The sequence below is a fragment of the Giraffa tippelskirchi genome, chromosome 6 (genome assembly GCF_054371585.1).
Source record: "Giraffa tippelskirchi isolate mGirTip1 chromosome 6, T2T-mGirTip1v1.2.pri, whole genome shotgun sequence".
NCBI classification, from domain to species: Eukaryota; Metazoa; Chordata; class Mammalia; order Artiodactyla; family Giraffidae; genus Giraffa; species Giraffa tippelskirchi.
In genome coordinates this window covers 89,754,036-89,805,031 of record NC_137280.1, presented here as the reverse complement: position 1 = coordinate 89,805,031, position 50,996 = coordinate 89,754,036, and the positions used below count along the sequence as shown (strand labels likewise).

General features: G+C 40.8%; 1 long non-coding RNA gene and 1 pseudogene across 2 annotated transcripts in view; one reads left to right on the top strand and one right to left on the bottom strand.

Annotated features, from left to right (window-relative positions):
- LOC145511404 (uncharacterized) overlaps positions 1-16,538 on the bottom strand; it is a 25,018-nt gene extending 8,480 nt beyond the window's left edge. The window contains exons 1-2 of the long non-coding RNA XR_014057833.1: positions 15,865-16,538; positions 6,708-6,778 (exon numbers count right to left, since the gene is read on the bottom strand). This is a non-coding gene — a long non-coding RNA (uncharacterized LOC145511404). The remainder of the gene's footprint in view (positions 1-6,707; positions 6,779-15,864) is intronic.
- Positions 16,539-29,659: 13,121 nt separating this feature from the next.
- Positions 29,660-43,986, top strand: LOC145510840 (uncharacterized; annotated as a pseudogene). Its single transcript, XR_014057280.1, has 8 exons — positions 29,660-29,869; positions 36,050-36,176; positions 36,384-36,444; positions 38,180-38,217; positions 38,381-39,103; positions 39,272-39,355; positions 39,431-39,627; positions 39,790-43,986. The product of XR_014057280.1 is annotated as an uncharacterized LOC145510840 (transcript).
- The last annotated feature ends 7,010 nt before the right edge of the window (positions 43,987-50,996 follow it).

Genomic DNA, 50,996 nt, shown 5'->3' with positions numbered 1-50,996 from the left:
AACTGCATTTAAAGATTACAGCATAATGATGATCTGATATACCTGTACTGTATTGTACAATTGAAATGTCCTAAAAGAGTGGATCTTAAGCATTCTGACCACATACAAAAAAATGATGGCAACTAAGTGACGTATGTATTAAGTAATCTGGAAACTCTTTTTGGTTCCCAAGAGACTTCACTGCAAAACCCTTTTCCATTGTAAAAACACTTCATGCATTGGTTTATTTGAACAGCTTTATTGAGATGTATTACACATATTGTAGAAGGCATCCATTAAGTGTACATTTTATAGATTTCAAATATTTGTAGGTACATGCAATCATCACAATAGTCAACTAAAAAAAAAATTACTTAGGGACTTCCCAGGTGCCTCATGGGTTAAGAATCCACAAGCAGGGGACAAGGATACAATTCCTCATGGGGGAACTAACCCCTCACACCACAACCCGAGAGAAGCCTAAAGGTCACAATGAAAGATCCTGCATGCTGCAAGGAAGTGTGCTGCCACTAAGACCAACCAAATAAAATAAATGAATAAATATTGCAAAAAAGAAGTGTTTAAAAAAGATTTATTTGGCTGAGTCGAGTCTTAGTTGTGGCACAGGGCATTTTTGACCTTTGTTGGGGCATGCTGGATGAAGTTTTAGTTGTTTTAGTTGCCAAATGGGAACATTTAGTTGAGGGATGTGAGATGAAGTTCCCTAAACAGGGATGGAAACCAGTTCCCCTGGATTGAGAATGTGGAGTCTTAGCCACTTGACCACCAGGAAAATCCCACAATGAGATAAGTTGATAGAAAGTAATCCATGCCTCATGTTCCAGAAGATCTTCAACATGAAAAAGTTGTTTTAAAACTTATGTTGTTTATGTTGTATTTACTAAGGATCTTTCCTCAAGTGTATCTTGGAATGGTGAACTTCTACTAATTTTAGAAATAAAAACTACTATAAGTTAATTCTGTAAGGGTGGGGGAACTGAAGCAGGGGTCAGATTCCCCACATTGGGGCAATAATTGTTTGGGACAGAGGGGAAGCATCTGAGGCTGTTTAAGAGTGCAGCTGCTGATCTGTGAGGACTCAATGGAGTGAGAACCACACAGACAATCATGTAATCATTCTTAATGGAATTCATTTTATCACAGTCTTTGACTAGAGGTGTATCTTATGGGTCACTAGTAATATGGCACTGAAAATACCCATGATGAATAACAAATTACTTTTTTTGACAAAAAACTGTGATTGAAAATAAGAAAATGGCCTAAGGATAATGTAGCTGACCTCCTATTTATGGGATAAAATTGATTGATACTGAACAAGGATTAAAGGAAGAAAACTGCAAGGTTTTTCAGGATATTCATAAATAAGATGGGCACTTTAATACATTCTTTGAGGAAATGGAAAACAACACGTGTTAGCTAACAAATGCTTCAAAAACGGTTGGTATGTATTTGAAATGAGTACATAAACAACTGTTTCACAAAAAATCAGTTTTAGACATAGAAAATAAAATATGATAAAAACACATTGAAGAATTATGTTCAGTTACAAGTAATAGGAAGCACCCACACCCTTCCTAACAGAAGGAAGGTGCTTCTTCCCACATGGAAACAGTGGGTCAAGGATGGCATTTCACAATGCCCTAGAGAAACAAAGTGACATAGGAGAGAAACAAAGATATAATCCAGAGAAGGGTGGAATCAGAGAATATTCCCTACCATAAAACACTGAAATACTGTCATAGCAGACATAAGTTGCCTTACAGAAGAAATTCAACCTCTGCTGGATCTTTGATGTGAAAGGTGTGAAGACATCAGGGGAAACCACACTTCTATATAAATGGAAATCAAACATTGCTTGCTGGTGTTGTGGCTATCCTTGACTACAGGGACACAGAATCTGGAAAATAAGCTGCAAGATGGCGTCCTTGAAGCCCTTATGTATCTGTCTCTCTCCCAGTGTGGGAGCTCTAATATCTGAAGAATGTCTTCAATGCATTTGGTTTTAAATCACACACATAAGCTATCAGTGACTGCCGATATGGAACTACAAATGGGATGGGTTCTGGAAAGTTTAGTTCTAATATTACTCACAAGCAAGATATCTTGAACTCTAGATTATTTGTAATGTCACAAGTCCCATAATCTATTCAACAAATAACAGTCAGAAGGAAACACAAAAAGTAGATAGGAAAAATAATAATTTACATAACAGTATACTCTTTGACACCCTAGCCATACATAAAATTTATTCCAAGTGATTAATAGAATGGAAAATGACGAAAGGCTCCTACATGCACCACCACCAAAAGGGATTTTTTTCCCCAATAAGAAGATACAATATATGTATTTATAAATATCCAGGAATTGCCACACAAACTACTAGGAAAATCCCTACAAATACCAAACTGCCATTTCTCAGTGGCCCATTAACAGAGAATTAATAACAATAACTGACATTAATATCTACTTCTGAAATTAGTGAAAATCTACAATTCAAAGATATGGTTGAAGAAAGATCTTTACAATCACAATATATTAATAAAACTTTTTTGTCACTGAGCTGTGTCTTAGTTGTGGTCCTCACAATCTTCACTGTAGCATGCAGGACCTCTTTTTTTTTTTTTTTTTGAGGTTTGGCATGTAGTATCTACTTCCCTGACCAGGGATCAAGCTCAGGCCCTCTGCATTGTGGAGTTTTAACCACTGGACCACCAGGGAAGTTCTTGTAAACCATTATTTTTAAATTTATTTATTTGGCTGTGTTAGGCATTAGTTGCAACATATGGGATCTTCCTAGTGGTACAGGGGGTCTTTCATTACAGTGCATGGGCTTCTCTCTAGTTATGGCCCACTGACTCCAGAGCACACAAGCTCAGCACAGGGGCTTAGTTGCCCCCCGGGTCACGTAGGACCTTAGTTCACCAACCAGAAATCAAACCTGTATCCCTCATATTGGAGGGTAGAGTCTTAACCACTGGTCCACCAGGCAAGTCCTAGTCCCTGTAACCTTTTGAGGCAACTCTTTCGGGACTTTTCTGGCAGATCGGTGTGTTAAGACTCCAAGCTTCCACTGCAGGGTCACAGTGTCAATCCATGATTGGGGAACTAAGATCTCACATGACACATAGCACAGCCAAAATATATTTATAACAACTCTTATATTGAAGGTTTTATGGAACAGTACACACGGATTTCCATCAAGATTTCCATCAAGTTTTTCTTGTTACTTACATTTATACTTCCTTTCCATGGGAGTTTTTACATGTAATGATATCAGCCAATTGAAGTTTTTTTCTTTTTAATTATTTATGTATTTTCACTGGGTCTTTGTTCTTGTGCAAGCTTTTCTCTAGTTGTGGCGAGTGGGGGCTACTCTCTAGTTGTGGTGCGCAAGCTTCTTATTGCAGTTTGTTCTCTTGTTGCAGAGCACTGGCTCTAGAGCACAACAGGCTCAATAGTTGCGGCGCATAGGCTTCGTTCCCCTGTGGCATGTGGGATCTTCCCCGATCAGTGATCAAACCAGTGTCTCCTGAATTGGCAGGCAGATTCTTGACCATTGAGCCACTAGGGAAACCCTAAAAACAAGGTTTTAACTAGTAAATCCTTAATACTTTCATACACAACTAAGATCAGAAAAGCCTTTCCCATTCTTCACATTTTGTATGATTTCTGTCCAGTGTGTAGTCTTAATTTGTCTTTGAATGTTGACAGACAAATGAAGGATTTCCCACATTCCTGTCATTGACAGGGTTTCTGTCCAGTGTGAATTAATTCATGTGCTTGAACATAAGTGGAAGTGAAGCTTTTCACATATGTTTTACATTTGTGGGGTTTTTCTCTACTGTGAGTTCTTTCATGAACTCTGAAAACATTTTGAGTTCTTAAAGTTTTACCATATTGGTGCCATTGATACGATCTCTCTCCAGTATTACTCCTTTCATGCATTTTAAGAGAACTGGGATTAACGAATACTTTCTCACATTCTTTATATTTATAAGGTCCATCTCCAGTATGTGTTACCATGTGTATCCGTAGGGTTATATTCAATGTGAACGCTTTCCCACATTCTTTACACTTATAGGATTTTTCTCCAGTGTAGATTCTTTCATGGTTTTGAAGCGAGCAGGCACTACTCAATACTTTAGAACATGTTTTGCATACATATGGTGTCTCTCCTGTGATTGGAAGGCATTGAAATAATTGAAGATTTTACCACAGGTTACATTCATAGCATTTCTCACCTCTGTGAATTCTTTCATGTATTTGGATAGTTTTAGGACTTTTAAAGGTTTTTCCACACTGTTTACATTGATGGGGTTTCTCTTCATTGTGACTACTTTCATGCATTCTAAGACAACTGGGAGAAATGAATGCTTTCTCACATTTCTGACATTTATAAAAGAAATCTCCAGAGTGCATTACCATGTGTTTTTGAAAAGTTGTTTTACATAGAAAGGCTTTCCCACATTCTTAACATTCATATGATTTCTCCCTTCTGTGAGTTCTTCCGTGTATTTGCAATGATTTTTTTATATGGAAAGGCTTTTCCACATTGTTTACATTCATAGGGTTTCTCTTCACTGTCACTCCTTTCATGTATTTGAAGAAAACTGGGATAAAGGAATGCTTTCTCACATTTCTGACATTTATAAGGTAAACCTCCAGTATAGGTTACCATGTGTTTTTGAAAACTTATTTGCCACATGAAGGCTTTCCCACATTCTTTACATTTGTAAGGTTTCTCCCTTGTGTGAGTTCTTTGATGTAGTTGGAAGGATTTTTGATACTAAAGACTTTTCCACATTGGTAACATTCATAGGGTTTCTCTCCAGTGTGACTCCTTTCATGGGTACTGAGAGCACTGGGAGAAATGAATGCCTTCCCACGTTCTTTACATTTACATACCTTCTCACAGTACTTTAGATGCTCTCTTGGTTTGTCTTCAGTGTGACATTTCTTGTGTCTAGTAAGGGATGAATGATTCATGAAGGTTTTTCCACATGCACTGCATTTCCATGGTTTTAAGCCAGCAGTTTTCTTCTTCAGACTGAGAGTTGGAATAAGGTTGAAGTCTTCTCTGCACAAACTAATATCTTTACTTTCAGAGAGACTCTCAATCATAGGACTTCTATAAATCATGAGAACAACATTAATAATTTCTTTATTAATTATTTTACATTTATTGTATTTATTATGACATTTAGAAATAGTCAGCTTTTCTATCTTGTGAGAATTGTTACAAGTTGAATAAACTGAATGTTTAACAATGGAACTTCAACCTTTCTACTAAAAAGTTATGTGAAATGTAGAGTTTATATATCTAATGAACTACACTGAAAACACTGAATTTATGTCACATTTAAGAAAATATTTTTCATAAATATTTTCAAAGAATAACTAAATTTGCAGACAGGGCTATTTCTTTTGTTTGCATTTTTTAAATTCTCATAATAGACCAGGATTCTTACATGAGATATTTGTATCATGAGTATGGCTCATCTTAATTTCCTCCCCTGGATTTTGCACTGCTTTTGAATGTCATGATGTTCTGAAATGCAGACCCAGAAAAAAGATCCCAAAGTATTAGAAATTATAGAATAATTATTGGATTTTAGGTTCATGATGAACTCTGACACTGACCAGTTTCTTTTTCTTTCTTTTTTTCCCCACCACACTTTGCAGCTTGCAGGACATTAGTTCCCTGACAGGAACTGAACCTAGATCATGGCAGTGAAAGCACTGAGACCTAAGCACTGAACCGCCAGGGAATTCTTTTTGTCCCCAAAATTTCTTTAACAGTGTCTTCCCTTTCCACATTCCACATCTTTGAACAATACAGACAGGTAAGAAACAGATGTTCTCTAGTTGACCAATGGAGGGAACTTCATTATCTACTGAGACCATGTTCCTGAAGTTTTCTCACTTCACATCTCTGTAGAGTTTCCTCTGTGAGGAATCCAGTAAAGCCCACTCCTCCAAGGTGAAGTTCACAGCCACATCCCCAAAGACCAATAAGTCCAAAACACCCAAAATATGTTCACAGTAAGAAGCATGAGACTGACAGAACTAGATACCCAGAATCCATTTATAGTAAGGTTACCTACAATTCCGTTGTTTACAAAGTTATTATTTGATTTGATCATAAGTAAACTTACTTTCCACACTTCCTCAATAATGTAACAGCATCATGAAGAAACAAAAATTATTTATTTACACATCGTATCTGTGGTCATATTATTGCTTATATCACAGTCATGGAACTCTCACAATCATGGAATCATGACAGATTCCAAAGAATGTAGGAAAATGACAGAAATGCTTTATAAATACCAATTTAGGGACATCCATTTCTTGTGAAAAAAAATTCATTCATCTTCTTCCTGATGATCCAAAATTTACAGTACCCCATGATGCTGAAAATCAAGACTGCATGAGGTTTCAATGATTAAAAACACAATGAATGGGCTTTCCTGGTGGCTCAGTGGCAAAAAATCCACCTGCCGATGCAGAGGAAATGGGTTTGATCCCTATTTCGGCAAGATCCCACGTGCTGAGGAGTAACTAAGCCCTTTCATCACAACTACTAAGCCTGTACTCTAGAGCCCAGGATTCACAATTCCTGAGCCCATGTGCCACAACTGCTGAAGCCCCTGTGCCTAAGGCCCATTCTCCACAAGAGAAGCCACTACAATAAGAAGCCCACATACCACAACTAGAGAGTAGTCCTGACTCATCACAACTGGAGAAAAGCCCATGCAGCAAGGAAGATCCAGTTGAGCTAAAAATAAAATAAATAAATAAATTTTAAAAGATTGTTAAAAAAGAAAAAAACACACAATTAAGAACTGGAAGCATTTTTCTAGTCCTATCACCTACCATCAGAGGTCAAGTGACCTGTAGAACTCAAACAATTAGCAAAGCCCAGCTGGCCACACTGTCCCAGTGTCCTCCAGGTCTTTAGAAGAAGTCTTTAATACTTCTTTATAACAGATGAGACTTTGTCTAAAATAACATTAGCAATAATGACAATGATAACCTTGTGGATAAGTGAAATAACTGATACCATGTCAAAAGGGACAGAGGAAGGGAATTGAGAATAGTGTGGTGTGAGGTACCTGTACAACCACTGAAGAGGTATTAAGTTGCAGAAGATGAAGTTTAGTTCTAAAAGTATACTAAAAACTCAAGGGCAACCACTTAAAAACTTCTTTAAGAAGAGAAAGGCTAAGAAGAAAAACGAAGCATTAGGTAAAATGCTCAATTAAATTGGGAGAAGGTAGAAAAAAGGTAAAAAAGTGAAAAAATAAGGGCAACAAATAGAAAACTAAAGAGTGCCACATGCCACAAATAAGAGTTGCCATGACACAACTAAAATTTCCTACCAGTGTGCTGCAACTAAGACCCAGGGCAAACAAAAAAACAAATATTAAAAAAAAAAAAGTGAGCTATCACTACATGCTTATTTAATGACTAAAATGCAAACCACTCAGAACACTAAATAGATGTGAAGATAATCCAGATTCACTGCCAGGGGGAATGGAATCTGGTGCCCCAACAAAGGAAGATAAGAGCTTTCTTTCAAAACAAAATGTACTCTCACGTATTTATATTAAGACCTAGCAATCTCACTCCTTGTTATTTCTCCAAATGAAGTCAACTCTTACATTCACAAAAAAATCTTACACAAGTATCTGTACAGGCTTTATTTGCAACTGGCAATAATTAACAGGTAAGAAAGATATTGGGCTTCCCTGGTAGCTCAGCTGGTAAAGAATCCTCCTGCAATACAGGAGACCCCAGTTGGATTCCTGGGTCAGGAAGATCCCCTGGAGAAGGGATAGGCTACTACCCATTCCAGTATTCTTTTGCGTCCCTGGTGGCTCAGATGGTGAAGAACCCACCTGCAATGTAGGACACCTGGGTTCGATCCCTCAGTTGGGAAGATCCCCAGGAGGAGGACATGGCAACCCACTTCAGTATTCTTGCCTGGAGAAACGCCATGGACAGAGGAGACTGGTGGACTGTAGTCCATGGGTTCGCAAAGAGTCGAACATAACTGAGCCATTAAGCACACATGCAAGCAAGATATCTTGCAAGAGTCAAGTAATCAGTGGTATGGCCAGAAGCTGAAATCTATTCAGTAGTAAAAAAGAAATATCAAGCTATGAAAACACAGGAAGGAAAGGTCAAAAGCGTATGTGTATTGCTGCATGAAAGAAGTCAATCTGACAAAGCTAAACACTGTATGATTCCAAGTACATAGGGCCTTCAAGTCCTTCCTCTCACAGGCTCCAAGGGGGCCTAAGCCTGAAGACACTGACCTCAGGTTCTGCTCCCCATTACAGGTGCTCTTGACCACCATTGACATATTAAATACACAAGCCCTGTTTGACCAACTCAGCAATATCATCCAAACCCAGTGTTTATGTATTAATGAGAGAAAAAAAAATTATAAGCCACTTCTATTAGTACACCCAGAAAGCCTGAAATATCTATTCCTTTTCAGTAAAACATGTCAGTCAATTGTTTCCAAGGCAACTTAATTTACTACATAAATAATCATCCTTGAATACTTCTCCTCTATAAGTTTAAATCTTGGAACTTTATTTGAAAGCCACCAAAAGTAGAGGAGAGGACACAAAAACTTGCCACGCTCAGAGAATGAATTCTAGTGAAAAAATTTTAACATATAGAATGTAATACTGGAATTTTTCCTGAAATTCACCTCTCTTTACTTTTCAGAAATATTCCATAGGTCTTTTAAGCTCTACTGTACACCACTGAAGAAAGAAACTTGCATTAACAGATTAACATCTTTGGAGTTCTTTTATATTTACTTTATCCTCGTGGAAATAACAGGGCTTCCCTGGTGGCTCAGATGGTAAAGAACCTGCCTGCAATGCGGGAGACCCCACTTCGATCCTTGGGTTGAGAAGATTCCCAGGAGAAGGAATTGGCAATGCACTCCAGTGTTCTTGTCTGAAGAATCCCATGGACAGAGGAGCCTGGCAGACTACAGTCCATAGGGTCGCAAAGAGTCAGACACGACTGAATGACTAACACACACACATAACCTAGGGATGGGACAGAAAAGTTTCAAAAGAAAGCTTCCATGAAAAGACTTCCTATAGGATATCTGTTCCCAGTAAAAAAACAAAAAACGGGAATTGAAAGGATTTGATACAACCTGCTTCCAAGTGATTACTGTCAGCTTCCGCTCATATAAAATACCCAGAGATGACCCTCCCACCCCACCACCCAGCTCCCCACTCCGGCTCCCTGAAAAAATACCACGGACAACTCTGAGGAAATAGGATAAACAACTGAAATACCGAGTATTGGTTTGTTTGAAATGTGCCAAAGAGAACAGATCATTTGAACTGGAGAGGCAAAACTGACTTTGGGAAAGAGGGGAGTGATTTAGAACTTTAATAATTTACTGCCAGCCCTACAAAGAACTCCTCTGGGGGGCTAAGGTCTTCAATTTGAGATTCTGCACCCCAAACATTTGGAAAACTCAGAGGAAAACTGAAACTGTGTATCTCGGATTGGGCCTTAAACCCACATGCAGGGACTGGCACCCAACGTAAACCCACATAGGGACTTGAACCCTGCCTAAACCCACACTGGGACTCGAACCTGCATGCTGGGCTCAAACCCAGCCTAAACTCAGATTGTGTAGTGGGAATTCCTAATAATGTACTTTCACAGCCTTGAGAAATTCCATAGAAATAGCACCTGGAAAAACAGCATATATGAGAAACTGTGCTAATGATTATCTTTCATGTTTTCTTTTAAGAATAATCTCCTTGTTACAAACCCCAAGGCCAGACCCAGAAGGCAGTATGACTGGGATCTTGAAAGCATGGACCTTGGAACACCAGGTTGGCGCCAGGAATGAATGCTCCCTAGCACTTGCTCATTGTCCCCGAGACTAGCCCAAAAGGGAACGGCCTGGGGTAAAAACAAGGAGATCTGGACTATGTCAGTGTAGTATCTTGGGAAAGATAAGGTCAAAGAAAGTCTTGTAGTCTGCAATTAGGAATCAAAGTGGACTCGGCTGCAGGTCCCCTGACCCACTGCACCAGATTTCGTGTCCTGTCTTCATTCTTGTCGCTCGCTCCTGGACCATTAAGGCAACAAGATTGAGATGTGAACCCACAGGCTTTTTTTTTTAACAGCTCAGCTTTTTATTGAATGTGTTACTAAAGAGGTTTAGTCAAAAAAAGCCAAAGCCCATGTCATAATCAGACTCTTCAGATTCTTCTTTCTTTGCTTCTACTTTCTTTTAGACTCAATCACCTGGTGTCTGGACTTACTGAGGCTCAGGGGGACCCTGGAGGTCCAGTGGTTAAGAATCCACCTTTGCAATGCATAGGATGCGGGTTCCATCCCTGGTTGATAAACTAAGATCCCATCTGCCACGGAGCAACTAAGCCCAGGAGCTCCAACTACTGAAGCCTGCACAGCACAACTAGAATCCACATGTCACAAAGAAACAACATCCTGCATAAGAAACTACAGTCCTGAGGGCCACAACTAGGATCGGATGCAGTCAAATAAATTGTGTTTTTTTTAAATTTGTTTTTAAATAAAAGGAAAGGAAAGTGAGAGAGAGGGAAAGAATCAGCTTGTTCCTCTCCAAGTAGAGATAAGGCTTACATCATCACTACCTCCCCTTCCTAAAAGGCAAGAGAGTGTCTGACCCCTTATTCAAATCACCAGAAGGATGGTAACAGATGGTAAAATATGTTGAGTCACCTCAGCTTTCCACATAATGAGGGTCTCCAACTTCGAAATGTCTTCTTTCCCTTAGATTCCTGTCCTTGGTCCTAAGGACCATTATCTTACTGAACTGGACCAGCAGAATGCAGACCTCATTTTTTTTTCTTTCACTTCATGACCTGGAGCATATCTCATATTTTTATTTATGGCTTTATAATTCAGCAAGCCTGCTAACCTTTCATGACATTATAGCTTTCTGAGCAATCATTAGCTTCCAGTGGTCCCCCAAATTTCCCTAGGTTTCCCTTCCTATCTATAATCCCCTACAACTACCTGTAAAACTACCCTATCCTATCCCTATCAAACTAGTGTGCCTGGGGCAGAAAGGAAGGGCTGAAAACCATCAGTTCAGTCCAGTCGCTTGGTCCTGTCCAACTCTGCCATCCCATGGACTGCAGCACTCCAGGCTTCCCCGTCCATCACCAATTCCCAAGCTTGCTCATACTCATGTCACTATACTTGAAGGTATACTCAACAGTATATTGCTACCTGAAAGAAGTCAATCTGACAAAGCAATAAACTGTGAGATTCCAAGTATATGAGGACCTTCAAGTATTTCCCCTCACAGGCTCAAAAGGGACCTTAGCCTGAAGACACTGATCTCAGGCTCTGCTCCCCACTACAGGGGCTCTCAACCACTACTGAAAATTGTAAATACACAAATTTTGTTTGACCAACTAGAGAAAATCATTCAAATTCAGTGTTTTTCGTAGAAATGAAAGAGGAAAATTATAAGCCACTTCTCTCATTCAGAAAACCCCATGTATCTATTTCTTTCAGAAAAAATATATTGGACTTCCCTGTGGCACAGCGGATGAGAATCCACCTGCCAATGCAGATGATACCTGTTTAATCCTTGATCTAGGAAATCCCACATGCATGGGAGCAACTAAGCCTCTGTGCCACAATTACTGGAGCCCGTGCTCTAGTGCCCCAGATCTGCAACTACTGAAGCCTGCATGCCCTAGAGCTCATGTTCCACAACAAGAGAAGCCACTGCAACAAGAAGCCTGTGCTACACAGTGACTAGCCCTTGATCTCCACAACTAGAGAAAGCACTCGTGCAGCAATGAAGATCTAGCACAGCCAAAAATAAATATGAATAAACTTTTTTAATGAAAAAATATGTCAATCATTATTTCCAAGGCAAATTTATTTACTACACAATTAATCATATTTGAATGTGACTTCCCTGGTGGCTCAGTAATAAAGAATCCATCTGCCAATGCAGGAGATTCAGGAAACATGGGTTTGATCCCTGGGTAGGGAAGATCCCCTGGAGGAGGAAATGGCAACTCACTTCAGTATTCTTGCCTGGAAAATCCCAAGGACAGAGGAGCCTAGCAGACTACAGTCCATGGGGTCGCAAAGACTCCAACTCAAGAGAGCATGCACCCAAGGTAGTCATACTTGAATATTTTGTCTGCAACTCTAAATCTTAGGATGTCATTTGAAATCAACCAGAAAGAACTAAAGAGTCCAAAAGAACGCACCATAATCACTTAGGGAATGAAAATAAGTGAAACAAAAGTTCCTCACAACTCAAATGTAACACTGGAAACTTTTTTTTCCCCCTGAAATTCACCTCTCTTACCTTTTAGCAACTATTGTATATGCTCTTTCAAGCTCTGTTAATTGAGTACATCTTACACTATTGAGGAAAGATACTTAAATAAGTGAGGAAATCTTGTGAAAGGGACTAACCCAGGGACGGGCAAGATTGACCGTCTGGAAAAGTACCCCCCAACCCCCGCGCGCGCCCCCAAAATAAATACCCTTCACAAAACAATTTCCCACATGACTTCTCTTCCCAGAAAACAAAATCCGGAAGAGAATGGATTTCATACACCCACTTCCAAGTGGTTACTGTCGGCTTTCCAATCAGGTGAAATATCCACAGACCACCCCCGACCCAAGGAAAAATGACATTCACGACTCTGTGCAAACAGAATAAATTATTAATAAAACACTCAGTTTGTTTGAAATGCAGGGCAGAGACGAAGAGTTGATAGATTATTTGAATTGGAGAGGTGAAACTGGGGGGAGCGATCTGGAAATTTAACAATTTATTGCTAGCCCTACAAGGAGCAACAAACGAGGACTAAAGGTCCTCGATTTGAGACGGAGCTTCCCGAACACTTGGAAAACTCAGAGGAAACCGGGTGCCCCTGCGCAGAAAAGAGGGGCTGGGACCTTTCAACCGACAGGTAATCCCACGACCTAAACCTGCAGTCACAAAAACCATGCAAGTGGTCATCGCATAATCTGGGGGAGAAGACGGGCTGCGGAGGCAGAGCCGCGCCGAGAGGCTCCGGGACCGAAGTTCCTGCGCGAAGTGACGGAACAAACAAAAATGCCCGGGGTCCCGGCTGCCGGGACTACCACCCCGCTGTAAGCCAGAGGGGCCTGAGGTACGAGCGGAATCCAGACCCGGCGTATCCATAGATTCCGGAGGTGACTACGCGGTGCCGGGTCAAAAAATGGCGGGTTCGGATCAATCCTTGCCCGGCGTCCCTAGCCCGGGTCAGCACATTCACCATTTCCAGATTTCTTGGGATTATTTGAGTCCCTCCCAAGGACTCCAACGATCAGATCAGATGACAGGATGATTGAAGATGAGTAAGAGTGACTAGGACCGGTGAGGAAGGAACAGGATGCTGGCTACCCGCCGCTGTGCAAGGAAGAAAACAATTCCGTTCCTTGAGAGTGGAAGGGGGGTATTTCCCCGCCCACCGGACGCAGCGGCCTCCTGGTTGTACAGATTCCAATGCCCCGCCTCTCACGCTTGAGGGACAATCTCATGGAGATCAGCTGGGACCAGTCCCTGTTTGGCACTTTTGTTTGGTGAAAGACATGTTTCCTAGCCTGAGTTTACCTCTACGGTGTTCTGCAGCTCTTCCTGCAATGAGATTCCTTTTTCTCAAATTTGATTATTATTTTTTAATTGGAGGATAATTGCTTTACAGAGTTGTCTTGGTTTCTGTCCTGCAACAAAGGAAACATATATTCTCTGTATGGACAGGGAGGCCTGGCATGCTGTGATTCATGGGGTCGCAAAGAGTCGGACAAGACTGAGCGACTGAACTGAACAGAACTGATATATGTATATTATAGTCTGCAGGGAAGCTGGAAACTATGCTTTTGATGCTAAGGTGTCACAACCCTCATTGGCACACACTTTAGGGTCAACATAGTCCATTCAACATAAGTAACCCAAGGCACTGTAAGATTTGTGTATTTGGGCAGGAGATAAGTTCTTGCAGTTCTGGTGCTTGTATTTAGTAGAAAAAGAGAGACGGTTAATAAACGGTAAAGCTTTGATTTATGAAATGCAAATAAGGGCATTGAAGGAAAGTATAAAATGTCATGTGACATAATACAGAGGCTAGGGTGTGTGTATATCTTTTATTTGATAAGTGCCTCAATCAACAAAGATGTCATTATTGATCACTTGTATTTCCACCACATAATACATCTTAAACACTTCTTCAGGATCTGCATTCTTGTGTAAGAAGATGGAAGGCAGCAATATAAAAAGTCCTGCTTTCTTTGATTAACAGTAAAGATTCCCCATAGTGATAAAATATGGATATGTACAGTTCATGTTCAATTTTCTAATTATTAAAAGTTATGCAGGTCAAGCAGCAACAGTTAGAATCGGACATCAAAAACAGACTGGTTCAAAATTGGGAAAGGAGTACAACAGGGCTATATATTGGCCCTCAGCCTTCTTTATGGTCCAACTCTCACAACCATACATGACTACTGGAAAAACCATAGCTGGGTGAAATGCTGCACTGAATGAATCACAAGCTGAAATCAGGGTTGCTGGGAGAAATATCAACAACCTCAGAAATGCAGAATGTACTGGAGATTTTAACCAAAACCATTATACAAGAAAAGACAATAAAATGCTTATAGATTGGTTAGCAAGATGTAAAAAAAATTTTTTTTGTTCTTGTCCATGTCATGGCATTTGGGACCTGGGTTCCCCGACCAGGGATCAAACCGTGTAGTGGTAGCAGAGGATCTTAAACACTAGATGGCCAGGGAAGCCCTGATGTAAAAGTATTTCTACATCCAGGTGCTGCTGCTGCTGCTAAGTCACTTCAGTCCTGTCCGACTTTGTGCAACCCCACAGACGGCAGCCCACCAGGCTCCTCTGTCCCTGGGATTTTCCAGGCAAGAATACTGGAGTGGGTTGCCATTTCCTTCTCCAATGCATGCATGCATGCTAAGTCACTTCAGTCGTGTCCAACTCTGTGCAACCCCATGGACAGCAACCCACCAGGCTCCTCCGTCCATGGGATTTTCTAGGCAAGAATACTGGAGTGGGTTGCCATTTCCTTCTTCAATGAATATTCATATATGAACTTATATATGAATCAGTTATACATAAACTTATATTCACTGTTTTTTAGATTCCTTTTGCATATAGGTCACTACAGAGTATTGAGTAGTGTTCCCTGTTCTATACAGTTCAGTTCAGTTGCTCAGTCATGTCCGACTCTTTGCAACCCCATGGACTGCAGCACACCAGGCCTCCCTGTCCATCACACTCCCAGAGTTTACCCAAACTATGTCCATTGAGTTGGTGATGTCATTCAACCATCTCATCCTCTGTCGACACCTTCTCCTCCTGCCCTCAATCTTTCCCAGCATCAGAGTTTTTTCAAATGAGTCAGCTCTTCGTATCACGTGGCCAAAGTATTGCCATTTCAGCTTCAACATCAGTCCTTCCAATGAATACCCAGGACTGATGTCCTTTAGGATGGACTGGTTGGATCTCCTTGCAGTCCAAGGGACTCTCAAGAGTCTTCTCCAACACCACAGTTTAAAAGCATCAATTCTTCGGCGCTCAGCTTTCTTTATAGTCCAACTCTCACATCCATACATGACTACTGGAAAAACCATAGCCTTGACTAGACAGACCTTTGTTGGCAGAGTAATGTCTCTGCTTTTTAATATGCTATCTAGGTTGGTCATAACTTTCCTTCCAAGTTCTATACAGTAGGAATGTATTATTATACCCGATGAGTTTATATTTAAGGGTCTGCTTTGCTTTTCTTTCTTTCTTACCCTGCTTGGTCTTCATTGCTGCATGCGGGCTTTCTCTAGTCGTGGTGTCTGGGCTCCTCATTGCAATGGCTTCTTTTGTTGCTCAGGGGGCTCAGTAGTTGTGACCCTCCGGCTCAGTGGCCCAGAGGCCTGTGGGATCTTCCCGAGCTAGGAATTGAACTTGTGTTACCTGCATTGGCAGGACGACTCTTAACCACTGGACCACTAAGGACGTTCTCTGCTTTTCTTAAGAAGCACAGTTCCATGAGTTATCACACAGGCTTACATCAAGCCTTGACCCCTGGAGGACATAAGGCTTTCTTGCTCCAGTCGGCTCCGGTGTGGGCCATTGTCTCATCTGTACTTGTTCTACCTTGAAAAAGAATCAAGAAGCCCATTGCAGGAGGAACTCCAGAAGACAGCAGAGGCGATCCCAGGCCAGGAAATGGTTCTGTCGCAAACCAAAAGTGCCAGAAATTTGCAGGTCCCATCCCACCTTCCGTAGCTCATCACTTAGGCGTAAGGCCCGGGGTATTGGGATCTGTCCAACTGGGAGGCCTCTGAGGCAGGTGGGCGGGGCGACGCGTCTCAAGCGCCAAGACTTCCTTTATCCTTATCTGGGTCCCAGGTGGTGTGTTCCCTACCCTTCTGTGTTCACGGTAGCCCTTCTGTGTCCGTTGCACTGACCAGCACTGGTCGTTGGAGACGAAGGAAGGATGCAGAAAGGTCCAGAACACGTCACAATGGTGAGTGAGCTCCCCGGGATTGCGGAGACTCGCCGAAGGCTCTGTTCGGCCCGGATGGGCGGGATCGGCCTCCTTGCGGTCAACTCGGAAGTCTGCGGAGTTGACTCGAATAAGAAAGCCTGGAGGTTCCAGCTTTTTGAGCTGCTGTTTGCTGGGGAGATTTTCCTGTGCCCTGTGTGGTGGTGTTGACCCCGTCAAGCGTCGGTTCTCTGTTCGGAGGACTCCGAGTTGGCTGTTTCTGAGTTGGGAGCAGGAGTAGGAGAAGGGAGCTCTCCTTCCAGTGGTCCTGGGTTGATGTCTGAGCTGGAACCTATCTGTGTTTAGGGTGAAGGTGTGACTGAGGTTGGTTTTACCCAAACATTAGAGCTGAAGGGAGGACCGGGGGCTAGGAGGATGATTGTACCCTGTGAATGAGGTGAGCCCAAAAGGTAGTTATTACCTTGGAGCCCTCAATGGTGGCTCAGGGAGTAAAGAATCTGCCTGCAATGCAGCAGACACAGGAGCAGCGGGTTCAATCTCTGAGTCAGGACGATCCCCTGGAGAAGGGCATGGCAACCCACTCTATTAATCTTGCCTGGAGAATCCCATGGACAGAGGAGCCTGGTGGGCTGCAGTCCTTGAGGTCTCAAAGAGTCAGACATGACTGAAGTGACTGAGCAAGCAAGCACGCACACACCTTGTTTTTGATTAGAGGCTAAGTTGTGCAACCCAATGGACTGTGGCCTGCCAGGCTGCTTTGTCCATGGGATTTCCCAGGTAAGAACACTGCATAAAGAGCAGTTATTTCAGAGAGAAAGGAAAAGAGAAGAGACAGGAAAAGGTAGCCAGTAGGTGGTGAGACTTCAGAAGACTCACCAACAGTTCTAAGTAATTCTGGGGCTGTTGGCCCTGCATCTATTGCAACAAAGATCCTTGCCCTCTGGGTAATGGTGGACCAACAGCCACAGCAGAGACTTTGCCTACAAAACTCCGTATAGTCAAAGCTATGGTTTTTCCAGTAGTTAGGTACAGACGTGAGAGTTGGACCATAAAGAAGGCTGAGTGCCAAAGAAGTGATGCTTTTAAACTGTGGTGCTGTAGAAGACTCTTGAGTCCCTTGGATTGCAAGGAGATCAAACTAGTCAGTCCTAAAGGAAATCAACCCTGAATATTCATTGGAAGGACTGATTCTGAAGCTGCAGCCTCAATACTTTGGCCGGATACGAAGAGCTGACCCACTGGAAAAGACCCTGATGCTTGGAAGGATTGAAGGCTAAAAGAGAAGGGGTGGCAGAGGATGAGTTGGTTGGATGGCATCATCAACTCAATGGATGAGTTTGAGCACTATCTCTGGGAGATAGAGAAGAACAGAGAAGCCTGGCATGCTGCAGTCCGTGGGGCTGCAGAGTTGGACACACTTAGCAATTGAACAACAAAACTGTAATTATCTGTATGTGTTAATGCAACCAAACTTGGGTCCACTTGCCCTGTGGGCAGTAAGCCAGTCTGCTGACACTGTGATGTGGTGAAGGGAAGTGCAGTGTGTATTGCAGGGCACCAAGCCAGGCATCCATGTAGCTAGTGCTTAATGGGCCCAGACACTCTGAAAGGCTCTGAGAAAGGTTTTTAGAGACAGGGTGAGGGAGGGGGTTGTGGGATATGTGATCAGTTCATAGACATTCTTCTGATTGGTTGGTGGTGATGTAATCTTGAACTAACATCATCAAACTTCTTGTTGTGGAGGAGGGGCTCTAGGTCGCAAAGAAGTCAGAAGTTGTAGCACGTGGGCTCAGTAGTTGCAATTCCTGAGCTCTAGACCATAGGCTCAGTAGTTGTGGCCCACGGGCTTAGTTGCTCTAAGGCATGTAGAATATTCCAGGATCAGGGACTGAACCTGAGTCTTCTGCATTGGCAGGCGAATTCTTTACCACTTAGCCACCAGGAAAGCCCCTCGTTAACTTCTTCCATTACTATTTATTATTCCATATTACTTTGTCTTACTTAGCTGTTTTCCTTTCTTTCTGCATTTGCTCACATCTCTGATTAAATTTACTCCAAGTCACAAAAGGACCAGGAGGCTAAAATTTTTCTACAGACAAGAGCAGGTAGAGGTGGGTGTCTGTTCCCAGAAGGCCCAATAGAGTCTTGCTTGGTTACTCATATTCTGGGTTCTCTAAAAAATAGAGGCCTCCCATAAGCACTGATTGTACGGCCCTCCACTGAGGTGCCTATTATAGCCCTGGTCCTGGAAATAGCACCCCAGCAACTCAGCTCCCCTACTCACACTTATTTGTGGTATGATGGACCCAAACCTTGGCCCTCTGGCTTATACCTCCTTCGAAGAGAAGACATTTCTTTCTTGGATCCTTTGAAGAATGCTATGGTGCTAGAGGAGCCACCCTCCTCCAACACCTTGGTTCCCTGGGTAGTTGCTTGGGATGAACTCATTGCACAGCTCAGGGAAGTGCCTAGAATAAGGATGACAGTGAACCCTGGTGCCTGACGGAGCTCAGTGGAAACTTGCTGGCCTTCATTCTTTAATGGGGACAGCCTTCATGGAGACCCAAACTCAAGGGGTCACCACATCTAACTAAGCATCAGGCATCATCAGGATGAGTTGTACAGATCTCTCTTCATCTTCCTTTTTTTTTTTTGCAGCTGCACCACACAGCTTACAGGATCTTAATTCCCTGACCAGGGATTGAACCTGGGGCCATAGAAGTGAAAGCACTGAGTCCTAACCACTGGAATGCAGTTGATTAACTCTCAGTCTCAGTCTCTTATTCCAGTAGCTATCTCTGTCATTGTGATTTTTTTCAGATGTTTCACAAGGATAATCAATCATGTTATACAAACGTTACAGATTTGGCTACAGGATTCATTAAGATGTTCATTCTCAAGAAATGAAAGTTCCCTCTGTTAGTAGTTTGTATTCATAAATGGATGTTGGATTTTATCAAATCTTTTTCATTTTCCCCCCTGTTCCTTTCTGATATTTGTACTTTTTGTCTTCCTTCTTTCCTTAGTTATCTTGACTAGGTCTTTTTTTTTTTTTTTTAATAAATTTATTTATTTTAGTTGGGGGCTAATTACTTTACAATATTGTAATAGTTTTTACCATACATTGACATGAATCAGCCATAGGTTTACATGTGTTCCCCTTCCTGGACCCCCCATCCACCTCCCTCCCCATCCCATCCCTCTGGGTCATCCCATTGCCCCGGCCCTGAGCCCTTGTCTCATGCATCGAACATGGAATGGTGTTCTGTTTCACATATGATAATATACATGTTTCAATGCTATTCTCCCAGAACGTCCCACTACTCTTTATCAATATTATTAATCTTGTCAAAGGGCCCAGGTTAAAATTTTTTTTCTAATTTTTATTCTTTTTTTAGTCTGTTTACTTTGCATTTTATATGCTCTTTTTTTTTTTAATCATTTCTTAAGGTACATGCCTTTATATTATTGTTTATACATCTTGGCGTTTTCACAGTATATTTGTTTCATGGCATAAATTTCCCTCTAGGCACTGCTTTTACTGCATCCCACATTCTTTGAAACATTGTGGTCTCATTTAATTTATTTCAAAATAAATTTAATTTTTCTTGATACTTCTTTGATCTTTTGTATTATTTTAAAGTGTGTTGTTGAATCTCCATGTGTTGAGAGGTTTACCAATTCTCTTGCTGCTTTTGATATCTGTTTCTTTTTTATTGTTTATGTATAGATAAATATCTTTGAGGTCTTAAGAGCAGAGCTTGTATGATTTTTGTTTTTTCAGATTTGTTAAGGTATGTTTTATATCCCAGAATGTATTCTGTTTTGGTGAATGTTCCATGTAAACTTAAAAATGTGTATTCTGCCCTTGCTGCATAAAGCATTCCATAGATTACAATTAAATCAAATTGTTTTATAGTGCTTCTTCAGTTCAGCTCTGCCCTTCCTGATTTTCTGCCTGATGAAATTTACAGCTTTTGATAAAAGAGTGGTAATATATGACTGTAATAATGGATTCATGTATTTCTCCTTGCATTCTTTCAGACTTTGCTTTATTTACTTTGCCCCTTTGTTGTTCTGAGTGTACACATGAAGGATTCATTTGCCTTCTTGGAGATTGGAGCTTATTGTCATTTTGTAAAGCTGCTTTTTATCTCTGAGGTTTCCTTGGTCTGAAATCTGCATTGTCTGAAATTCTTACACTAGTGCCACCTTTCTTTTGATTAGTTTTGGCATGATGCATTTTTCTCTAACCCTTTAGCTTTCATCTACCTGTGAGTTCATATTTAAAAATTTTTTTTATACAACATACAGTTACAATTTTTAACATCTGATATTACTGTGTTTGTCTTCATTTGTTTTGAGACAATTGATGATTGAAGTGCTGATTAATACAGTTGGGTTAGTATCTACCACACCTTCTACTGTTTCTGTTTGTTGCCCTGGCCCTTTCTGTAATTTGCCTCGTGCCCCCCCCACCCCGTTTTTCTACCTTCTCTGGCTTTATTGACCATTTTATCTGCTTCTTCATTTTATCCTCTTTTAGGCTATCGATTACGTATTTTTATTGTTTTAATTACATTTTTTAAAAACTTTTTTAGTGGTTGCCCTTGGGCTTTCCATCTAGAACTAACCCACATCCTCTGTCAAGTAACACTTGACTTCTTCAGTGGTTGTACAGGTACCTCATACCAAGCTATTCTCAACTCCCCCATCATATTTCACATCCACATTGTTTTCATTACCAATGTCATTGTTGCTAATACTATTTTACATATTGTCATCTATTATATATGATAATATAAAAGTTGTCTCTTCCTCTTCTAATCCACTTTCATCATTTGTATTCTTTCTTATGAATTTTGAACATTTCTTACAAAGCAGGTTGACTAATGACAAATACCCTGAATTTTTGTCTCAGAAAGTCTTTACTTCTTTATTTTTTTAAAATAATAGTGCTTGATATAAAATCTTATACAATTTTTTTTAATTTATTTACTTATTTCTGGCTGCCCTGGGTCTTTGTTGCTGCGTGCAGGCTTTTTCTAGTTGAGTCGAGCAGGGACTACTCTCTAGTTGCAGTGCTTAGGCTTCTCATTGAGGTGGCTTCTCTTATTGCAAAGCACAGGCTCTAGGGCACAAGGGCTTAGTTGCCCTGAGGCATGTGGGATCTTCAGGACCAGGGATCAAACAGTGTCCCCTGCATTGGCAGGCAGATTCTTAACCACTGGACCACCAGGGACGTCCCCTCCCCTCTAGATTCTTAAAATATATTCTTTTGCCTTTGCTTTTTCACTAGTTTGTATATGATATACTTTGGTCTCCATTTCGGGTGTTTTCATGTTTAGTGCTCACTGAGCTTCATGGGTCTACCATTGTTGTCTCTGGTTAATTTTAGGAAAATCTCAGTGATTGTTAGTTATACCTCTGTTTCTTTCTTTTGCTTCAGTTACTTTCATTATATGTATTTTAAATCTCGTGTTAAAGAAGGATATGCTAAGGTTTCTGGATATTTTTCTTTTGTTTTTGCATTACACACTGGTGTAACTTTTTTTCCCCCCCAGCACAGGCCTTAACAGAATATCTGTGGCATATTTGAGAACCATCTTTGTTTTCTCGTTCTCAGTTTTGGAGATACTAGTTTATCCTTTGAAGTCACCGGTCTCATGGTTCTAGGAAGACTTTACTTCAAATTTTTTCATTCTCTTCTCAGGAGACTGGGAATCACAGCTTCTAATGTCATAAACTCCAGACTGGAAGTTGGCCAGGCAGCAGCTAGGGTGTCTACTCAGGAAATAGTAGGTCCTGCAATTGCAGAATGGAGACATTATGTTGTTTTGGAGGAATCCACTGATGAAACCATTACATATCTTATAATCATGGACAAATTCACCATCAGTGCATATGGACTTTAGTGAAAGTGCTTGCTATCTGTAGCTCTTATTATCCTGTTCCTCAAGGGAACAGGGTTTGACCAGAAAGAGCTATTCTGTTTATTATCTCAGTATGTGTTCTAGTTCGGCTGGAAGAAGCCCTGAGGCACACAAGTGGAGGGCTTTGTGTTTCAGTTGTTATTCCTTTTTCCTCAGGTCTGAGCTCTAAGTTTAGAATAACTTTCCAGCTGCATAAAATTATAGAGAGGAAAGAGAAGAACACAGTCTGTAGTCTTTATTACACAACTTAAAAGCAGTGCTTCCCGACAAGAAGATTTACATTTAGTCAGGGGCACCTCATTACTTCTGAAGGCCTGAAGGACTTTGCGACTGTGTGGCCAGCTGGACTTTGGTAAAAGTTTGATTTCTACAGGCCTCCTGGATGCCCATGTTTGGTGATAGGAATAGGAAGAAAGCTTCCTGAGTTTTCTTCTGAGGAAACTCATTCATTAAAACCTCATGCAGACTTGACTCCTCTACCTGAGGATGTGCTGCAGATGGTGGAGAATAACATAGAAAGTGAAAGAATTTTTACACCAAAATCAATGTTCTTAAGATGATATTTGTTTCATTCCTACAGCATTTTTATCAGTTCCCAACAATATCTGGGCTCTCCTATTAAGGAGGTGTAGGGAATATGCTATGCACAGGCCTGTACTATAACTAACAGGGCTTCTTTGAAAAATAAGAATGACTTTCTCATCACCTAGGACAAAGGGCTGGGAGCAGTAAAAAGTACGTCATGGGAAAACATCTTGAAAACAAGATGTTGAAGTACTGATGTGACTGATGGAAAACCATTAGTGACTGTTCTCGTAACCTTGAGGGAGTTGCTGAGAAAGGTTGTCACTAGCTGAAGGGCTAAACAGAGTCATGAAAGGCCTGAAGGTTTGACATTGAGGACTATGCATTGTATATATCGTTATCCCATCTGAGATTATAAAAAACAGATATCTCTAGAGCATGTAGAGCAAGTAGATGTTAACAATAAAAAGCATGCAAGGATTAGGATCTGGGCGTTTGCGTTCGAATGGCATCAGCCCTCTGATCCCCACCTTATTTCCAGAGTATTATTTGTCTTTATTCTTCTGCAGCACCACTCCCTCAGGTCGGTTTGTTGTTGGGCTGGTCCTGACAGGAGGTATAAAGTATTATGAGAGGACTTCCCTGGTGGGTCAGGGCTAAGACACCATGTTCCCAATGCAGGGAGCCTGAGTTCAATCCTGGGTCAGGGAACCTGGGCACATATGATATCATTCAACAAACATATTAAGTCCAATCAAGAACTGTCCAAATCCGTGTAGTAGAAGCTAATGCTTGAGGTGTTTTCCAAGAAGGACAACTCTCTGGCAGACATGGTGATTACGTGATTACACAGTGGTGATTAAGCTGATTACCACTTGGCTTTGCACTGTTTCTGAGCCAGGGAATGGGAGTCTGTTCCCTTAGGAGGGCTGCTTGCTGCATGTGGGTAGTCTACACTGGCAAAGTGCCCCCAATAACACAAGAAATGGGACAGCAAATTAAACAATAATGTTACTGAAATAAACAATAATGTTATTTGAACAGAGTTCCACAGCCATGCTGACACACTTTTCTGGATCCCTCCAACACCCGAGGATGACAGGATTCCAATCTTGTTTTGAAGCTTCATTATCTTTAATTATAATATGTTGCTGGTGTCACATGGCTTTTCAATTAATATTCAAATTCATTTCAGTGAGATGGGACATCCTTCAGTCTATAAACCTCAGGAGTGAAGTTTAATAAAGAACTGACCTCAGTTTTTATATTTGACTCTTAAGGCTTTGAGTATCTGCTCACCTGTCTGGCCTAAAATGGATAACTAAGTTAGGAAGGTTGTCACTGCTCCTTTTCTTTTGTGTCAGCAGGTAGGAGGGTCAAAACTTGAAAAACTGCAGCCTCTACTTCTACAGACATTAAAGAGCCAAGCCGAGGCACCTGAACTAGCTTGCCATATTCTTCTTAGAAAGTACCTTTGAGTAATAAACATCTTTCTATTGATGCACTTGACATCAGTGTTGACATCTGATCCCACTGGGTAATGATAAAACAGAAGATAATGATAAAAAGAAGATAATGCACAGATAACGTGACATTATCTTCTGTGACAAACATGTATTCAGGGTAGGATATTTTAGAACATGAGGAAAGACATCCAAGTATGATCAGAGAAGAAAAACTCAGAAACCACCAACATGATCACAAGCAGGGAAATGAATAGTGAAAATGATAAACAATCTTAAAAGGAAAAAAAAAAACAAACACAACTGAGTGGATGGTTTCTGCTCCAATATGTAAAGAGCTCTGAGTGATCATTGTTATCTTCACAACAAGAAAAAAAGTTGAAAAACCTGAAAAGCAAAACCTGTTCTTAGATTCATGAGAGATTTGAGTACATGGCCAACAATGCTCCCCAAATCAGAGACAGACACAGAATTGTCAATTACCTGGAGGTGAACTGCTAATGGTGATTACAGCCATGAAATTAAAAGACGCTTACTCCTTGGAAGGAAGGTTATGGCCAACCCAGATAGCATATTTAAAAGCAGAGACATTACTTTGCCAACAAAAGTCCGTCTAGTCAAGGCTATGGTTTTTCCAGTGGTCATGTATGGATGTGAGAGTTGGACGGTGAAGAAAGCTGAGCGCCGCAGAATTGATGCTTTTGATGCTTTTGAACTGTGGTGTTGGAGAAGACTCTTGAGAGTCCCTTGGACTGCAAGGAGATCCAATCAATCCATCCTAAAGGAGATCAGTCCTGGGTGTTCATTGGAAGGACTGATGTTGAAGCTGAAACTTCAATACTTTGGCCCCCTCATGCGAAGAGTTGACTCATTGGAAAAGACCCTAATGCTGGGAAGGATTGGGGGCAGGAGGAGAAGGGGACAACAGAGGATGAGATGGTTGGATGACATCACTGACTCGATGGACATGGGTTTGGGTAAACTCCAGGAGTTGGTGATGGACAGGGAGGCCTGGCGTGCTGCAATTCATGGGGTCGCAAAGAGTTGGACACGACTGAGTGACTGAACTGAACTGAAACAGGTAGGGCCGGTAAACCTCAGGGAACATTTAAATTGGTAACTTGAATTTGTTGGAGACACAGATTGGACCAGCTTGAGATTTAAAACATTTTGAGAATTCAGTCTCAGGGAACCCCTCAAATTTATGAATTTTTCATACAGGAGCCCAACCAGGGCTGAATGATGGAAAAACATGCCTTTTTCTTCATGCAGGAATCAGTGGAAACCATTTTGATATGCACTCAAAGGATTCTGTTTCCTGGTTTTTGTTTTTTATGTGGACCATTTTTTTAAAGTCTTTATTAAATGTGTTACAATATTGCTTCTGTTATTTTTTTATGTTCTGGTTTTTGGCTGTGAGAGATATGGGATCTTAGTTCCCCAACCTGGAATAGAACTTGCACCCCAGCATTGGAAGTCAAAGTCTTAACCACTGGACCATCAGGTAAGTCCTTTCTGTTCCCTTTAATTCAGGCTCTCTCTTGAAACTAATTTGCCAAAACTTTATCTGAAATAGGACAGAGCAGTCAGACAGCTCGCTGACCCTTCAGGTGTCCTCTGTGACAAACAGGAAGGAATGAATACAAAGAACCTGTTAGGAAGCTCATAGTCCAGGGATTCTGTCCTGCCAAAATATTATAGGTGTAATCATAAAGAGAACATTTTTCTACACCAGTACCATCCTATCGTAATAACAGAGCTCAGTATAAAAAGAGGGGATTAAAACAGAGTTTTAAGACACAGACTACTTAAGATTGAGTTTCTAGGTATACCCAAACACAGCAGGGCAGATATACACAAGGACACTTGTAGACAACATAAGGACTAGTAACAGGGAAACTTATAAACACCTATATTAGGAAAGAGACCAAATTAACAGCCTAAATTTACACCTCAAAGAACTAGAAAAAGAACAAGAAGTATAAAATGAGAGTATCCTTAAAATTACAAAGCATAGAGAAAAGAAATTACGACAAGTGTAAATAAATGGGAAAACATCCCAATTTCATGGTTCAGGGAAGTTAATATAGTTGCACTGGCACTATTCCACAAAAGGATATGAAGAGTCAGTGTAATACCTATCATAATGCTAACATCTTTGTAAGAAATTTGCAAATGGCAAGCTGATTCATAGTTTTATATGAGTGGGGAAATGCCACTGGGGGATTAAAGGCTCAAAGCTAGCAAATGCCAACTATTAATATGGAGCCAGACTATTACGAGTGGTGGAGTCACCTTTAGTGTCTGTGTTTCTAAACAAGGGTCACAATTTGGACTGATCTGACAGATTTACGCTAAGACCCTGACCCCTATAAGGACATCAGTTCAGTTCAGTTCAGTCGCTCAGTCATGTCTGACTCTTTGCAACCCTGTCCATCACCAACTCCCGGAGTTTACCCAAACCCATGTCCATCGAGTCAGTGATGCCATCCAGCCATCTCATCCTCTGTCATCCCCTTCTCCTCCTGCCCCCAATCCTTCCCAGCATTAGGGTTTTTTCCAATGAGTCAACTTCGCATGAGGTGGCCAAAGTATTGAAGTTTCAGCTTCAACATCAGTCCTTCCAACGAACACCCAGGACTGATCTCCTTTAGGATGGACTGGTTGGATCTTCTTGCAGTCCAAGGGACTCTCAAGAGTCTTCTCCAACACCACAGTTCAAAAGCATCAATTCTGCGGCGCTCAGCTTTTTTCACCGTCCAACTCTCACATCCATACATGACTACTGGAAAAACCATAGCCTTGACTAGACGGACCTTTGTTGGCAAAGTAATGTCTCTGCTTTTAAATATGCTATCTAGGTTGGTCATAACTTTCCTTCCAAGGAGTAAGCGTCTTTTAATTTCATGGCTGCAATCACCATCTGCAGTGATTTTGGAGCCCCAAAAAATAAAGTCTGACACTGTTTCCCCATCTATTTCCCATGAAGTGATGGGACCAAATGCCATGATCTTAGTTTTCTGAATGTTAAGCTTTAAGCCAACTTTTTCACTCTTCTCTTTCACTTTCATCAAGAGGCTCTTTAGTTCTTCTTCGCTTTCTCCCATAAGGGTGGTGTCATCTGCATATCTGAGGTTATTGATATTTCTCCCGGCAGTCTTGATTCCAGCTTGTGTTTCTTCCAGCCCAGCGATTATCATGATGTACTCTGCATATAAGTTAAATAAGCAGGGTGACAATATACAGCCTTGACGTACTCCTTTTCCTATTTGGAACCAGTCTGTTGTTCCATGTCCAGTTCTGTTGCTTCCTGATCTGCATACAGGTTTCTCAAGAGACAGGTCAGATGGTCTGGTATTCCCATCTCTTGAAGAATTTTCCACAGTTTATTGTGATCCACACAGTCAAAGGCTTTGGCATAGTCAATAAAGCAGAAATAGATGTTTTTCTGGAACTCTCTTGGTTTTTCGATGATCAAGAGGATGTTGGCAATTTGATCTCTGGTTCCTCTGCCTTTTCTAAAACCAGCTTGAACATTTGGAATTTCATGGTTCACCTATTGCTGAAGCCTGGCTTGGAGAATTTTGAGCATTACTTTGCTAGCGTGTGCGATGAGTGCAATTGTGCGGTAGTTTGAGCATTCTTTGGCATTGCCTTTCTTTGAGATTGGAATTAAAACCGACCTTTTCCAGTCCTGTGGCCACTGCTGAGTTTTCCATATTTGCTGGCATATTGAGTGCAGCACTTTCACAGCATCATCTTTCAGGATTTGAAATAGCTCAACTGGAATTCCATCACCTCCACTAGCTTTGTTCATAGTGATGCTTTCTAAGGCCCACTTGACTTCACATTCTAGGATGTGTGGCTCTAGGTGAGTAATCACACCATCGTGATTATCTGGGTCATGAAGATCTTTTTTATACAGTTCTTCTGTGTATTCTTGCCACCTCTTCTTAATATCTTCTGCTTCTGTTAGGTCCATACCATTTCTGTCCTTTATCGAGCCCATGTTTGCATGAAAAGTTCCCTTGGTATCTCTAATTTTCTTGAAGAGATCTCTAGTCTTTCCCATTCTGTTGTTTTCCTTTATTTCTTTGCATTGATCGCTGAGGAAGGCTTTCTTATCTCTCCTTGCTATTCTTTGGGAATATCATTACAGATGGGAATATCTTTCCTTTTCACCTTTCCTTTTCGCTTCTCTTCTTTTCCCAGCTATTTGTAAGGCCTCCTCAGACAGCCATTTTGATTTTTTGCATTTCTTTTCCATGGGTATGGTCTTGATCCCTGTCTCCTTCCTGTACAGTGTCACGAACCTCTGTCCATAGTTCATCAGGCACTGTCTATCAGATCTAGTCCCTTAAATCTATTTGTCACTTGCACTGTATAATCATAAGGGATTTGATTTAGGTCATACCTGAATGGTCTAGTGGTTTTCCCTACTTTCTTCAATTGAAGTCTGAATTTGGCAATAAGGAGTTCATGATCTGAGCTACAGTCCACTCCCGGTCTTGTTTTTGCTGACTGTATAGAGCTTCTCCATCTTTGGCTGCAAAGAATATAATCAGTCTTATTTCGGTGTTGACCATCTGGTGATGTCCATGTGTAGAGTCTTCTCTTGTGGTGTTGGAAGAGGGTGTTTGCTATGACCAGTGCGTTCTCTTGGCAAAACTCTATTAGCCTTTGCCCTGCTTCATTCTGTACTCCAAGGCCAAATTTGCCTGTTTCGCCAGGTGTTTCCTGACTTCCTACTTTTGTGTTCCAGTCCCCTATAATGAAAAGGACATCTTTTTGGGGTGTTAGTTCTAAAAGGTCTTGTAGGTCTCACTCAACTTCAGCTTCTTCGGCGTTACTGGTCAGGGCATAGACTTAAGATTACCGTGATATTGAATGGTTTTGCCTTGGAAACGAACAGACATAGGACATAAGACCCTACTATTTCAGGGTCGCCCGATATAGGCCATCCTCGTGTGCTGTACTTGATTCATTTGGTAATTCAATCAGTGTTTCCCTGTTCACTCGGAGTTCACAAAGAACTAGACGAAAACGTGTACTCAGGCAGCTCCCAGCCGGGAAGAAGTTCCGCTTTAACGCAAATATGCGTTGCAGGGTCCGGGCGCCGCCTGCCAACGGAGGCTGGTTCCGCCTACACGCAACCTCCTGCCCAGCTGTCACTCAAGCGTGGGGCGTGGCCTCTCAAACAGTCCAATCAAGAACCCCGCTGGGTAAGGTGAGTGGGGAGATGTGCCGCACCTGCGCAGAAGTCCTCCCTCACTCCAGATCTTGAGTCGCTGATGACATATGCTTTGCCGCAGTGTTTCTCGCACTGTGATCTGCAGTGGTCGTGGGAGTCATAGGAGGGACTCAAGGAAACCTAGCAATGGTGAGTGGGCTGCCCCTAGATGTGGAGTCGGGGTGGAGGGTCTGGTCGAAACCGGTCGTGGCGGGACTCGGGTCTGCGGACGCCATGCGTGGATGTCGCCGCTCGGACTTCTGTCCCCTTTATCAATCAGCGTAGGGGCGGGGCCGGCAGCTGGGCCCCCGGGTGTCGAGTCCTCTCACAGGGCGCACGGGGACTTGGCCCTTGAGCCCGAAGTCCCTCTGAGCAGCTCAGTCCCCGCAGCCCCGCGTCTTCCTCAGATTGTGAGGTTACCACAAGGGAGGGTCATCAGGGAACAGTCGTGACTGCGTCTGCGGGGATTGTACGCGGGAGGAACAGTGCTCTCTGGAGTTTATCCTCTCTCGCTTCCCCTCCGAGGGCGAGGGACTCGTTTTCTTCAGAGTTTTACAAGTGGTTTTGTTTTTAGAGCGGGGTCTCAAATCCACAGCTCTGCACCATCCCCAACCTCTGTCCCCAGCCTAGCTCTGGCAATAAACCCTAAATTTCCAGATCCTTCCTCTCATTCCCAGAGCCAGCTTCACCTTTCGGATTCACAGCATCATTATAACTCTGCAGTGCATTTCAAAGGGACCCAATATTTTAATAGTTTATCCTTTTCCCACAGAGCCATGGATGGCTCTTAAAAACTTTTTTTTTTTAATCTGTGGATATTTTATATGAGTAGAAAGCCGAGGAACCACATGGAATCATGTACATTGTATGAAAACCTTTTGCCTTTCCCGCAAAATCTGTACAGGACACATGCATCTTGCGGGAAGTCTTTAGGGTGGAGTTTATTCTTTGGAAACTTTAACAACATTCTCATCTGTCAGCACTGTCTCTCCCTGGGTTTGTCACCTTGAACAGATTTATTGACTTAAGTCTCTGTTTTCCAAGAAAGGAAAAACATATTTAATCAATACAGCCGTAAGGACAGTATAAAATAGTTCAAACAGGCAAGAAAGAAGTTACTTTGAGACAAAACAGAATATTCTTGTATTAATTCCATTTGTTAAGAATTTTGCTTTCACTCTTTCTTTCCCTGAACGTGTAAAATAAGTTTCTGAGGTCTGTGCTTACTTTTGGATGTTTTCAAATGGAACTGCAGGGCTTAGACCAAAAGTGTTCAAGTATGATTATTTACAGATGAATTTCTTGCCACAGAGATAATAATTAGCTGACATGTTTTATTCTGGATGGAGTAGATATTTGGGGGTTTCTGCTTGAACTACTTGTGTGCCTTACTATTTTCCTTCCTCCTTCCCACATAAACACTGGGTTTAAGTAATTTTGCTCAAAAACTAGCTTTGTGTCATTTAAAATCTCAATGATCCAAAGGAAGTCCAGGGAGAGTAGAGGTCTGCGGTCGGTGAGCCTCACTAAGGCCCCCATGAGGCTGCAAGGGCAAGTACTCCAAGACTCAGTTGCTTCTTCCTGGGAAGCCTCCTCTTACAGGTGTCCTACATACTCACACCCATCACAGAAGGAGCCTTTATAGTGAGAGATGTAGAACTTTGGAAAGCTGAGGGTGCGCCTTTACATAAGAGTGGGGATGATGCCTTTTTTGAGGTTGTTGTTTTGGTTCCGTAGGCCTAGACTTTTTTTTTTTTAACTTATTTATTTGACTGCTCTGGGTCTTAGTTGCCGTTCAGGTCTTTGATCTCCGTTCCAGCCTGTGGAATCTTTAGTTGTAGCATGTGGGATCTAGTTCCCTGACCAGGGATTGAACCCAGGCCCCCTGCAGTGCGAGTGTGGAGTCTTAGCCACGGAACCACCAGGAAAGCCCCTGGCCTAGGCATTTTTAGGAATGGTGTTTGAGTTTTGCATCCACAGTGTAGGTGCAATTAGTATAATTTGTCCACAGCGGAAAAGTCTGTGAAGATCAGATGTTCTGTCTCAGGACAAAGGTTTATGAACTGGGGAGTTCCTTTTGGGTGAGAACCTTAAAGTAAATCAGGTTGAGAGTTTCCTAACTTGTGACAATGGAAGTCTGGGAGAGGGAGAGCTTCCATGCTTACAGGATAGGGGAGGGCATGTGGCACTCCCAGAGTTCATTCGTATGACTGCTCACGTGTACCCTGTCCTCCTTAACCAGGGATGACCCACTCTAGGGGTTCCATCTCAACTCAGAGTGTTTAGACCCCAAGTCTGGAATATGTTCAACTTTCTGAAAGTGGATTTTTCTTCTGAATTTAAGGGAAGCAGGCTGCTTCCTGGTTTTTTTTTATTTAATTTTTATTTTATATTGGAATATAGTTGATTTACAATGTTGTGTTAGTTTCAGGTGTACAGCCAAGTGATTCTGTTATACATATACATACATCTATTGTTTTTCAGATTATTTTCCCGTATTGGTGGTTACAGAATATTGAGTAGAGTTCCCTGTGCTATACAGTAGGTCATTGTTGGTTATCTTGTTTATCTATTTTGATTCCAGTATTTGAGTTTGCTTTCCTTTGGATTCTTTTGTCTTAAATATTGCAACCCTTTAACTAGTTTGCAGTAGCACTTGGGATTTTAAAATGTAAGTTGATTGAGAGAGATGATGTAAGGCAGAAAAATTGTGGAACCAAATAGAATTTTGATTCATTTAGGGAAGGGAACCTCAAGATGTAAGATGCGTGTATTTAAATTCTCAGATGCTCTTTCCACTTTTAGATCAGTTTATGTGCCTGTCCCTAGAGAACTTTGACATTTAAAAGGCTCTGCTATTTCTAAGATAAATGGATTCCTAATTTTTTTAAGGAAAAAAAACGTATTTATTTAATTTTTGGCTGCGCTGAGTCTGTGTTGCTGTGCTTGGGCTTTCTCTATTTGTGGAGTGTGGGGGCTACTCTCTAGTTTTGGTGCACAGGCTTCTCCTGTTGGGGAACACAGACTCTAGGGCGTGGGCTCAGTAGTTGTCCTATATGGGCTTAGTTGCTCTGTAGCTTGTGGAATCTTACCCAATCAGGGATCAAACTCATGTCCCCTGCATTGGCTGACAGATTCTTAACCCCTGAACCACCAGGGGAGTCCCCAATATATTTTGAGTAATTTCAGATTCTTGCTCTTTTAAATATTTCCACACTCTTGATCTTCCAATTAAGCTTATCCTCAAAAGGATATTTTTCTTCCCTTTTTTTGTGTATCTTTTAATTATCTTAATTTTAATATATTTGAATTTGTCTCTGGCTTTATAGCTCATTCATTCTTTTGCTTATATGACAATACTCTTTCTATTGTCAATAACATATTTACCTGTAACTTCTAACAGTGGCCTCGTTTTGTCTTTCACATTTAAATCTACAGTGAGCAGCCTATTGTCTATGGAATGGAGGGAAATATGCTGCATTTTTCCAGTTGGATAACAGTTTGTCTCTTACGTAGGCAGACGTTCACGATATTTGCCACTGCTTTCCTGCTCTCTCCTTAACCAACTCTCCACATACAATCTGGCCTATGGAAGACAGTTTTCCTTTCCTTGGTTCTGTTTGTTTTTCTTTCTGTTAATACTTGTATCATTTGAATTACCGTAGAGGTAGACCATCACATTTTTCCATAGGAGACTGTCCACTTTTGGACATTCCTTCTTCCTGTTCAGTTTGGAGTAGTCTTTATTGAGTCCCTAAAAACTGTCTCAGGGGGACTTCCCTGGTGGTTCAGTGGTTAAGAATCTGCTGGCTAAGGCAGGGGACACAGGTTCAGTCCCTGATCCTTGAAGATCCCACATGCCACAGGGAAATTACTGAGCCTGGGCGCCTAGAGCCTGTGCTCTACAACAAAAGAAGCCACCACAATGAGACGCCCACACACCACAATGAAGTGTAGCCCCCCCAAACCCCCCGCCCCCGCTCGCCACAGCTAGAGAAAAGTACAAAGACCCAGTGCAGCCATAAATAAATAAAGTTGAAAAAAGAACTGTTTTAGGTATTTAATATATTAATATATTTAGGTATTTAATAATATATCATCTGGGAGAGGTGACATCTGGGCAATGCTGAATTCTTTCTAAGAACACATGCCATCACTTTACTTATTTCAGTCTACTTTGACATCACCCAATAATTTTTAAAATTTTCTTATGAGAATCACTACATATTTTGTAATAGTCTTGTTTAGTATTGAATTAAATCTGGTGTGGAGAAAACCAGAAGTAAGCTCTCAAATGTTGTCTCTTGCTGTAATCACATAGAATGGGCTCAGTTCCAAATAAATTGTGAGTATACATGTGTATTATGGTCTACCCAGTTTCCAGAGTTGTTTGAGGAGGTGTGGGGCTGATCAGGTAGGCATCTTCTGATCAGTTTACCATATACTCTGTTTTTTGCATAAACACACTAGAGTCACAGAGTCATGTTTATCTATAAGGTTGTTGAGCTTACTCCCAAAACCACAGATCCTACTGAAAGATGAAATTTGTGAGCAAGCATTTCTAAGGATAAGCAGTCTTGGGCCTGCTAATGTTCACTGTGTCTTTTGCACAGGATGTAGTTGGATTTGTTATGAGCAAGCGCTCTTGTTCCAGTGAATAAAGAGTAATTAGGGCTACCTTTAGGCAGCTTCTCTTACTCCCTGGACCCACAACAAGAGGGACGTTCCTTCATTCATATTACTCTACTTCCAGCATTGTCACGATAAATGGGAGCCTTTTTTCTGTATCCTCCTCTTGGACATCAATGGATAATTGGTCTCTTTTAGAGACCAGCATTTAGGAAACTTTTGCCACTGGGGATTCCTATACATAAGATGGGCCATCAAGCTGCTGTGTCCCACGGGGGAGCTCAGAAATGAGAGAAGGTGGCAGGACAGCCTCGAGAGTCAGGAATCACTTGCTGCTGAAATTAGGGAAAGGATATTTTATTTTTTAAGGCGAGCACTGTTGAACTCTATGTTTTTTATAATTTGTGCAAATTCACTCTGAAACTATTGTAGATTTTAATGAAGCCCTTGCAGACTTCAAGTCAACCTGATCCTCAAGGTCATCAAGGCCCAAATTACAGTTTTATGATTCTTCCAGAAAGAGGTCTTCTGTGATCATACAATCTCAGTATGGGCAACTCTGTGTCCTAAAATTATTCGGAAGCCATTCCGAGGCACATGAATATAGGGATTTTTGTGGAGGTGCAAGTTGTCCTGCTTTCCTCCTCATGCCTGGACTCTCACACTGAATAATTTCCTAGCCCCATAAAGTGAGATAGAGAAAGGAAGGCAAAACCCAGCATGTGACAAATATTATACAAATTTTAATTTATCCTCCTCCACAAGAATATTTTCATTGAGCCACCTGGATTGGACTAATCTTCCATTAGCATGGAATACTTCATGACAGTATATCTAGTTGGATCTTGTTACAAGTTGGATTTCCACAGGACTTTTGGCCTCACATTTGGTGATGGGAATAGAAGAAAAACCTTCCAATTCTTCACTTGTTATTTGTTAAAACCTCATGCAGATGTGAACCTGTGATTGTACAGTGCTGCACAATATGGTGAATATTAAAGAGGGAATGGAAAAGTTTTTATCAGAAGGAACTAGTGTACTTAAAATGGAGTTATTTCTTTCATTTGTAGAGCGTTTCTCTTATTTCTCCAAGGTGCTCTATTTATTTAATTATTTATTTTTGGTTGCACTGGGTCTTCATTCCTGTGTGCGGGCTTTCTCTAGTGGCAGCAAGCAGGAACTATTCTTCGTTGCAGTGCATGGGCTTCTCATTGTGGTCACTTCTCTTGTTGTGGAGCACAGGCTCTAGGCACATGGGCTTCAGTAGTTTCGGCATGTGGGCTCAGTAGTTACAGCTTGTGGGCTCTAGAGCACTGACTCATTAGTTGTGATGCATAGGCCTAGTTGCTCCACAGCATGTGGAATCTTCCCAGACCAGGAATCGAACCCATGTCCCCTGCATTGGCAGGTGGGTTCTTATCGACTATACCATCAGGGAAGTACAAGTTGTTCTGTCTTGACAAAGAGAGCAATAAAGACTTGGAAGTGATCACAAGACAAATGTAGCAATAAATTCCTTGTGTTAATGATGCTCTTGAATTCACGAGGGAGTAACACCACAGAGTGAAAGTTCTAATGATAAACTTATAGAACAAACGTTTGGAGACCACAGTGTCATATGTGAACTTCCTGTGAACTGAGTATAGATTGCTGGTGCTCTTCATCCTACCCATTCTCTCACACACAAACGGGATGTTTTAGGATTCAGTGACCTTTGAGGACGTGAGTGTGAAGTTCACCACAGAGGAGTGGAGTCTGTTGGATCTAGCCCAGAAGAAACTCTACAGAGATGTGATGCAGGAAACCTTCAAAAACCTGACCTCAGTAGGTAAGGGATGATGACATTCTTAATTACTTAATTCTTTAGATAACCTATGTTGTTTGCTTATCAACATGTTCAAGAGGTAAAATGTGGAAAGAGACTACATTGGTAAATAAAGCAGGCATGGTCATAGGTCATCATAGGTCTGTCATGTAAAACTTTTCTCTAACATTTTATAATTTATAATGATTTTCTTGTTGGTCTGCATTGTAGGAGAAAGACAGGAAGACCTTGATATTGGAAATCAGTATGAAAATCATGGGACAAATCTGAGGTGAGTCACACTGACAGGAGAAAGCAGTGTCCCATGACAGAATGTTAGTATACGATGGCATCTTTTAAAATTTATGTTTTATTAAAGTATAGTTGATATACAATGTTGTGTTAGTTTTAGGTAGTCAGCAAAGTAATTCAGTTTTATATATATGTATATATATATATATATACATATACATATATTATATATATAATATCCATTCTTTTTCTAGTTCTTTTCCATTATAGGTTATTCCAAGATATTGAATATAATTCCCTGTGCTGTACAGTAGGTCTTTGTTGTTTATCTGTTTTCCCTCCCCAAACCTTTCCCCTATGGTAACCATAAGTTTGTTTTCTATGCCTGTGAGTCTGTTTCTGTTTTGTAGTTAAGTTCATTTGTATCATTTTTTTGGATTCCACATGTAAGTGATACCACATCTTCTTTATCCATTCATCTGTCAGTGGACAGTTAGGTCACTTCCATGTCTTGGCTATTGTAAATAATGCTTCTAGGAATATTGGGGGGCACGTTTCTTTTCAAATTCAAGTTTTTGTCTTTTCTGGATACATGCCCAGGAGTGGGATTGCTAGATCATATGGTAATTCTATTTATACTTTTTTATGGAATCTCCATACTGTTCTCCATAGTAACTATACCAATTTACATTCCTACCAACAGTGTAGGAATGTTCCCTTTTCTCTGCACCCTCTCCAGCATTTATTACTTGTAGTTTTTTTGATTATGGCTATTATGACCAATGTGAAATGATACCTTATTGTAGTTTTGATTTGCATTTCTCTAACAATTAGTGACATGGAACATCTTTTCATATACCTGTTGGCCATCTGTATATCTTCTTTGGAGAAATTTCTATTTCAGTCTTCTGCCCATTTTCTGGTTGTGTTCTTTGCTTTTTTGATATTGAGCTGTATGAGCTATTTGTATATTCTGGAAATGAATCCGTTGTCAGCCACATCATTTTCAGATATTCTCTCCCATTCAGTAGATTGTTTATTCATTTTGTTTATGGTTTCCTTTGCTGTGCAGAAAATTTTAAGTCTAATTAAGTTCTATTTGTTTATTTTTGCTTTTGTTTCCATTACTCTGGGAGACAGATCCAAAAAAATATTGCTGTGATTTATGTCAAAGAGTGTTCTGCGTATGTTTTCCTCCAAGAGTTTTATAGTATCCAGTCTTACATTTACAGCTTTAATCCATTTTGAGTTTATTTTGTGTATGATCTTAAGAGAATGTTCTAATTGCATTCTTTTGCATGTGGGTGTCCAGTTTTCCCAGCACCATGTATTGAAGAGACTGTGTTTTCTCCACTGTATATTTTTTCCTTTTTTGTCATAGATTAATAGACCATAAATGCATGAGTTTTTTTCTGGGCTATCTATCCTATTCCATTGATCTATGTGTCTGTTTTTGTGCCAGGACCATGCTGTTTTGATTACTGTGGTCTTGAGGTATATAGTCTGAAGTCAGGGAGCCTGATTCCTCAAGCTTCATTCTTCTTTCTCAAAATGGTCTATGCCATGACATTTTAAAACAAAGAAAATAAATCAGCCCAGCCTTAAAACTAATGAATCTTAGAATTGTTGCATCATTTTTTTCCTCAAATTTATCCTAAATGTTGAGTGTATGAAAAATAGTACACTTGGAATCATATTCAGAATCACCACTTATGAGTATTACTGTTTTAATAATTACTGATTATCTTTCAGAGCTTTATTATATTCACTTTCAGTTGGAATGTGCAGAAAACCTACACTTTCCTTGAAAATGGTTAAATTTTCATTGTCATAACTATTAATAAGTATAGTTAATAAGTCATTCGTTAATAATATGCTTCTAATTTTTTACAGCAGTCATATGGTAGAAACGCTATAAAAATAAAGAAGGTAATCAGTATGGGGAAACGTTTAGCCTGATTTCAAATCATAATCAGAAAAGACTACTGGAATAAAACTATATGAGTTCAGTATATATGGACAGGCCTTCATGCATCATTCATCCTTTAATAGGCACATGACATCTCATACTACACCAAAGTCATGTGAGTATCAGGAATATGAAGAGAAACCACATATAAATGCAAAGAATGTGGGAAGGCCTTTAAGCATCATCAATCTAGACATACGCATGAGAAGATTCACACTGGAGAGAAACCCTATGATTGTAAGAAATGTGGTAAGGCCTTCAGATATCACCACAACTTTCAAAAACATGAACGAACTCATACTGGAAAGAAACCCTATAGATGTAAGCACTGTGGTAAAGCCCTCAGTTCTCTCAGATACTGTCGAATTCATGAAATAACACACACTGGAGAGAAACCTTATAAATGTAAGCAATGTGGTAAAGCTTTCAGTTGTCCCAGTTACTTTATAAAACATGAGAGAATTCATAGTGGATTGAAACCATATGAATGCAAACAATGTGGTAAAGCCTTCAATTGTGCCAGTTACATTCAAAGACATGAAAGGACACATACTGGAGAAAAGCCCTATGAATGTAAAAAATGTGGTAAGGCCTTCAGTTGTTCAAGTTCCTTTCGAAAACATAAGAGAACTCATACTGGAGAGAAACCCTATGAATGTAAGCAATGTGGTAAAGCCTTCAGTTATTCTAGATCCTTTCAAAGTCGTGAAAGGAGACACAATGGAGAAAAGCCCTGTACATGTAAAAATCATGATAAAGCTTTCGCTTGTCCAAATTCCTGTCGAAAACATGAGCAGACTCATTCTGGACAGAAACCCTATGTATGTAAGGAATGTGAGAAAGTCTTCATTTCTCTTACAAAATTTCAAAGAAACATAATGAAGCTCACGGGCTATGGACCTTATAAATGTAAAGACTGTGGGAAAGTCTTTGATTTTCCCAATTACTTTCATTGTCATGAAAGGACTCACAATGGAGAAAAGCCATATAAATATAAGGAATGTGATAAGGCCTTCAGTTTTCCTTGTTGTCGTCAAAGGAGTCATACTGGGGAAAGGCCCTGTGAATGTAAGCAATGTGGTAAAGCCTTCACTTACCTCAGTTCTATTTGAAAACATTAAAGAACTCATACTGGAGAGAAATCCTATGAATGTAAGGAATGTGGAAAGGCCTTTATTTATTCTTCAAATGTTCAAAGACACATGATCGTGCATACTGATGATGGACCTTGCAAATGTAAGGACTGTGGGAAAGGCTTTGATTGTCCTAGTTCATTACAAACACATAAAAACACTTACGCTGGAGAGAAACCCTGTTGATGTAGAACTTGCAGTAAAGCCCTCCCAGTTCTTGTTGAAACCATGAAAAAAATCCATAATGGAGAATAGTGCCATAAGTGTAAGAAATGCATGAAAGCCTTTATTTGTCCCAGTTCATTCCAAATACATAAAACAGCTCATACTAGAGAGAAACTCTATTTTTGTAAACAATATGGCAAAGCCTTCAGCATTCCCAGTTATGTTCAAATACATGGAAGAACTCACACCAGGGAGAAAATGAATGAAAAGAATGTGGAAAAGCCCTCATACATTGCACAACGCTCCCAGGACACATGAGAGTACACACTGGAGAGAAATGATATGTGTGTAAGGAATGTGGGAAAGCCTTTAGTCCCATTTCTTTGGGAAGCCACAAAAGGGCTGGAGAGATTTGTATTGAATGTAAACTATGTAGGAAAACCTTCACTTGCCCCACGTCCATACAAAAAACCATAGAAAAATGTACACGGGATAGAAAACTTATAACTGAAAAACAAGGAAAATTCCAATTATAACAAATATTTTCAAAGTCATGTGAAAATTCTACTGGAAAGAAATCCATGTAAGTACTATTATGGATAAGCTGTCAGAAAATTCACAACATGAAAGAAAGAAATTTTGTGCACATATTTTCTTCGTAATTTGACTCATTCTCAAAGTGATTTTCTGTTGTATGGATTTGTAATTAGCTTTACAAGTATTCATTGTGGTGAGATAATTTTGTAGGTACTCGTTAAGCAATCAGTTCAGTCGCTCAGTCGTGTCTGACTCTGCGACCCCATGGACTGCAGCACGTCAGGCTTCCCTGTCCATCACCAACTCCCGGAGCTTACTGAAACTCATATCCATTGTGTCGGTGATGCCACCCAATTATCTCATCCTCTGTCGTCCCCTTCTCCTCCTGCCTTCAATCTTTCCCAGCATCAGGGTCTTGTCCAATGAATTAGTTCTTTGCATCAGGTGGCCAAAGTATTGGAGTTTGAGCTTCAGCATCAGTCCTTCCAATGAACATTCAGGACTGATTTCCTTTAGGATGGACTGGCTGGATCTCCTCGCAGTCCAAGAAACTCTCAAGAGTGTTCTCCAACACCACAGTTCAAAAGCATCAATTCTTCAGTGCTCAGCTTTCTTTATAGTCCAACTCTCACATCCATACTACTGGAAAAACCATACCTTTGACTAGACAGACCTTTGTTGGTAAAGTAATGTCTCTGCTTTTTAATATGTTGTCTAGGTTGGTCATAGCTTTTCTTCCAAGGAGCAAATGTCTTTTAATTTCATGTCTGCAGTCACCATCTTCAGTGATTTTAGAGACCCAAAAAATAAAGTCTGTCACTGTTTCCATTGTTTCCTGATCTGTTTGCCATGAAGTGATGGGACCGGATGCCATGATCTTAGTGTTGAGTTTTAAGCCAACTTTTTCACTCTCTTTCACTTTCATCAAGAGGCTCTTTAGCAATACTTCCTAAAAAATTAATAGGTAATTTTTCCTTTAGTCGTCTGGTAATTTTTTGTGTGTCTATTTTGAAGTCTATTGAAACCGTGAATTGAAGTTTATTTCTAATCTGCAAGTAGGTTTAATTTTTACCTAATTTTGTAAGTTATGTGTAAGGAAAAGGACATTGAAAAATGATACTTTGTTTTTTTTTTCCCCACTGGCTTCCTGTGGCAAGTACTGGATATGCCTTATTCATTTTACATGTAATATCTTCGACCTTACTTAGCAGAAACTACCTTTTCATTGCCTGAAGAACCTTATTCTATTTTCCTTGGAATATATAATAGCCATATATTTATTTATAAGTATGCAAAATTCATCACAGTGCAATCTCTTGTGAATTATTATCTTCATCTTTTGTCCTTTACACTTTGTCACTTCTTCTGGTTGATATTTGGACTGTGAGATTTCCATTAGGAAGAGCGACTTATGAGAGGACAATAAAATTTAGACTTGGCAATGACTCTTCTTGATCCTAGTATATTACTATGAGTACTATGAACTATATTTTCTAGAATGTGTTGCCTTATGTTAGAAGTCACTAAAGCATAACTTATATGAAACTTGGAAAGCAGAAATATAGTTTAGTCAGGTTTTGAAGTCAACTGTATAGAAGCAATCAGAAGCACAGGCCTTTACAGACACTTGGTTCCAGCCCATTTTCCACATTCTTTTCCCTATCAATCAAGTATATCCTTAAAACCTCCACAGACTGCTTGACTTCCACTTGATCTGAACTGTAGGCTTCTACACTTGTCCCCAAATTCAACATTGAAGATCCAGCACAGTTTGGATTTTCCTGCAAACCCTCATGTGTCCACCTGGCAAGAAATTTAGACTGTCATGATTGAGAATATTTTCTGAAGCACTGAGTGCCCTGTTCTCTAGATATTATTAGTCTAAGGTCTACTTTCTGTAGCAAACACTTGCTTTGTTTAAGATATAATTATCATGCCCAAGGAGTCAAAGTTTATAGTTTACATCTAAAACAGTAAATAGAAATGTTTTTATAGCAGTTAATACCTATAGTAACAAAAGAGAGATCTCAAATCAATAATCTAACCTTATACTTTCTTGATCTGAAACAAGTAGACCACTATGTATTTCTCCAGCAAGAAGGATTTATTCAGAATCAGCACAAAATTGCAACTCATAGTCTGCAATATGGCAGAGCACATTGCAAGTCCTCACACAGCACAGGAATTTGAACACTTTTTATAGAGTAGAAAAAGAAGTTGGGAGGGCTCTAATAAACAAAGAAACCATGACTTTTCATTGGCTGAATCCTTGCCAGGAAAGAAGTATCTTTCTTCTTCCTGTTGGGCTCTGTTATCATTGCAGGATGTGAGAGTTCCCCATTCTGGTCTGCCCATCCTATTTGTGGTTTCTGTTTATTAAATTTTTTACATTTTCCCCTTCTGTACAAGATCTTTTTCTGAAAACATCACTTAGCAAGAGTCAGGTTTTCCAGTTTTAGCAGCTTTTTTCCACTCAATGTTAGGAAGAACCTTTCCTGGGGTTTAGTGTCTCACGACAAAGGGAAAGAACCCAGATAAGAAACCTACTAAGGTCACATTTGAGTAACAAGAAGAGGTAAGAGGAAGAAGCTTCAGGCACTTTAGTCTGTATGTTATTAAGATCATAGCCATTGGATATCATCTGAAGAGTTATGTTATCATCAAGGGTTTGGTAAGAAACCTCCAGCAGACCTGGTCCAGATATAGAGAGGCTGAAGAGAGTTCTTTTGGAGGTCTTTTTTTTTTTTTCACATTAATTAATTAATTTATTTGGCTGTACCAGGTCTTAGTTGCAGCACAAAGGATCTTTGATCTTCGTTGTGGCGTGTGGAATCTTCAGTTGCAGCATGTGAGCTTTTAGTTACTGCAGGTAGGAGCTAGTTCCCCGACCAGAAATCAAACCCTGGCCCCCTGCATTGGGAGTGTGGAGTCTTAGCTACTGGACCAGGGAAGTCCCTAGAAGTGCATTCTTAAATCAACAAAATCTCTAAGTTACAAGATGTGATCCATAAGGTCTTTGTTTCCCAAGGGTACTGTGAAAAGACTGTTCTACCAAAATATGGTTACTTTTCATAGAAGCAGTTAGGCCTTTGCAATATTGAAGCATCTCCTCTTATCAGTTGTAGGTCAAAAGAAGCAGTAGTCCTGCATTGGGCATCTTGTGACTGTCACAAAGGGTGAGAGTTTATGAGTTCCGAAAGGTCTGGCTCTGAGATCTAGAACTAACCGCAATACATTTGGTCAGGGTATTTATAGGGCCTCAACAAATTCTGCCAACTGAGTCATAATTATGCTGTTAGTGTGTCTGACTAAACCAGAGGATTGAGGGTAGTAATCACAGTGATAATGTTGTAAAACCGTTCATACAGAAGAGACTTGTCAAAGCACCTAACCAGTAAAGTGGGTGTTTTGATTAATATGAAATTCAAGAGGAGTTCCTCTGGTAGAGATACTGTTTTCAAGAAGGATTTTAGCCACAGTAGAGATTAGGGTTAGAGTTCCTGTGTCTGCAAGGGAAGGCCTCCGTCCAGTATGAAAACACACAGACCATGATGTGAGCCTATTTATATCCATTAGAGGAAGCTGCATGAAATCCATTTGCCAAGCCTCATTAGGCAGTTTTCAATATTCAGGAGCAGTACAAACAGGCTTCAGTGGGGAATTCCCTGGCAGTCCAGTGGTTGAGACTCCCGAGTTTCCACTGCTAGGGGCACAGGTTCAATCTCTAGTTGAGGAACTGATATTCGGCAAGCAGTGCAGTGAGGCCAAAAAAAAAAAAAAAAAGCCTCAGAACCTTAACAGTAGCTAATGTGGCAGGGGGTAGTATTGCATTCAGTAATTCCTGAATGTGGAGGCCATTTTTAACTTCATTTCCACTGGAAGCAAGGGAGGCATGTTGCTTCCACAACATTTCAAAATCATGAGTTACTGCGAAAGTATTATCTCAGCAGTACAAACACCAGCAGTTTGATCCTCAGCTAATGTACAGGTCCATGGAAGAGCATGTAATTTCACCTGTCAGGTCAAAGCAACCATAGGTAAAGATGCTGCCTCAGCAACATCAGCATCAAAAAGATCCATGAGGATAACCCAGTGAAGGTGTATCATGACCCTTCAGAGGTGATGGCCAAGTGCAGCCAAGAGGCTGTTGAAATAGGCACTGAAAACAGCAGACTGATCAAATCTATGACAGCAAAAATACTGATCAGTTACCAGCTTATTAGATGGAGTCAGTGATTTCCCTAATATTGGGGACTGGATATAGGGTTTTATTTGGTATGACCACAATCTCAAGGTTGCCTTAATTCACTGTGAGGTGTCATCCTTTCTTGGTTTAATAGATAAATTGGGCTGTTAGGAGGACTGGGAATAATTAACCCTTTACTAACTAGCTTTTGTACATAGTTTTCAGTCCATCAAGGCCCTGTGTAATTTATGTTGGGCCATTAACACTCACCTAGAACCAGACATCCTGGAATGTGAAGTCAAGTGGGTCTTAGGAAGCATCATTACAAACAAAGCTACCAGAGGTGATGGAATTCCAGTTGAGCTATTCCGAATCCTAAAAGATAATGCTGTGCAAGTGCTGCACTCAATATGCCAGCAAATTTGGAAAACTCAGCAGTGGCCACAGGACTGGAAAAGGTCGGTTTTCATTCCAATCCCAAAAAAAGGCAATGCCAAAGAATGTTCAAACTACCGCACAATTGCACTCATCTCACACGCTAGCAAAGTAATGCTCAAAATTCTCCAAGCCAGGCTCCAACAGTATGTGAACCATAAACTTCCAGATGTTCAAGCTGGTTTTAGAAAAGGCAGAGGAACCAGAGATGAAATTGCCAACATCCATTGGATCATCAAAAAAGCAAGAGAATTCCAGAAAAACATCTACTTCTGTTTTATTGACTATGCCAAAGCCTTTGACTGTATGGATCACAACAAACTGTGGAAAATTCTGAAAGAGATGGGAATACCAGGCCACCTGACCTGCCTCCTGAGAAATCTGTATGCAGGTCAGGAAGCAACAGTTAGAACTGGACATGGAATAACAGACTGGTTCCAAATGGGGAAAGGAGTATGTCAAGGCTGTATATTGTCACCCTGCTTATTTAACTTACATGCAGAGTACATCATGAGAAACCCTGGGCTGGATGAAGCACAAGCTGGAATCAAGATTGCCAGGAGAAATATCAATAACTTCAGATATGCAGATGACACCACCCTTCTGGCAGAAAGTGAAGAAGAACTAAAGAGCCTCTTGATGAAAGTGAAAGGAGAGTGAAAAAGTTGGCTTAAGGACATGGAAGCAACCTAGATGTCCATCAGCAGATGAATGGATAAGAAAGCTGTGTTACATATACACAATGGAATATTACTCAGCCATTAAAAAGAATGCATTTGAATTCGTTCTAATGAGGTGGATGAAACTGGAGCCTATTATACAGAGTGAAGTAAGTCAGAAAGAAAAACACCAATACAGTATACTAACGCATATATATGGAATTTAGAAATTTGGTAACGATGGCCCTATATGTGAGACAGCAAAAGAGACATAGATGTAAAGAACAGTCTTTTGGACTCTGTGGGAAAAGGCGAGGGTGGGATGATTTGAGAGAATAGCATTGAAACATATATATTATCATATGTGAAACAGATTGCCAGTCCAAGTTCGATACATGAGACAGGGTGCTCAGGGCTGGTGCACTGGGCTGACCCTGAGGGATGGGATGGGGAGGGAGGTGGGAGGGGAGTTCAGGATGGGGAACACATGTACACCCAGGGCTGATTCATGTCAATGTATGGCAAAAACCACTACAATATTGTAAAGTAACTAGCCTCCAATTAAATTAATTTTTTAAAAAAGAAAAAGCTGGCTTAAAACTCAATATTCAGACAACTAAGATCATGGCATCCAGTCCCATCACTTCATGGCAAATAGATGGTGAAACAGTGGAAACAGTGACAGACTTTATTTGGGGGGTGGGGGGGCTCCAAAATCACTGCAGATGGTGACTGCAGTCATGAAATTAAAAGACACTTGTTCTTTGGAAGAAAAGTTTTGACCAACCTAGACAACATATTAGAAAGCAGAGACATTACTTTGCTAACAAAGGTCCATCTTGTCAAAGCTATGGTTTTTCCAGTAGTCATGTATGGATGTGAGAGTTGGACTATAAAGAAAGCTGAGCAGCAAAGAATTGATTCTTTTGAACTGTGGTGTTGGAGAACACTCTTAAGAGTTCCTTGGACTGCAAGGAGATCCAGCCAGTCCATCCTAAAGGAAATCAGTCCTGAATATTCATTGGAAGGACTGAAGCTGAAGCTGAAACTCCAATACTTTGGCCACCTGATACAAAGAACTGACTCATTGGACAAGACCCTGATGCTGGGAAAGATTGAAGGTGGGAGGAGAAGGGAACTTCAGAGGATGAGATGGTTGGGTGGCATCACCGACTCAATGGACATGAGTTTGAGTAAGCTCCGCGAGTTGGTGATGGACAGGGAAGCCTGACGTGCTGCAGTCCATGGGGTCACAAAGAGTCAGACACGACTGAGCGACTGAATTGAACTGAACTGATATTAGCTAAGTTATTTGGGGATTAAGGTCTGTGAGGTCCAAGCCAAATTTAAGTAACAGAAACCATAATTTTGATCTATGAACCATTGGTTCAGAGCTTCCCAGTTCAGTATGGGATATTTTAGGACAGTGGGTGTTGTGACTGTGGAGAATCTAGGGACAACCATGGTTTTGATAGTAAAAGAGAAACACTGTCCTATTTGTCCTCTATGCTATGTTCATTAGTGCTTCTAAGATTATCAGAGATATCTTGCTTATATTTGTTGGGATCTCAGGTTAAATTAGGTGGCTCAGTGATGAATCTGCCTGCAATGCAGGAGACATGGGTTCAAGCTGTGGGTTGGGAAGATCCCCTGGAGAAGGAAATGGCAACCCACTCCTGCATTCTTGCCTGAGAAATCCCATGGACAGAAGAGCCTGGTGGGCTACAGTCCATGGTGTCGCAAATTTGGACACAACTGAGCAACTAAACAACAACATTGATTAACTGCTTAAAGGTGACTTAGTACCCTACATCAGATGGCAAAGTTAATTCTGAGCCTGTTGTAATTCTGAGCCAGGCAGTGTACTTTCATGTTTTTTTGTGTAAAAAAGATTTTTTTTTTTTTTTGTAATTGAAAAAAAAAATCTATTTGGCTACACCAGGTCTTAGTTGAAGTATGCAGGTTCTTTTAGTTGTAGTATGTGAGATCTAGTTCCCTGACTAGGGGCCCCTGCATTGGGAGAGTAGAGTCTTAGCCACTGGACCACCAGGGAAGTCCTTGTTGTGTAAATTATTTTAGTATATTTCGGATTTCCACTTGGCTCAACATGTGGACCTTTTTTTTTAGTATTTTATCTATCTACCCTGTTTTGTTTTCTTCTTCACTGGATATACTTTGGGGAAAGGGTATCTTTCTACAGGGTATCTTTCTACCCTGGTTTTTATCATTTTTTTCCTCTTGAGAGCCTCAAAACAGTGCCATCAAGGAGTCTTCCCCAGGACAACTGGTTGCATTACAGGGTTTAAGGAGCCCAAACTTAAGTCAGGTGTGAACTAATCCCTCACCTGTGCCACAAGAATGCCATGGGTGTTGTCCCCTTGTAACTCTAACAATAACAAACATTGCTGAGGATATATCGAGAAATTGGAACCCTTGCAGAGGAGTGGTGCAAATGAAAAAAATGGTGCAGTCACTTAGGAAAACAGTCTGGTCAGTTCCTCAAAAATTAAACCCAGAAATACCATATGATTCATCAATTTCTCTCCTACCTATACACCCAAGTAAAATACAAGCATATGTTCAAACAGAAACTTGTACATGAAAACATAATAGCCAAAAGTAAAAACATTCCAAATGTATATTAATAGATGAACAGATAGAAGGGGAAAATAGAATAGAAGAGGGATAGGTGGAAGCAGTGACAGATTTCTTCTTGGTCTCTAAAATCATGGCAGATGGTGACTGCAACCATGAAATTAGAAGATGACTGCTTCTGGGAAGGAAAACTATGACAAACCTAGACAGTGTATTAAAAACAAAAACATCACTTTGCCAACAGAGGTCTGTATAGTCAAGGCTATGGTCTTTCCAGTAGTCATGTACAGATATGAGAGTTTGACCATAAGGCGGAGTGCTAAAGAATTGATGCTTTCAAACTGGTGCTGGAGAAGACTCTTGAGGATCCCTTGGACAGAAAGGAGATCAAATCAGTCAACTCTAAAGGTGATCAACACAGAATACTCACTGGAGGGATTGGTGCTGAAGCTGAAGCTCCAATACTTTGGCCACCTGTTAGGAACAGCCAACTCATTGGAAAAGACCCTGATGCTGGGAAAGATTGAAGGCAGAAGGAGAAGAGGGTGACAGAGGATAAGATGTTTGGGTGGCATTGCCGATTCAACGGACATGAAGTTGGGCAAACTCCAGGAGATAGTGAAGGACAGAGAAGCTTGGCATGCTGCAGTCCATGGGGTCGCAGAGTCAGACACGACTTGGCAACTGAACAACAACAGGTGAACAGATAAATGTGATGGGTTTTGTCCACCCAGCAGAATATTGTTATTCAGTCGTTAAGTTGTGTCAAACTCTTTGGGGCCCCATGGATGGCAGCACGCCAGGCTTCCCTGTCCTTCACTATCTCCCAGAGTTTGCTCAAGTTCATGTCCATTGAGTTGGTGATGCCATCCAATCATCTCATCCTCCATCGCCCCCTTCTCCTGCCTTCAATATTTGTCCATAAAAATGAATGAAGTGTTGATACACTCAACATTGAAGTACTTTGAAAAAAGTAGACTAAGTGACTGGAGTCAATTGCAAAACCATGTATTATACAATTCCATTCCTTTGAAAGCCTTGAATAGGGAAATCTATATAGGTAGAAAGATTAGTGGTGGTCTAGGCACAGGGACTAGACTAAGAAATTGGGAAGATTGGGAGTGATAGCTAAAGAGCAGAGGAGTTTGTGTGTGTGTGTGTGTGTGTGTGTGTGTTGCTGTGCTGGGTCTTAGTTGTGGCACTTGGAATCCTTAGTTGCAGCATTTGGGATCTAGTTCCTCAACCAGGAATCTATCCCAGGCCCCCTGCATTGGGAGCGAGGAGTCTTAGCCACTGGACCACCAGGGAAGTCCTGAAAGGAGTTTCATTTTGAGGACAGGAAAATACTCAGAAATTGACTCTAGTAGTGGTTACATCTGCCTGTGAATATACTGATGCTATGAGCAAGGACTCGTGTGCCCACAGCACAGAAAGCCAAGCTCTGACACCAGATATCTGCAGCAAAGTATGGGTTTGTTTGCAGGGAGCCAAGCTCAAGGGAGTGGGAGACAAGTCTCAGATCCACTCCAACTTAGTCTATGAGTTAAGGGTTTTTTTTAAAGGGGGAAGAACAAAGAGGCTGGGATTGATCATCATCTTGTGACACTCCTGTGACATTTCTTAATCATAGTTTCAGGAGTCAGGATGTCCCTGGTTTATGAGTCTCAGCCCAGATGGGCCATGGCCTGGAGGTCTGTTAGCTTATCTTGACCTGGAGAGAGAACGTGAGTATGTACATTAATGATGATATCTATAATAGCAGTTATAGTACATTAAGAATGTTTTCTGGGCTTCCCTGGGGGCTCAGTGTTAAAGAATCCACCTTCCAGTCCAGGAGACGCAGGTTCGTTCCCCGGGTCAGGAAGATCCCCCAGAGGAGGAAATGATAACCCACTCCAATATTCTTGCCTGGAGAATCCCATGGACAGAGGAGTCTGACGGACTACAGTCCATGGGGTTGCAAAGAGTTGGACAGGACTTAGCGACTAAACAAGAACAACAATGTTATCTACAACAGCAATTGTAGTCATCTGACTCTGGTTGATTAGTGTTCAGTTAGCATTGAGGTCAGAAGATTGAGATCGAAAGGGATGATAAAGGGAATAAAGTTTTGAATAGAGATTAATCATAAGCTCAGTGAGGGAACTTCATTTTAGAGGAAACTCGGTTTCACTGAAAACCAGTAAGTTATAGACATTAAAGGGTCCATTATATAGTGTGTGAGGTGGATCTCAATAAAATGTCCAGGTAAGTGGATAAACTCACTAAGAGTTTTGCAATGCAGAGTTCTGCAGTTCTGGCTCTTGGCCATCTAAGAATTTCCTGGTTATTTAAAACATCCATTACCTCAAATTGTTATTGTGTGTGTGTGTGTATGGTGAGAACTCTTAAGATCCCCCTCTCAGCAAATTTCACTTATACATTACAGTATCTCAAATCATATTGCCATACTCAAATATAGACCACTTTGTTAGTCATTTATACCTCAAGAGAGCTAGCAGAGAAAGAAGAGTTTCCAGGGGCATCTTACATTTACATTATGGTTTGTTTTGTTTTTGTTATAATTAGTGAAAATAGGAATTCAGTTGCCTTAGGGATCTTATAGTTGTTTAAATTTCAAAGTTCTCTAGGGACACAAGCTAACATTGATCTAAAATAAATTTCCTTCCCATGTAAACTGAATTTAATGAAGCCTGATATTTTAATGACACATCTCACACCCTCTGCTTAGAGAAGAGTCCACCCAGCTATACCGGCCTGGCTGAAACTTCCCATCCAGGCCAAGGAAGGGCTCTAGTACCAAACGAATGGGAGTGGGGAAGAGATGGGAAGAAAGCTCAAAGTTGTCAAATTTCAAAGATTAAAACGGAACCCATCTCTTTATTTCAGATGTGATGTCACACTGAAGTGGCT